This window comes from Calidris pugnax, unplaced genomic scaffold (genome assembly GCF_001431845.1).
Source record: "Calidris pugnax isolate Ruff unplaced genomic scaffold, ASM143184v1 scaffold103, whole genome shotgun sequence".
NCBI classification, from domain to species: domain Eukaryota; kingdom Metazoa; phylum Chordata; class Aves; order Charadriiformes; family Scolopacidae; genus Calidris; species Calidris pugnax.
The window spans coordinates 1,726,745-1,798,833 of NW_015090990.1; the positions used below are offsets into that span (position 1 = coordinate 1,726,745).

General features: G+C 39.6%; 1 protein-coding gene across 1 annotated transcript; it reads left to right on the forward strand.

The window, feature by feature from the left end:
- The first annotated feature begins 1,060 nt into the window (after positions 1–1,060).
- Positions 1,061–54,234, forward strand: XRCC5 (X-ray repair complementing defective repair in Chinese hamster cells 5). The gene is made up of 21 exons (XM_014954768.1): positions 1,061–1,142; positions 4,707–4,820; positions 5,373–5,556; positions 6,834–6,882; positions 8,408–8,530; positions 11,426–11,614; positions 14,548–14,662; positions 16,365–16,503; positions 18,547–18,659; positions 22,520–22,582; positions 23,254–23,391; positions 24,852–24,942; positions 26,205–26,338; positions 30,006–30,202; positions 34,928–35,021; positions 36,467–36,536; positions 44,091–44,200; positions 44,743–44,839; positions 46,936–47,003; positions 51,887–51,958; positions 52,767–54,234. Exons 1-21 carry the CDS (start codon positions 1,125–1,127, stop codon positions 52,779–52,781), a joined length of 2,193 nt encoding a protein of 730 aa, XP_014810254.1. The 5' UTR covers positions 1,061–1,124; the 3' UTR covers positions 52,782–54,234.
- The last annotated feature ends 17,855 nt before the right edge of the window (positions 54,235–72,089 follow it).

Genomic DNA, 72,089 nt, shown 5'->3' on the forward strand with positions numbered 1-72,089 from the left:
AGAGAGACACTGAGAACAGAAAGGATGCTGGTAATGATATTCTCAAAGGATACAGGGAAGGTAATGCAGAACAAGAAGTACTCGATATATGTGAAGAAATATTTGCTGCTCTCTGTGCATCTCTGATGATGATTTAATATCCAACGGGTGCCAAGATATACGTGATATAGCATCTATTATACTTGGACGTGTTAAAATCAGCAGGTTTCAGTTTCATTAGACAGCCTGGACGTAATTTGGCTCAGAAACTTTCTGTTGTTAATGCTGGGAGAAAGCTAGCATTGTGCCAATGTTTAACTAAATAATCCTGTCCCACTGGTGAACCACGGGCAGAATGCGACTTGTGAGACGCTTCCATCCAGCCAAAAGCCATGTCCTGGTGGTGATGGGGAATGGCGACTCCCTCAACAGTCGTGTCCTGCTGGACTCCTGGGCACTGGGAGGAGGAGGCTGGAGATCCCTGGGTGGACGGGCCCCGTGGGGTGGGTGATGGATTGGGTGAGTCAGGAGGTGCTCCGAGGCAGGAGAGGACAGGAGGGCCCCTCTGGCTGCAGACATACCCTGCTGCCGCTGCCTTTCTTCAGGGACCTGAGGAGTCCACCCAAACCAGGCTTGTCCTTGGCTGGATACAGCTCACCCTATGGCCAAAATCACAGACACGGTCAGGCCTGTGAGATGTGGCACTTTGAGCGGGGCTGGAGAAATGACCTGAGGAGAAACATGAAGGGAGCATCCCGCATCTCCCTTCCCTCTCACCCCGCTAGGCCATACCCGGCCCACGCACACCCCGCGGCCTGTCCTGCGGGCACAGCTCGAGGCCACGGCTGAGGAGGCCGCGTCCCCTCACAGCACCGCCTTGGCTACGGCCGCAGAGACGGAGGGGAAGATCCGCGTCCCCTCCCCGCTGCGGGAGCCCGGGGATAAAGCGGTGCCAGGACAAGGCCCCTCTCCTCCCCTCGTCCGCCCTTGGTCCCGGTCCCGCCCCGCGCCGCCGCCGGGTGGCGCTGCCCCTCCTGCGGAACGCCAGGCTCCACCGCCATGTTCCCGGGGGGGACGGGGAGCGGCCGGGACAGCTCGCCGGCCGGAGCGCTGAGCGCGGTGCACCGCATCCCGGAACGAGCGAGATGGCGCGCAGCGGCAAGGTGAGGGAAGGGGAGAGGAGGTCTTCTGTATCCCCACAGCAGGGCCGGTGTGGTGAGGATGCGCCTGAGGGGTGGGGTGCCACGGAGAGGGTGCTGCCCGCTTGGGCCCGGCCGCGGGGGCATGACAAACGGTGTGTGTGTGTGTTTGCGCGGCACCGCGCTGGCCGGGGGGGTGTTGTTGCGGTGGCGCCTTCCTGTGAGCTGGATGTGGCTGATGCTCACCTGGGGGAATTGGCTGTAGTGCTGTCAGGCGACCGCAGCCAGGCCCGGGCGGCCTTCAGCGAACCGGCTGCGGCCTCGGTAGCGAACGGCACCGCAGCCGGGGCTGCGAAACCCGTCCCCGAAACCGAGCTCCTCCCGCCTGTGCCGCTGCCGAGCGGCTGCTGGCACCCAGCGGTCTGGTTCCAAGGGACTGAGCGTTCCTACCTCGGGGGCAGCTGCGGGCTTGGGCACAGCGCAGCTACCGCAATAGTAATTGCCGCTGCTCTTGCTAAAATAATAGTAGAAATAGTTTTTCCCTGTTAAAAGTGCAGTTTGTTGGTCGCGGGAGGTGATTCTGCCCCTCTGCTCTGCGCTTGTGAGACCCCACCTGGAGTGCTGTGTCCAGCTTTGGAGTCCTCAGCACAGGAAGGACATGGATCTGTTGGAACGGGTCCAGCGGAGGGCCATGGAAATGATCAGAGGGATGGAGCACCTCTGCTATGAGGACAGGCTGAGAGAGCTGGGGTTGTTCAGCCTGGAGAAGAGAAGGCTCCAGGGAGACCTCATTGCAGCCCACCAATGTCTGAAGGAAGCCTGCAGGAGAGCTGGAGAGGGACTCTTTGTCAGGAAGTGTAGTGACAGGGCAAGAGGTAATGGTTTTAAATTGGGAGAGGGGAGATTTAGATTAGATACTGGAAAGAAATTCTTTACAGTGAGGGTGGTGAAGCACTGGAACAGGTTACCCAGGGAAGCTGTGGCTCCCCCATCCCTGGAAGTGTTCAAGGCCAGGCTGGATGGGGTTTTGAGCAACCTGCTCTAGTGGAGGTGTCCCTGGTCATGGCAGGGGGGTTGGAACTCGATGATCTTTAAGGTCCCTTCCAACTCTAACCATTCTATGATTGTTTGGTTCTATATTGGTGAAAGCTGTGTTAAGGTTTCTTCTGATACAGGGAAGTTTTGTATCTGTTAAACACAGGCTTTGTCTGTGATGCTGGATAGAAGTGTTGCTGTCGCCAAATCTCTCAGCTTTATTATAAATAGCTTGAGCACTGAGAGGTTAGAGATAAAGGCAGGCTTGTTCCCTTTTCATCCTTATCAGTACTTGAGCAAAGCAGATTGATGTTAGCTCAGGTGTGACAATGTTGTCCTGCAATCGCACACGCTGAGCATCCTAAAAGCATCACTTAGTATTCTGCATGTGAAAATGTTAGCACTGGATGCTCAGAGGTGAGATGCACAGAGGTTAACAACAGACGAAGCGACATATGGAGGAGGATGCCAAAAGGGATACGTGCCCCCTTCCTGAAGGAGGATTCCACATACTTGAGTAGACACGGAGCTTGGAGTTTGCTGCTTTCCAGAAGAGCATGTTAGCACTTGACACTTGATCGTTTTCTCTCGAGCTAAACAGCAGCTCTTCCCTCCTGCACTTGTTTGATTTCTTTGCTGTCATCTTGCCAGCTGTGAAGAGCTGTTTTGGACAACAGGATTAATTCAGCTGCCAGCCATCGTGTGTTTTGAGGCAGGACAGCAACAAGCCAAGGGACTGCAGTTGCTGATGCTGGTAGGGTAATTCCTTAGGTTGGCATGTGAGCTGTGACAAGGCTCTTCTGAGAATCTAGTGCGGCCTCAGTTACTGCCTCTATTCTACTCTAAGCTTTTGCAGACCTAGCTGCCTCTAAGGGATTAATTCCTGGCTCCCAGGCAAGCCACTAGTGAAGGCAGGGTGAGGGACAGAGTGCTAAAACAGATCATAACCTGCTGGATGTCTAGTGGAGCCTTGTCGCTCAGCCTTCCTTTTCTCTTCCTCTTGTCCTGTCTTGAGGGGCTGCAGGAGTTAAATCAGTGCTTGTAAAAATGACAGGGGAGGTGCACAATGTATTTTGGGAAACAATGGAGGATAAGATCACAGTTTGAGAGCTGTTAATACAGAGCATTTATCCCTATAATTATTCCTATAAACTTGGTATTAAGAAATATCTATTTGGGTGACAAAAAGAATCAGGTTCTTTTGGTTGATGTTTAAAAAGGTTTAACTTGGAGTTATCTGCATGGTTGTATGCAAAAGAGCTTTGATCAACACCTTTTCTGTCTGTTCATCCCTTTGGTTTTGCAATAACAGGCTATGCATCTTGTGTCACTTGATTTTTTCAATCTTCTGATTTATTGCCCATGTCCTTTTGGCAGCTTCACTTCATAGATAATTGGATATATTTTGTATTTTAAACCAAAGTGACTGGCTCCAGACTAGGTAATACCTAACCTTCCTGTGTTCTGGCAAACAATAATTTTCTGTACGCAGTATAATTTAAGCTATTGGCTGTGTACCAGGCAAGATTTCAATGTATATTTAAAGAACCTTGGTTTAATCAGTGACAATAAATTTGAGCTGGCCTTTTGTCAGTGTCCTTGAAGATACAGGACATAATTTTGCTGAATTCCTCTTGTAGCTTCATTCAGCTGGATGGTAAAATTACTTACATTAATCAAGATAAGTAGAGTCTGTGAAAGGACTTTAAAGGAACTTAGCAAAACCCGTTGAATGGGCAATACACTGTAGGTAATATTCATTATTAACAAACGTTGAACAAGAGAGCTCACAAGAAGCAATTTTTTTCATATGTTAGTTCGTAAATCAATTAAGGGAAAGATTTGGACGCTGTTATATATAGGTAAGTTAAAGCGGTGATCAGAAATGTAAACATATATGCTAGTTTCTGGGATTAAAGCCCCTAAATTTAAATTGGAATTTTTCCTTCTGAGGCGTTAAGAGCATCACTGCACACCGCAGGCACTGGTGCTCGCTGCAGGCACCTCCAGTAGCAACAAATGGTCTGACTCTCCCTGGAAGCCGCAGGAGTGCAGTCATTCTTCAGCTCTTAGGTTAGAGCACACAGCAGTCTGCAGCTGTTACGGGCTACTGCGAGGGGTGGATGTAGCTGTGGAGTTCAGGGAGCAACCTTGTATCTCCACCTTGTGTTGTGCTGGTAATTGTCAACTGAAATATCTCTGGTTTATTTCCTGGTGTAGAAGAGCCCTTAGATCCCTAATACATTCACGAAATTGACTAGAAATAGCCCCTTTTGACAGATTGTTGTGTAACACAGGATTATTTGTATTTTCCAGTGAGATCCCTGGAACATGGTATAGGATTAAATGATTCTCAGTTCCGTGTGTTTGTACTGATTCTATTCTCCACCATTGTCTCTTATTAACCGTTACTGTAAAAGAAATCAATAGTGATGTAGTTTGATTTTTAGATTTTGTATGTTCAAGGATCTGAACTACCCCTTTTAAGTAATTATGCTTATATTCTTTATTCTATATTTTTCATTCTTATTTGGTATTATCTTTCCTTTTTAGGCAGCCATAGTGCTGTGCCTGGATGTAGGCTTTCCAATGAGCAATTCTGCTGTTGGTGAGGAATCTTCATTTGAACAAGCCAAGAAGGTTATGACAAAGTTTGTGCAGCGACAGGTATATGTGACTTTATATGGGATTAAAACCTGTTAAAAAGGGAGAGGAAGCAATGATATCTGTGAAATATTTTCCTCATTTACTATAATGGAAGTAAATGAGAAATGAGTAAGAATTACTCTGTTTTTATGCACTGGTAGCATTGCTCTTTGTTTCAGCTCTACTTTCATGAAGATGTGGCAGTTGGATAGGTCACACTTTTTCTTTTGGGCAGCAGAAACTTTTTGGGGAAAAGGTACTCTTTCTATAAAATGTTTCAACCTTCTGAAGATTTACCATACTGAAAACTAATTTCAAGGGCTGAATCAGCCAGTTTTACTTGTTTTATCCCAGATAACCAACAGACTGACATGAAGCTTAATTATATCTAAATTAGTTAACTCTCTAGAAGGTTACGTTTTGGTAGGATAGCAGTGAAGAAGTAAGAAACGGCAAATCCGCTGCAATTGACACTGTTTCAGAATCAGTTCAGCTTGCTTGAATTTGCCTAATATAGTTGTGCATGAAGCTACCTGTATTTTTATACCTGTTCTGTATTTTCTCTGTTTCCAGGTTTTTGCTGAGAGTAAAGATGAAGTCGCTGTAGTTTTGTTTGGCACAAGTGGTACCAGGAATGCCCTTGCCAGTGGGGATCAATACCAAAACATTACTGTGCACAGATCACTAATGCTGCCAGATTTTGATCTGTTGGAAGACATTCAAGATACAATTAAACCAGGCTGTAAACAAGCAGACTGTATCCTTTCATTGTAGAGTGCTTTTTGAACTGATTCAGCTACATAAGAGACAGGAAGTTAGTTGTGAAATGGGCTCACTTTTTTCCCTCCTCTACTGTCAGAATTCAGTTAATTTGTGGTTGTAAATTTGTTCAAAAGCAGATTAGCTGCTTTTTGACATTCTTTTAGGCTAGCAGATGGAGTCTTGGCCTAGGGAGTTGTTCCTTTTATGAAGTGTTTTGTGAATTAGAGAGAACAAAGACAGCAATAATAACATTTTAGGCCTCAAATATGGCATGTGTTTTAAAAAATAGTGTTGCAGAACCTAGTATATGCTTTTTATAAAACAAAAGTATTTTTTATGAAATGCATCAGCAGAAGTACCAGAAGCCAGAAAAAGCAGAATAGTAAAAATAGTGTTGCAGAACCTGGTATATGCTTTTTATAGAACAAAAATATTCTTTATGAAGTACCAGAAGCCAGAAAAAGCAGAATAGAGGTTTATCAGATTGATTTTTATATCAAGTATTTCTAACGTTGCCAGATGTCACTTGCTGGTTTGAATGTTGTTCATGTTTGAATGTATTCTGTTGTTAGCTGCATAAGGTGAAGAGTTTTAGAAGAAGGTGATCTATAGTGTTCCTCTGTGTGCTTCATTTATGTACTGTTCTAGCTTCCTGTGCCATCTTCCCTCTTTTTGGCCATAAAATGATTGTTGTGAGCTCTATTCAGATTGTCAGAGCTGTTTCAGAGAAGTGTGCAGCCAGTCAGCTGTATCTTAGCAGAAGCAGAGTCATATTCCTTCTTCAATGGGTGAGCAGGTTTGTGTGCAGTGATAAAAATATATTCCCAATGAAAATTGGTGAGGAAGAAGCCACCAGAAGATTGCTAGATGCAGATATTTTGAAGGAAAACTTGAATGAGAAAACTGTGGCCTGTATTGAAAGTATAAGTAAATTTTGTTTGTGTATTCAAAGTAACATTGTGAAGATTAGATTGCTCTTTCATTGGACTTGAGCCTCCTCATTGACAGTTAAAATGTTGGGCCCTGAAGCAGTCTTTTTACTTTTCCGTCAGATGAATGGGGAAGAGAGAAGATCACAAGCCAGACAAGTTACATAGGAACCTCTGGCACCAGAGATATTTGAAGAGTGCTTGTCTCAAAAAATTCTTTGCTTGTTAACTAATATGCATGTTTGTCAGTGTTTGGGAGAAAGTGAAAGCAAGATTGTTTCATAGGAATAACACTTGTGACATGATTCATGTCCTAAATGTGATTTTTCTTAAATTTGCTTAGTTCTGGATGCTGTTATTGTGTGTATGGACCTTCTTCAGAATGAAACACTGTAAGTATGTAACCCAAAGCCTTTTACAGAATTCTGACCTTGTGTTTTAGAGCTGATCTGATTTCTTGATGGTATTACATTTTCAGTATTATGTAAATATGGAAAATGCTTTAAAAAAAATAATTAAAACCAAACAACACACGACAGGAGTCTGTCCCTGAAGAGTCTCCAGGAGACATCTAGCTTTTCAAGACAATCCAAAGAACTTTCTGATGCAACTGGGAACTTTGAAGTAGATTTATGAGAATATTGATGCCATTATACAAGACACAAAGACTTCACTTAGTGTGATCTGTTTTCAAAAGACATAAATTCAGATGTTAAAATGCATAGAAAAGGGCTACCGAATTTATAAGGGTGATGGCATGTCTCACAAAGAAAGGAAACAAAACTAGAAAGGTGAGTTTGTTCAGCCTAGCAAATTAAAGGCTGTTGGAGATAGGGTGGCTGTTTGTAAATATGCAGGCTGTGGGAGGTAAACATGCAGCAGGAAAAAACAAAGAAAATGTTGGCACAAGTGTCAACAAAGTTGTCATTCAATGTACTTGACTAGAAATGTGTCTGTTTCTAAGACTTGGTGGACTGATTGTGGAGGGAAAGGAAGGTGGCCTTCTGTCCTGTCAGAACAGAGATTCAACGTGTTGTTAAAAAGATTATATGATCTAATTGTAAATGAGAAGATGAGACTTTGTGATGCAATTTTATTATTTTTGTGAATAAAGTCTAATCAGCATGGAAAGCTGTATCGGTTTAACAGTTAAAACTGGGTTGTGAATTAAAATCACTGTGTTTGTGGCAGTATAATCTTGAATACCTATAGACCAGCTGCTTTTGTTACCGTGTGGATAAGTTACTTGTATGCACCAAACACTGATCCAGAGTTTACATTCAGTTGAGAAAATATTATTGGGTAAAAATTCAAGAAGATCGCCCATATGTTTGACTATTCAGATAAAAACTGTATTAATTTAACTGAAGTTTGTTCTGCAGCTGGCAGAACTTTCTCATGTTTATTGTTACTACTTCTTAGACTATTAAGTAGGCTTTAAAGTTCATCTTATGCAATGAATCTACTGAATTACCTTACTAAAATGGAACCCCTGCCAGCAACACTAATTTAAAATACATTTTCCATTTTCACAAGGGCAGACTTACAGCTGCAAAGGAAAAATCCAGTATAATCAATAAACAGCCTAACATTTTATTAGCATTATATCTACATTGGTAAAAATTTGTAGAATCTGATTCATTTTTATGTAGTTAGTGATTTATATAGTCACAGGGCTAGAGTCCTCAATTTTAGGGGGCAGGAATGAGTAGAGGGAATCATATAAACACCAAAACTTACCATAAATAATATGAGCAATGATAGAGCAAGTTCTACCCAGTAGGTTTGTTTGGTGTTTTGTTTTTTTTTTTTTTTGCAGGTGTATTACTTTAGTAAAGCCTCAATTTTGTAAGGAAAGAACTAGAAAAAAGGTCTTCTAAATAGTATTTCCAATATATGTTCTTTTTGTATTTTAAGAGGAAAGAAATATGAGAAGAGACACATTGAACTTTTTACTGACCTTAATAGCCCTGTCAGTGAGGATCAGCTGGAAATTATCGTTGCTAACTTGAAGAAAACGGGAATTTCAATTCAGTTTTTGTAAGTATGGAAGTGGCTTTTATACATTATGCCATTTTTTTAAAGGGAAATTATTATTCTTTCCTAATAAGTCTTGAAGGAAGTGGTGGTCTGTTGGTGTATTGTTTCTATAGAGCTGTACCAGTATGTAATATGTTACAAGTACGTATATCAATTACACAGGCCGTGAATTCCAGTTATGAACCAAGTCTCCTTGACTAAGTGATGTGCAAATACACATTCAGATGGTGGCTTCTTCTCTAGTTAAGCTTATAGTTTAGAGACAAAATCTAAAACAGGAGACAAAAGATCTATATAAGCGAGAAGTGGGAAACAATGAGTGAGAAATAGCCTCAGAAGCAGTGGTTTGTCACAGCAACAGTCTAGACCCTTTTAGGTAAGGGAGTTACTGGGAACAAATAATAAGGTAATGGTTCAGGTGTTTATAGCCTGATTTGGTGTCAGTAGAAAAGCAAGTCTGAGGAGAAGGGCTGTATGTTCACAGAGATGGGCTTGGAAAATGGAAGCAATATCTTAAGTGTTCTGACAGAAATCCCTTGGCTGTATTGGTATAGGCATTGATCTGAAGAATCAATGGTGGACTGAGATCTGTATTAGTTGTTGCATGTGACAGTAACTTTAGAAGACATAGGTAGTAGGAGTTTATTTAAAAGCAAAACCTTGTGTGAATGTTGATGTTGGCTGTTTATAGCAAATAATTTCACAGGAGAAAGTTAAAGCCACAGTTTTGCTTCTGAACATCTTAATATTTACTTTCACTTAGATCCAGCATTCTGTAAGAAGCAATGTTGTGAACTTGATAAATTCATTAAAGCGATTTGCAGACCCACCTGCAAGATAACAGAGGGGTTAGGTAGGAAATCATGACTGAAAATCATGAGCTGATCCTCCACAGAAAAATTCTCTTTTGCCTGTGCTCAGGAGAAGCTGAATGTAAAAATGTCAGACTACTTCTAGGTTCTGTCTGCAGAGCAAAAGGAGGAGTGCTTGCAGCATGCCTTGAGGTGCCCCTTTTAGGTTATTTCAGCCGTTGTTGGCACTGGAGACACAATACCACAACCCTGAGCACATGCTGCCAGCCACAATATGTCTTTCAGAGACCTGGTATTTAGCCCCTGCTACCTGGTCTCCATACCTGTAGTTTGCTAGGCAGGTTAGCACAGGTACTACACCCACAAGTTAACGTTGTGCTTTTATTCTGTGAGATTTCTGATACATCTTTACCTTCTCTTTGTCTGTAATGTAGTGAGGGAAAAGCCCCATGGCTGACAGAGGCACTAGGGAAATGTTGCTGTTAAGGCATCAACTACAGATTTACACCCTGTCTCCCAGACACAAGAGCAAATAATGCTTTGAGAAATACATGTAATACAAACGTAAAATACTCAGGATACTGGTTTAATAATAATTTATTGGTAAACCTTTTCCTTTTGTTATAACCCATACTTCTATCTCACACCCTGTTCATCCATTAGGTTGTAACTTGTGGCAAATAGTTGGTTTCCCTCCCTGGTATCAAGTTCTGAGCACTGTGTAGCTTTGGGTATTAACACATTTCTCATCACGGGAGTCTCCAAGCGCTTTTTAGTGAAAGTAATCTAACTTTGATGTATCAGAGGTTTGAAGCTTTTTCCTCTCGTAACAGCTTTAAAATATAGTTTCACTATTTGTCAGTTGGTGCTGCTTCCTGAAAAGCTACCAAACGCTTTGCTGAAGTTTGATCTTTAATTCTGCTGTATGTGACATTGTTGTGCATATTGTTAACTCTGCTTATTATGTGTTGCTCTACAGATCAGTTTAGAGAGGACTAATGAGGTGAAAGTAAGGTAGAGATCTATAGGCTGCTTTTTTGAAAACATAATACAGTGCTAAAATTCTTTTACTTTGTGGAAATGTGGTAAAAGGTATCATGTGGTTCATTCAAAATTGGATCAGATGAAAGATTTGAAAAATCTGCAGGCATTGTCTGGGGTACAAAGTAGAGGATCTTGCACATCTCTCTCTTCTGTGGTTATTATACTGACTTAACTCTGTTATATTTTGAAGAGCAGAAAAATCATTTTATCTATAACCCCTAGCTAAATTTTTAAATCTGATTCTTGAAGTGCAGGAAAATGTGTCATCTTCAGTCAGAAAGCCACCTAGTGTTGTAAGCTATTAAAATCTCAAAGATTAACATTTATTCCAGAAATACCTAATAGTCCCACTGCAGTGAAAGTCCCATTTGCCGGCATTTAGAGCCAATATGGAATCACAGGCCTGGAATGGCCTTTAACAAGTCATCTAGAGCAATCTTCTGCTTCAGACTGGGTCAGTTGTATGTATGTCATCCCTGAGTGGTGTTTCTCTAATCTTTTCATAAAGATTTCTACTGATGGAGACTCTTCTGTCTCCTCAGGCAGTTAGTTTTAGAGATTATGGTTTTGAAATGCCTTTTTCAGGTTTTTGAATGTCTGACATGTCTCCATGATGTAATTTGAGTGCAGCCTGAATATGAAGAACCAATTGATCCCTTTCTCTCTGCAACAACCTTTTATGTTTAAGACTGTCTTGCCCTCTGACTCCTTTCTCTATGGGCTTTATTTCATTCAATCTTTTTCCATAGCTCTTATTTTCTAATCAGCATCGTCTGTACTCCCTAATAATTTCCTGTATGTGGAGATCTTTATTGACAGATGATGTCCAGAACTGTTGCAGCACTCTGGTCATGATCTTACCAATGCCAGGTAGACCAGAAATACTACTTCAGCTGTTTTGCAACCCATGTGTCTCTTTATACATCTGATAGCAGCTAGATTGAAATTGTTGGTCCTGAATACAATTTTTGGGTTGTTTTTCATCAATAATTTCAGTTAAGAAGAAAGTCAAACTAACTGCTGCTGCTTGTGTTCTTAGTCTGCCATTTCCAGCAGATGTTGATGATGGAGGTGGAGGCACGAATGCCAGTGAATGTTCTAAAATGCACAGAAACTCTTTTCCAAGAAAGGCTTTATCTGAGCAACAGAAGGAAGGCATTGATGTGGTGAGGAAACTGATGCATACTTTGGACGAAGGAGGAGGGCTGGAAGAAATTTATACTTTCAGGTAAACTTGGCTAATCCTCTTTATTGCACTGTAAATTTATTTTCTGATTTCTTCCCCAAAAGATGAAATGAATTGAGTAATCAGTCACTTTGATTCCAGTTTCATTGAACTTGGTGAAGTTTTATAACTTATTGTACACTCAGTCCCTTTGAAAGAGCTCCTTCATTGGCTTTGGAATAGGTAGAAAAGCATAACAGATGTCAGTGGAAAATGAATTTTCTATATCTGTATTTAATGAAAAAAAACAGTTTTCTACCACCTTTAGTGTTGGTGGATTTTGGAGGGAATGTTTCTATAAATGAGATTTCAAAAGCGTGTTCTGGAAAAAGTTGGGATTTGTGACATAGTGCAGGTAGAACATTTGCATCTAATGGTAACCTTTGTTCCTTGATCTCAGACTTCTTTCAGCTCACTAGTTTATTGAGCTCCCACAAATGTTTTGAGTAATGTTTGTTGAATCCTGCTCTTTAATCACAGACTACTGTGCCATTGTGCCAAACAATATTCTTTTTTAGCAGCATTCTTGATGCAAGAATTGAAAGATGGTTTTTCACTTCATGTTTCCCCAATGAAAGAATAAAAATCTTTGTGTATCTCTGAAAAACTGTGTGTAATGATATATCCAAATCATTTTCACACGGGTCTTGTCTCAGTTGGGGGAAAAAAGCAGTATCTATGCACTTTATAAAAGTATGATTTTATTGTCTTACTAGTTCTGTTCTACAATTACGAAGTGTGATCTTTTAGACAATATGTTTTTCAGGAAAGCTAGCAGACCATAGCTGTAATGTGATTATTAAGTGTAATTTTTAGATGAGGTACCTGTAGGTTTGTGTGCTGTTATCCGTCATTTTATTTGTGGGATTTCCTTCCCAGCCCAACTGATCTGCTTTGCACCTCAGCAGCCAGTTAAACCATTATTTGAGCATTAGTGTGGCGTAGTGAAGAAAAATATATCACTGTGTATGAATTCCATACCAGTCACAGAGCGGTCTGAGTCTCTAGAAAAAAAGCAGGCTTTGTCATTGCATGGAAAGGCTGCACAGAAAAGGGGTATCTTTCTGGGCCCGATTATCTTTCAGGATAATCCATATGCATGAACCTACTGTGTGGCTTGCTTATATTTTTTTTTTTTATCACAGGCTCTTACTACTGTATAAGCTGTCTTTGTGCCATGCTTTCAGGGGAAATCCACAATCTTTAGTTAAATAGGTATTTGGCTAATAGATTAAAGCTTTAGTTATCTTAAGTTTTAAGGATATGTGAGGTTTTAGATGCAGTTAAGTTGCTTATCAAGCTTTAAGAAGTTAGCTTTGCAAATCTGTCATGATAATTTATCAACTCAGATGCACTCTATTTTCCTATAGTCATTATTCCTGCTGGAATAGTTCAGCTCTTGTGAAAATAAATTAGTTGTGCCAGGAAAGTAAGGGAGGAAACTTTGTTGTATTGTTTTAGGGTTTGATATTCTGACTGTCAGGCAGGAGGTGCTTCTGCTGCCTCTGGTTTTGAGGGCAGAGATTTGAGAGCAAGGGAGAGAGACATGTTTTTAAAATACAAATTGAAATGTGTGTTTACTGGGTTTTATTGGCTGAGTCTTCTTTGGTAAGAAGGACCATTTTTCTTCTATGAATATAAGAAATTAAAGGACAGAATTAATAAATTGAGCTTCAATAACATCTTTTGGCATTTGACGCTTAGGTATTTGATTTTCATATTCATCTTGAATGTAAGTGTTGCAGTAGTTTTAATGATGTAGTAACGGATTCTTTTTAAAAATCCTATGTTGATGGTCTCTATTGCCAGAAAAAGTCATTTTTCCTCCCTCCCTTCCTTCCCCCAAAGGAAAAAAAAAAAAGGAAATGCAGTGTTTATCTCATCATAAAAATCCCAGTGTATGTTCTCCTTTCATTGTGCTTCTGTTAGTATTTTTAAGAAAACTTGCTCATCCAAAGAAATTTGAAATGTAGAATACCAAGTTGTATTCTGTACTAAAGTTTTTAGGAGTTGATCTTAATTTCTGCCAGACAAGTGGTTTAATCGAGAGAGGTAGATTTGGGGTTCTATCATCATGTGAAAAAGGTGAGATTAACACTGTTTTATGTTTGCTTCATCATGCAATAAAAAAAAAAATTGAGTGCTTTCTTTGCACTGGAATTCTATAGCAAAATAGCTGATACAGTTTGTATTAGCTGAAAGCTGTTCTGGGGTGAAAGCCTATTTGATTTCACGATGATATATTAAGAATTACTTTTGCTGTCAATTTTTAATTTTTGGACTCCATTGTTTAAAGTTGTGCAATTGAGTTAACACTCTTTAGTACAAAATTGTTATAGTTTCCTTTTTTTGTGTTTTCTGAACTTGTATATGTGCTGTTTAGGCTAGAAATATTCAAAGTAACTTATTTCACTCTAACTGAATGCCTTGAAAATAATGAGTTCATTAGTATTGTATTAAAAAAAAAAGTGTCAAAAGTTAATTACAACACAAACAAAATCCTATTAATTGAAACTAGATTCTTTATTTCTTTGCCTCCACTGCAGAAAACATTTTACCACTTAGAGAAGCCTTTTCTAATTTGGGTTGTTCAGCTAACTAAATGCCCTAATTGGTTGAGCACAGATAAATGTAAAATGCTTAATAAGCAATTGTGTAGTTTCATCACCTGAAGACATACTGTCTTTAAGCCCTGATGTCATGCCATCACAAAGGCTCAAGATAGGAATAATCTACTATATCACCTCTTTTTTTAAATTCTCTTTTCTAACAATAGTTAATGACAAGATTATTCATACAGTTTATTTTCTAATACTTTATGCAGTCTAAGCTGAAACAATTGGACTCCTGCATCTCCTTGAAGAGACTGTATTGTCTGTAATATTTTATTACAGTTCACCAGAGTTCATTTCTGTTTTCCTGAATCCTTGATTTAGAGAGAGCCTGGAGCGTCTTTCAATGTTCAAGAAAATAGAAAGAAGACCTATGGCTTGGCCCTGCCAGCTCACTATTGGTTCTAATTTGTCTATAAGGATTGTGGCCTACAAATCAGTAAGTTCATAAAATCGTATATTTCAGTGTATTTTGGCAGCAAGTTAGTTGCGGCTGCACGGTTTTTTCCTTAAAGCAAAGAAAATAAAAATAAAACAGCATCCAAAATAATTATGGTAGAGATTTTATGTGCATAGAAGCCAGTACATCTAAAACTGTGGTTCCCACAGCAACTCTAACTTCACCATATTGTACACATGTTAAAGAACTAAAATTCATGATGTACAGAAATAGAAGTAATTGCTGTCTACGATGTGACACTTAATGGTATTGAAGTTGACAAACCTGATTAAGAATGCTGCACTTGTGTGAAGCTTTCCATTTGGCCTTAGTGATACGTCTGCAGCTCAATGGGACTTAATATCTGTTTCTTAAGCCCTAGGCATGAGAGGAATTATGCACATGAGTATGTAAAATGGTGGGTGTAAATGTTTTACCAGCTATTGTTTTGAATCACATCTATTGTTATTTCAGACTTGGAAATAAAGGTATATTTTTTCAGCTTGTTTGCTTTCTACTGTTTGGCAGAGCTTGTGCACAGTTTGTTTCCTTTACAGTTTATATGGGTCCTTTACACAGTGCTAGGAAGAAGTGTATTTAAAAACAGAAAATGGGCAAAATTCCAGTTATTGAATAATTAATAGGTAGCTATATAGTGTGGCAGCACTGATGGATTTGGTGAGATGAAGATTAATTGGTTTGTCATTTGAACCCAAGACTAAGAGTCTGACCAATACTGTAAGGTTTCAGGAAGATGTATTATGAAGTTGAAATATATCTGATTTCTGAGAGATAGGCATATTAGCCTTGAAAAAAATCTCTGCTGCCAGCTTTCTATTTACACTTTTTTTTGTTGTTGTTTTGTTAGGGTATTGTGCCAGAGCTGTACAAATATGCAGTAAGAGTCCCCTCCCAAAGGTGTTTACACACAAAATAAATGAAGCTTGGGAAAGAAAGCAACATGAACTGAGTGACTAGCCCGAGGTCGTACAGCAGTTGGATCACAGCTAGGAATAGACTTGTGATATCTACTGACATAATCTATTCTGTCTCTTCTGTTTTCTGTCCAGTTCTTCATTTTTATTCTCATTCGCTAAGTACACCATCAATTTCACTTAAGTAGAGAGAAAAGAGAGCATTTTTCTTTCCCTTTAGTTGGGAAACATTCACTCATTGCAGATATTTATTCCTTCTTTCCCCTCCTAGTCCCATAATGCAACTGGTACCTTTTTCTGCCTTCTGGAGCAGTTGCAGGTAATATAGGATATTTTTATCTTGTAGTATAGTAAGCCTGATGCAAAACTTGGGCAAACAAGCTGAATGAGCTTTGAGTCTCCTTTTATCTTTAAATATATATCTTAATGCTTTGTCAAAAGCATTTACGTAGGTGGAGGAAGTAAAATACATAGCAAGCAAGTTACATGTTATCCTGTGACCAAAAGACTTCCACAAATGACTTAGCCCATGACTTTAACGAGTAAACAAGACAGGTGTGCAGTCAATATGGCTTAGCTCAGGTGTCAGGTCTCATACAGATGTAGCAATGTGCTGAGAGCACTGTCGTAGCGGTCAGAGATGTGTATTTGTGGCTGTCGTTATCAGTCCCTTGTTAGGAGTCGGTCAAAAATTTATATGTTCTGGTAAGCACTCTGGATCCCACTGAAATACTAAACGTTCCTTTTCTTTGAATTCTGATATAAAGGTCACAGAAGAGAAGGTGAAAAAAATGTGGACAGTTGTGGATGCTAAAACCCTCAAAAAAGATGATGTGCAAAAAGAAACTGTTTACTGCCTGAATGATGACGATGAGACAGAGGTTCAGAAAGATGATACTATTCAAGGTATGACTTCTTTATGTGCACCCTGAAGACAAACCGAAAATTATCGCTTGTACTCTTAAATCACCTAAGTGCTTTTTATTTTTATACTTTGAAGCCGAGCTCTCATCTTAGAATGTAAGCTGTGTATGCTGATGGAACACAGAGACTATTATGTGAGGCTCGTTGTCTTCACATGTTTTAAAAATTCTTACTTTTGCCAGTAATAGGAATAATAATAATACCACCAGGTGGAACTTGGAAGGCACTACAGCTTCCCAAACTGTATTCTGTGGAGGACTGTACCTCAGTTCTGTAGTGAGTAGTGCTGCTACCTCTATTCTGTTTTCACATCTTCAGTTGTACTGATAACATCAATACTTTCATAACACTGATATTTTTTTTCTAGATAAGCAACTGCTCTAGATATTCTGCAGTTGGGAAGATGAAACCATTAAAGGAAGGTTTAGTGTTCAAGAGTCTATTAGCTTTGCTGTTTAAATTCTGTGATAGGCTCAATGTGAAGTAGAGGTATGCAGAATACTTCTTTTATAACCTTCAGCTATTTTTCTGAGCGGATTAAATTCCTTAGAAGACTAAAGGCCCCAGAAACAGCATGAAATAGTCTACTGTTAAAAAATGGATTTAAGCAAATGCGTTTAATTTTTTGCAATGGTATAGGTGTATTTTGTTACTAGGTTTTTTTTCTTTCCTTTGCTGTTTCAATCCCACACAAGTACAGCAAGTATATTAACTATAAAGGGAAGAACTATTCAGATGACACTATAAAAATTGCTGTCAAATGAATAAAATGAATTGAAAAATTAAGATAAATCCTGTATTTTTTTTATTTTACCTCTTTCAATTGTAGTAGTCATAGGTGTTTTGTAGCAGTAGCAGATAAAAATGTCCCAACAACACTGTGATTTTCTTTGTTTCTTTAAGCAGAAATGATAGTTAAAAGCTAGTCTGTTTTATAAAACTTTTAGTGAAATTAAAAAAAATTATACTTTTTATAGTGAATATATTTTGAAGCATTTGTGACCATTTTCTGATGACCTAGGTTGGTGAGTGGTTGCAAGATACTAGTATAAAGAAGTGATGAACAGTTCAATGTGAACAAAAGAGACCAAAAATTTCTCTATCAAATGGTGTGATATTTCTTACAGTTAAAGAGCTGCTGATGCCTCATGGACGTTTGTGGACCTTTTGAGAAATGTCAGAATTAGACAATATTTTGCATTTGAAGCAGCCATACTGAAATTTATTTCATTTTGACTGTGTATTTGCTTTTCAGTTTCCAGGAAAATGCATATAGGTTTTTAATCCAGGGATTTACCTCTGTTTGTTCTGCTTTCTCTGCACCTGAGGGTATCATCCTTAGGCTGTGGCAGTATAATGAAGTGGTGATGTTACAGGGAGGATATTGGAGCTTGAGGTGGGGGATAAGCATTTGGAACAGATGATGTGTCTGAGAAACTGACAGCTTCCTGTTTTCTGGAGATATCTCTGTAATGTAAGGCATGGAAGTAAAACAACAGACATATATAGAAAGATCAGTTCTGCATACAAGAGTGTTTTGCTTTTCCATTGCCTATGAGGGTCTATCTCACTCCTACATCTAACACATTTTGTTCTCTGAATCCCTTCTAGTGATGGTGGTGATCATACCACCATGATTTGTGATATGTTTGGGTTTTCTTGTATTATGTTTGCAGGGAGTGTTGCAGTCTATTTGCTGAAATCTATTCTGATTTGCTTATTTCTAGTCTGTGAGCATAACTCTGTTGGGCAAGATGTTCAGTTCCCTTACTTTCTTTCCTGCTCTCTACAGGGGTAGCTGTGTTACATAAACGGTGTACGAGGAGTGCAACTGCTGTTCGTGAAGTACAGAATGTGTCTATGGGGCGTGGGGGTTTTTTTTGTTAACAGGGAAAGTAATTTGATGAGCGTGCGTGGAGTGTAGCTGTGGGGCATGCATGCATTGTTAAAATACTCAGAGAGCTAATTTTGGTGTTAGAATTGTAGGCCCATATGCTTACCAGATGCTCCTTTCTTGTTCTCCAGGGTTTCGCTATGGGAGTGATATAGTTCCTTTTTCCAAGGAAGATGAAGAGCAAATGAAATACAAAACAGAAGAAAAATGTTTTTCTGTTTTGGGATTCACCAGATCCTCTCAGGTACTAAACTTTTCCCATTCAGCTTCCTGGGTTGTTCAAGACAATTGATTTCAGTTTGAATTCGCTGAAGTTGTGGTGTTGTAGTGGGTTCCAGTATTGGGAATGGGGCATCTACAGTCAGGTATACAGGGTGACTAATAAGTCAAATATGTCAATAATAAGTCAATATAAGCAAATATGCTGGTTCTAGGACATGTAAACAGTATGTGGCCTTGTGAAGGAGAGAAGCTCATAAATGTGGCCGTTGGGCCCTCAAGAGCCACTGAACTCTGATCTCTGCAAAGTGGAAACGTACCTCTATTGTAGTCTCATTTCATCTCCTGAGCTTAAATAGTGATGCCAGATCTATCTGCAACAAAAGATCATGAAGAACACGAGTGTGTTCTTTTTAACAAAAAAAGCCTCTCCCTCGACATTAAAGAAACGTTAAAGCCTGAGAACTGACTGCATTAATTCTCATTTCCGTAAGGACTAGTTTGTGAACTCTGACTTGCTTCTTGTCTCTACTGTAACAAAACCTAAATGTAGGGAAGACTTTATAGAAGTTAGATGAAGATAACATAATTCAAAAACTCCCCATATTTCAATGAGATGCTTAGTGTTTGTATGCATTTACCTGTACTTGTGGTATTAAGTTTGCCATTTATTTTACCTGGAAGTTGTAAGACTTACATTGAGCAAGCACCTTAATAAAAGCTATCCAGCACAAGGTGATTGTCTGCAGAAAGTCCAGGACTTAAGAATTAGGAAAGCTTTAGGCAGAGGCTTAACAAACCCTTCTTGAAGCAGGACACATGAGGAAGAAGTAAAGAGTTGTGAGCGCCAGTAATTGCTAGAAACATGAATCTTTTCCCACTCTTTCTTCTTCTGGATATTGCACAGGGTGACTAAACCTTCACTCTTCTTGGAGTTCACTGCACCCAGTCCCCTTCACCACTGAAAACCAAAAGGAAATCATAGGGCAGCTCTGTGCCTTCTGTTCTGAAAGCTCCCTGTTTGAGAGCTTTCTGCTCTTCTTTGAAATATCTCATTGCTTGAACGAAATAGAACCCTTGACAAAGGCTGAGGAATTGTTACCTGTACTAGGAAGCAAAGATGCTAATGAAATAGGAAGTATCTGTGGGAACTTACTCCCAAAGGGATGTAACTAAACACCCTTTTACTTTGGTACAGGTGGCACAGAGACCCCTGCATGTTGCTAGATGTGCCTTTAGGCTACTGCAGTGAGCTCATCCTGAGCATATTATTAATTGAGGAGCCAGGAATATTGATTTATTGAAATGAGAAGCCAGCCTAAATGGGAACCCTCATTTGGTTGCTCCTTGAGGATATTCAAAACTTAAATTTCCTAAGTAACATGGAAGCTTGGGTATGGAAAGTGATTGATGGAGGAAACATATCATGCTTGAGTTTATATGCCCTACATTGGGCAGAGCAGAGAGATGTTAGGGACTGCTAAATCCTGTACCAGAAAATGGGTCTAGCAGATGAAATATATCTGAACACAGTGTTACAATGAGACAACTTCTTGCATCTTTTCATGTGTTATTAGCCTACAGCTGTGTCTTACTGTCATTTACTTCTGTAAGATGTTTTTGACCATGTGCAACTTTTTCTGCTGGAGGCTGGCCTCCTATTTTGACTTGAAGTCTGACTTTTATTGAAAACAGAAACAAAGAGGAAAACAGATAAGAAGCATCATGCTCCTAGAAGTGAGCTGATACTTTATGTGGATTTTTTTTTTTTGCCACTGTTGGTCAGACAGTGTGGTAATACCTGCAAATACAGTTAATTAATTAATTTAAACTGAAAGAGGGTAGAATTAGATTACATATTAGGAAGAAATTCTTTACCGTGGGGGTGGGGAAGCACTGGAACAGGTTGCCCAGGGAAGTTGTGGATGCCCCATCCCTGGAAGTGTTCAAGGCCAGGCTGGATGGGGCTTTGAGCAACCTGGTCTAGTGGAGGTGTCCCTGCCCATGGCAGGGGGGTTGGAACTCAATCATCTTTAAGGTCCCTTCCAATTCTAACCATTCCGTGATTCTGTTATAATTTTAAGACTATAGTTGAAGGAATACTTTTGATTCACATAAATATACCTCAAAGAATTAACAAATTGGGTTTACATTGTTTTCAATGCACAAAATATTTATTGCTTTTGGTAATTTTTATGATGTACTTGTCTTGTCTATGGATTTCATAACAAATAGGAATTACAACTTGAATAAAGTGTGCTCTGGTTCTGCAACTAGGAGTGTGAGTAATTATGCCCAATAGTAGTTGCGTAGACCTCAGTGGTATAAAATTAGTCAGTTGTGATTGCAGGAGTAAGTTTACACTGTATAGATAATGATATCAGGAAGTTTTCAACTACCTCAGGAATATTCAAGACCTGTGCTTTCCTTATGTTTTGGCTTCTGAATTTTATTGTTTGGAATCATAATACTGACACTATTCAAATGTATGTTTTATATTAAATTGTTTCTTTTAAAAACTTGGGAGAAAAGATAATTTATTATTAACTAGAGAAACTGGAACAGCTCCAAATACATAATTAAAGAAGGAATAGAACCACCTCATATTATTTTTCTGAGTTATTCACATCCCCCAGGAAAGAAGATCAGAGGCCGCTTAAACTTTGATTTTTAATTTATAAGCAATGCCATGTAAATTGAGAAATATACTTGAAAATATAACAAAGGGACTTTTTTTTTTTCTAAAAAAAAGGTGGTAGTGATACACACATCTAGATATTTATACTGTATTGGACATAAAATTTCCCAAGCTTTTAAAGACAGAACAGCAAAGAATAATTGCAGGTAGAATAATATGAGTTGAAGAATTGTGTTGCAATACATTAAACAGATCTGTTCTGGTGTAAGTTGTTACTGACTTCAACAGCATTATGGTAATTTGCTAAATAATGAAACTCCAGGTTAGTTTGGGGATACTGTAACTTGAAGAGATTTTGCTTTAACAAAGTAAAGGCCATTTTGACCGGTGTTTACAGTAGTGTACAGCCTTTGTGACAGGTTTTCCTCCAGCGCAGTGTTTCTCTGGGTATGTCTCACAGCCTCTATAGCTCCAGCTTTTCCATCAATGCCCTTTAGTGAAACTGTATTTTTTTGCGGGGGGGGGGGGGGAGGTCAACAATGTTCAAAACAACATCTGCTCTTAACAACAGCTGCAGAGGAAACCCTTGTCAGCACCAGCCCAGGGCGCCTCTTCTTTAGCCCTTTGTGTTTTCATTTCTGACCCTGTGTTGTGACAAGCAGCTCAGAATGGGAAAAAAACTTCCATTTGCCAAACAGAAGCTCTCAAAAGATAGCTCCTGCTTCAAGTCCGTTAGATGTTTTTTTTTCGGGGGGGGGGGGGGGAAGTCAACCATGTTCACAAACAGCATAAACACTGATAACAGAAGTGCTTATTTGCCAGCACAGCTGTATGTACTTCAGGTTGGTATTGCAGTAGCTTCGTTAAGGACATGACTTTTTTCAGCTCCTTGTTGATATGTCTTTGCTAGGAAAATTTAGTAGTGAAGATGAGGTGTCAGTTTAGGTCTTTTTTCACTACTGTGGTTTTTCCACACTGACTTTTGAATTACTGCAGTATTATTCAGACTGGTAACAGCCGTGGGTACCGTAGTATTTCATTCCTGCTCATCAGTAGGAAGGTATGAGAATATCCTGCTGACTATGACAGAATATCCATATTGAGGGATAAACGGAGATATGAAACATACAGGGCTTTAACTGCTATGCACAGTAATTTAATTTTGTGGCTTTTCACTTGAGTAATGTGTTGCTTCATAATTTAATTTGTTTTAGATCAGGCTAACTCTTGACCATTTGAATCTGTAGATCCAGAGGCATTACTACATGGGCAACCAGGTTCTGAAGGTCTTTGCAGCTAAAGATGATGAGGTAAGGTGAACTGAAGTTTTATGTTGAAGGTGCTTGGCCGTGGAACAAGAATGCTTGAAATTGTCCCTTCTTTCCATTTTAATAAAACAAATATTCTTAATGCAGCTTACAGAAGTCTTCTTCCATTGTCCATTAGGATGAAAAGAAGTTGGATTAGCCCCCAAATGAATACCATATCTCATGAATAATGAGAAACTGGTAAATATCTTTGTGCAAGGGCATAGGGAACCTGGTGTTGGTGCTTAAGTCCATTCTTGTGCAGAGCAGCAGTGTGCCCTGTCACTATGTTATTTAGAACAGACCTCCAAATTATTTCAAATATTAGAGGCAAAAACCTCACTGTAGTACCTAGATGTGTTCCGTTGAGCGTCTGACTTCTCCCGCTCTCTCTCTTGTAATACATCTGAGAGCTCTTCACACCTGGTAGAAAGGGTGGAACGTGCTGGATCTGAAGTTTGCTCAGCTTTCAATAGATCCACTATCATCATGAGATTTGACCTTTCTGCTTTTTCATTTTTTGAACATGAAAAATGCTTGTGTTGAAGTTATTGCTGAAATGGGAACTAGTCCTGACTAAGTCGATGCTGTTGAATTCACTGTGAAAGATGTATTTCAGGAGACTAATGAGATTATTCTCTAGACTTTTTTTTTTATTTTATTTTTTCCCTCAGAATGCAGCAGTTGCTTTTTCTGCTCTTGTTCATGCGCTTGATGAGTTGAATGTGGTAGCTATAGTGCGATATGCTTATGATAGAAGATGCAACCCGCAAATTGGAGTAGCTTTACCGTGTATTAAGGATGCATACGAGGTAATTTTTCACCCTTCCCTTTCTGTAGCATGCTTTACAAATATCAATGTATAAATGATCACATTTGAACCATATGAATTTGCAGTGTTATGTATATCAGAAGAATATATGAATATATATTCTTTTGTAATCAGAATAAATCAGAATCAGGTAAATCAGAATCAGAAATTTTGTAATATATGTATATCAGAAGAAACCAATGTGACTTTTCAGAGTGGTTTTAGGAAATAGTGCCAAGTCTTAGGACAAGGAGGTAATAAGTAGTATTAAGAAAATTCCATTAAAAAAAAAAAAAATAATGCCATATGTTTCTGTTAGTATTCTCTATATTACAGATTTAAATAATACGGATTTTTATTTTGGTAACGTAGTAATAATTTAATTTGGTTATCCTGGAAATATCTTTTTTTTTTTTTTTATTCTAGGAAGAGTGCAATCACATACTTACATTACCACTGCTTTCTTGCTGTGTTACTATCTACCTCTCTACGTACAATCCAAAGTTGCATTAGATTCTTTAATTTTCTTAAACTGTGGATTTATCTTCAGGTCGCTTGGTAGTGAAAAATTTGAATTTGATAGTTGGTGTGGCATTTCAAGCATGTCCAACTGTGCTGTTGTCATTAGGTTTCCAAGTGAACTGGAACTGGGGGGAGGAGCTGACAGCATTTAAAGCTGTTGTTTAAGTTCATATGGAGAGTTAAGAAGACAGTAGTATATTTATTTATTTGAAAAGGTTATTTTTAAAAATTGGAAAGAAAAAAAAGTCTGTTTCTTAGGAAAAAATAAGAAAGTTCTGTAGACAGCAGAATAATTTGAAATATTTTTTAAAAAATTCTGGGAGACCCAGAAACAACACAGTATGTCAGAATTTTTTTGCAGCATATGTTTCCACTGATCTTACTTACGAGAGACTATTGAAAGAGCTAAATATGTGTAGCATGGCTAAGCAATGACGAAGGTGGGGGCGGACATAACAATCTTCAGACTTTTGAAGGGTATAAACATAAAGGAATTATTTAGGGTGGTATGAACTGGAGGAGGTATTTGAATAAAGAAAAAAAAATTAGACTGAGAATGTTCAAAAGACCAAACCCAGCTTTTGACTTCGAAGTGCAGTAAGCTATGATAAAACCTCCCAAAGTGCTCATGTGTGGGAGATTTAAATCTTGGCAAGTTGGAACTCTGCACAAGAAAAAGGGATCAGATGACCCGGGAGGCCTTTATTCCACCAGTAGGAAAATGAGGAGTGTAGCCATGACTGTCTTATAAAATAATGCTGTGTTTTATTCTGCTTAAAAATGTGTTGCTCTGTAAATATTTTAACTATTTTGATACACTCAGATACTAGATCTTTGGATTTTTCTTATGTTTATATTGCCCTGATAGGGCACTTTGGGATAGTTTAGATTTTTTTTATTTAAGGCTCAGTTGTTTGTTTCTTCTTTTTCCCTGCTCAGTGTCTCATCTATGTGCAGCTACCCTACATGGAAGACTTAAGACCGTACATATTTTCATCCCTGAAAAACAATAAAAAATGCATTCCTACAGGTAAGATAATCCTTTGCTGGGATTATCCAAGTAACCTACTTGTCTTCCTTTAAGACACTATAAAAGAACTAGCATATTTGGCTTTCCAACGAAAACATAAGCTTTGTCATTTTTGTGGCTTAGGGGAAAAAAAACCCAGCCCTTTGGGAATACATTATGGTGATGTCATTTTTCAGCGTGAATCTTGTGTCAAAACTTTGCCAGCTTAGTTGCAGGCTGAGCAGACTTGAGGTTTGCAGGCAGCCTTTTAAAGCTCTCCTGTTAAATGACTTCTGGCTCGGGTTATGGGATTATTAGTCTCATGGGATCTCTGTGATAGACTTCTGGGATTTAGTCCTCCGTATCCTTTGATCTTTGAACTCATTTGTTAGGCAGAATGGCCGAACCTTGTGGGACCTACAGTATGGGATTAGCTGGTTAGAATTAGAATAGAGGCATCAGCTCCATTCATATGAAGCTGGTCCTGTGGCCAGTTACAGCCTGTTAATATAATGCACAAAGGCAAAGCCTGTATTTTCTGTGGTGTGTGGCTTTTTAAAGCATGCACTTACTGGTGTCCAGATTCAGATGGAAGCTGTCTTTGGAGACCTGTAGGACATGCAGCCATGCAAAGCTTGACTCACTGTTCTGAGAATTCTGCACAGCAATGAGCATAAATGGATATAGTTTAAAATCCACTCCCACTTCTTTAATTTGTTCTGAGATCCACTGAATGGGCATCTGCGCGTCAGGGTATATGAAACATGCTGAGTTGTTTCTGAAATAGTTTCTATTTTCTTGCCTGTAACCAGCAGTTTGAGAACAATTCTAAAACATATCTTACCAAAGCAATATTTGTCTATTGTGAACTGTGTTAATTTGCAATCATAACTTTTTAAAATTTATATTACACTGTTTTAGTTTTTCAAACCAACTGCTCTCCTTATTTGCTAAGTGGCCTATAAACCTTCTGTTGCAAATAAAAACATCTTGAAAAAGAAGAAAAGTGGAAGCAGAAAGGCAGCAATAGTTGAGGTCTTGGGGGGGAAAAAAAAGTATTTATGACTTTAAATTGTAGTCCTTAAATAAAGCAGGGGTTTTATTAGTGTGTCCATTGTCTATATTCTTTATTGTCACATCTTATCTAAAGTGTATTCTGTGGCATGTAGTGACTTCGTCAAAATCTCATGTTGTGAAGTGTATCTTCATGTATAAATTGTTTCAAGAAATGCATTCATCTGCAAGTGTATTTAATTTTTCTTTGTATGTAATTGCTGCCTTAGCGGATCAGTTATCTGCTGTTGACTCTTTGATTGATTCTATGAATCTGGTTTGTGAAGATGATGATGGAGAAACTTTTGAGGACCTCTTTAAGCCTAGTAAAATTCCAAACCCTCATTTTCAGAGGCTGTATCAGGTGAGGTGATGTATGTGGCATTTTTTAAAATACTGCTTTTGTTAAGACTTTTCACCTTTCTGTCTTGTTCTGATTCATATTGGAAAGATCTGCGTTGTGAAGATGGGAATAGAAATTCTTTTGTGTTTACGTGTGGGGTAGCCAGTGATTTCTATGTTGTCCCTTACGTAGATTTTATTCTTAAAATTTCGAGTTTCCAGGAAGCAAAGGGAAATCAAATCTTGAGCAGTCACTTTTCTGTGCATTAGTGCATCTTGCAGTGGTTCCAAAACAGATTAATTTGAGGTGAGCTTGATCAGTAGTAAATGGTTGACGTTGACATTTAAAATATTCCATTTGGGTGCCTGAGCTGACACATTTTATGGGCGAGTAGAACAGTTCACACTTCTTGCAGTTATTGTATCAAGCTGTCTACATCTTGATTTACATTCCTTTCATATCTTGAAGATTTTCATTGCAACTGTGAGGATGAGAGACTTAATTATACATTGGAATTCAAGTGTTCAAAAAAAATGACACAGCAAATTCAAAAATAAGGAAAATTACGATGCAATTTATGCAGCTGCAGAATTGTGTTTTATACAGAGCCATAGAGATATATTGGGTGCGTGACTCCACTCTGAAAATTGACCGAAAATGGTGTTATAGCAACTATGTTCATCATATCTCAACAATTCCAAATGAAACTTTTCAGTTTACAAGTAGGAAAAAGTTACTTTTTTAAGCTAAGAAAACTTACCCTAGCTTCCAAAAGCCATGCTGTCTAAGTATCGTCAAAAGAAGCAAAGGATCTGAAGGTCATGTGTATGTTTCAGGAACACATGTAAGCCCACTGTCTTCAACTCCTACTCTGATTGACATTTGAAGAACTCGGTGTTCCCTTCAAATTCTGCCAGTCATATTGACAAGACAGTGTGTAACTGAATGCAAGATTTGGTCAGTAGAAGGTTATTGCTTGGCAAGGGCTTAAAATGCGTGGACCTCTGCATGACTTTTATTTTAGGAAGGGTTGTAAAGCTTGGGTATTACAAAACAAATACAGTTTTGCTTGTAAATGAAATGCATAGGGGATAGAATTTCCTCTAGAATATCACTACATATAATTATTTTGGTTCAGTGAATGTTGCCTGTCAAAGAATGATATTTCTTTAGGTGTGCCATTTGTCTTCTGAAACAGTATGGCGGTGTTGTCCCGGCAGTTGAGTCCAGTGCTGCTAGAAGAGAGTAACTGCGTAACTCATCAGATTCCTTAGAGGATAATAGACTTTTGTAAGGGTGAATGATACTGGTGGAAATCTATTTATTGATTGTTTCAACATACTATGTAGTATACAGTTCCTGCCCACAGTGCCTGCTGTTTATAAAGCCCTAAATTACCAGTCCTTGTAGTGCTTTCTTTTGCCTGTGCACAGCCCTGTTTTTTTTGTCTTGGTTACAAAACTGCTATGAATCTATGTAAGTTACAGAAAGATTGTCCTCTCCTTTGCTGCAGACATGTTCCAGATTCTTACTATTTTGAGCTTAGACCAAGTGGCACTGCTGGTTCTCTAAGAACTACATAGAAAAATTATGCATCATCTTTTGAATGTAGCCAGTACATTGATTGGGCTCAACAGGACCCATCAAGGGTTTTGAAAAATGACTCTGAAGAAAGGATGAACTCCCCTTCATTTCCTTGCTCTGTTGCCTCATGAAGATATTTGGAATGATAAGTGACAAGAGCCAGAACTTAACCAGAAACATCAAGCTAAATTATGTCTCTGGAAGTAGTGGTAGGCATCAGGAAATGACAGGGTGGGTGGAAGGGAGTTGCTAATGCTTGCTTGAGTGGAAGATGAGGAATATCCTATATCCAGAGTTTCAATTTTTAGTTCTTGCTTCCAGAACAGCCTAACTGAACTTCCATAGCTTTTGTGGTGACAGACTTCCAACTTCATTGTTTAAGTTGTTTGTCTTAAACACAAGGATTTGAAGCACATAAGATGTTTGGGGAATGCAGTGCATTTTACTTGATAGCCTTTTAACGTTGCTTCCTCTTCCTTCTGTTAAAAGGTCCCTTTTAACCTTGATTCCTCTTCCTTCTGTGCCCAGCAAAGGGACTGTTTGGGATTAGAAACTTCAGGTTAGGTCTGTTCAGCTTCATCTCTGTTTAACAGTTTTGATGGTACCTGCCATCTCAGGTTTCAGAGGTCACCATCTACTCTGAAAACAGGAACGAGTGGAGACTGTGTCTGTTTAGTGTGCTCAGCTCTTGCAGCTGCACACATAGAGATCTCACATGCAAAAGCCTGAAAAACACATTGACAACAGGGGACTTAGGTTTTTTTGCTTTGTGAGTTTAATTCAATCCCCTAATGTTGTTTTAATATTGTTTTTTTTGTATCACAAGAGCCATTACTGCAGCTTCCAGCAACATTTTTACTCTCTTTCAAAATAATTGTGCCTCAAATCATTACAAGTGTTTCCAAATCAGTAGCCTTGTATGACGGCCTCCTTTTGAAAGTATGCTCTAATATGGATTGGAATCTTAATGGCAGCATGAAAGCACATCAGTATTGATGTGTAGCATATGGTCTGGATTTTCTTTATTGGCAGCTTTTCAGCATGAATAGAGGGGGTTTTGTTTCTTTGGTTTTGTTTTTTAAATTAATGTCATGTCTGACAGCCAACAGGGGAGGAAATCTCTGCTGTATTCCTAGTTTACTGAGTAGTTACCTTCACACTTGTGTCTAATTCACCCAGTATAACCAGCTTGGAAAAATTATTCTCCCATGTACATCACATATTTTTAAGTATGTATGTGTGTGCATGCACTGATATATGTGCGTATATATATGCATATACACATATATCTCTACTGCTGTCCTACATTTCATAGCATTTTAGAGATACCTACTTTGTTTTTAAAATTCTCAATGGAATTTCTGTAGCCTCATTAACATAATCTCTCTCCCTCTGCTTTGTTCCCTGACTAGTGCATTGTCTTTACACTTTGGTGAAAGCCTTCTCCTCTGTAGCTCCTACTATCTGTTCCAACTTTGATGTACATCTGTCAGGCCCCTTTATTCCCTCACTCTTTTCAAAGCTAATTTGCAAACATACCTATATTCTGTGCCTCACCGGTGCACATTTGACTTCTCTCTATTTGCTCTTAAACGGGTGACAATTTCTCTTGTGTGCTTTCTGAGTTTTATTGACAAAGAAGAAATATTTTTCTTTGAGGGACGATAAACTGTGACAATAACTGGAATATAAAGTTGGGGTATATATCTTGTTGCCTAATTTTGGAATGTATAGAAATCTCTCCCATGTGACTGTTTCATAAGAGAACTGCACTTTAAAGGTAAAGCAAAGTTAAAAAGTTGAATAGATGCAGACGACTGTTTCCTTCCTGGGATTTTACTAAGAATTTTCATAGAACTCATTCCAGTGAGTATGGGAACACTGATCTGCATCAGTATTCTTTTTTAATAACATTATTAATCTCCTTATAATGCTGATCATATGACTTTCAGTCCACTCGTGCTGGAATATTTGTCAGCAATATGAAAATAGTTTCCTTAATACAGAAGGTATTTTGCATGTGCCATACAATCTCAGGCATAAGGACATTATATTAAAAGCACATATAGAAAAAGTTTTTCTTTGCTCAAATTGTTTCTTGCAGTGTTTGCAACATAAGGCTTTTCACCCCAATGAGCCATTGCCACCAATTGAACAGCACCTTCTTGAGATGCTGGAGATGCCCCATGTGGTAAAAGAAAAGTGTCAGGCTCCGCTTGAAAAAGTAAAGGCACTTTTTCCCCTAAAGGAAGTTGGCAAGAAAAAAGAAGAGAAGACTGCTCAAGACATCTTCAAAGACAAGTAAGTTGAAGATGTATTATGGATTTTTTTGAATTTTTTTTTTTACACTTCAAATTGTTTTTGCTGAATGAAGCAGGCTCAGAGTCTTTTGAACATAAGATCAATGAGCTACACGCTGAAAAAAATGCTGATGGTTGGAGAATGTCTGGGGTATTTTGTGAGTAGTGGTGGTCTTACTGTTATGGGGCAAGACACACCAGGAACCAGTCTGTAGCTTCCTCATGTCTGTATTTGTTGTCACAGAATCACATAATCCATCAGGTTGGAAGGGACCTCAGGAGGTTTTTTGTTCAACCTGCTGCTCAAAGCAGAGTCACCCGTGAGACTAAAAAGGTACCTCAGGGCTTCACCCAGTCTGGTCTTCAAAACGCACAGAGATGGAGGCTACACATCCCCTCTGGGCAACCTCTTGCATTGCTTACTCTCTCCTGGCCAAACAGTTTGTCCTACTGGTAGTTATAAAATAGTTCAAATAGGAATAACACAGGGTCTAATTTAGTTTAGAATAAATGCTGCAGAGCTTTAAATTAGCTGTAATGATGAGTCTTCCTTCTCGGCTTGCTCAATTTAGGTCGCTTGGTAGCTTTCATTTTGAATTCCAAATCGAAAGAAAAGCAGCTTGATTATTATCTGCTGTGCAATAAATGTAGATGTCTTGAAAAATCAAACTGTTATGGACTCTTCCTGGAACATCTATTGTCTGAACAGTTTTTAAGATAATTCTTTTTTTTTTCTGTTACTACATATACTGTGTTTACTTTATTCGTGCTGCAAATATGAAGCATAAATGCTTAACTGCCACAGCATTGGTACTGCCAAGTCAATTAGCTTAAACAAAATCTGTTTCTTAGAGCTTAATTTATCGAATACCTGCAATATAACTAGTGGGTCTCCTGGGATGTTGGAGAGATCTCGGTTAGCTCCTTCTCTCTCCTTTTTTGTCATTTCTAGCTCAGTCCTTTCAACATCTTTGAGCCATTTTGAGACCTTGCTTAGCTGAGCTGTCATATATCCTTTACCTTGGGTTGGCTAGAGCCTCCTCAGCATGTTATCTTTGGGAAGACAGGACATAAGACTTCTCACATTACTGCAATGGTATAATGACCACATTTCTCTGTACAGACTGGGAAACACCTCGCTTCTTATTTTCTTCATTGCTGTGTATTCCCGTCTTGCCTTAGTATGTCTGTGATTTCATACTGATTAAATTCTCTTCTCCTTGCTCTGTACCCCAGTTTCTCTGTGCGTGTGTGCATGCATACATATGTTTATATGTGTATTTTAAAAAATGATAGAACCAGTTTTAAAAAAAAAAAAAGGGGCAAAACAAGTTCAAAAAATCTAGGGAGAGACAACAAAACCAGCAACCCATTACGGGCAGTTGCTTAAAAACATATTGTCCCAAAGGCATCAATTTGACAAGCAAGAAGGAAAGTTATTTTGTTTAAAAACTGGCTTCCTTTAGAGGGGTGATGAAAGCAGCTATTAAAATAATTGAGATAGAAATTGGTGTAAGGCATTAAAATGATTTTTAAAAAAACATCTGTAAGGGAGGCAAAAGGATACAGACTGAACTATGCAAAGAAGAATGAATGGAAATAGGATTTAAAAATACGGGAAAAAATGGTGTTGCTGTAGTAATGCACGGGAACAGTAGTATTGTCAGTACTACAACAGAAGTGTTAACTTAATGTTTTTGTTCTGTGTTTGGGGAAAAGCTGAGTGCTTTAATTAAATCACTTGATAAAGAAAAGCACATCGGTCTGCAACAATGACTAAGGAATATGTTAAACACCAGATAACTTTCAACGTATTAAAACTCAGATCTAGATAATTTGCACTAAAGTGTTTTGAAAAAGTTGGCTAGAAGCTCTCTTGACTTGTCACAAGTAGGATCCCCCAGGGATCAGTATGAGGCCAATGTTGTTTAATATCTTCATAAGTGATCTGGGTGACAGGATCAACTGTGGTCTGATGAAGTTCACTGATGATACCAAGCTGAGTGGGGAAGTGGACACTTCAGAAGGGAGACCCACCCTGCAGGAAGACCTGGATAGGCTGGAAGAGTGGGCTAACAAGAACCTTATGAAGCTCAACAAGGACAAGAGAACAGCCACAAAGATGGTCAAAGGACGGTGAACCTGCCATGTGAGGAAAGGCTGAGACAATTGGGTTTGTTCAGCCTTGAGAAAAAAAGACTTTGGGGAAACCTTATCACCATCTTCCAGCAATTAAAGGGTGACTACGAAGAAGATGGAGACTCTGTTTTTACAAGGAGACTCATGGAAAAGGGGTAATGGGTACATGATACTCCTGATACTCCTGGGGTGATTCTGATTAGACACGAGGAAAATTTTTCACCACGAGAACAACAAACCATTGGAATAATCTCCTCAGGCTAGTGATGGATTCCCCAACATTGGACACTTTTAAGATTCAGCTGGACAGGGTGCTGGGCATCTTGTGTAGACCATCCTTTTGCCAAGAAAGTTTGGACCAGATAATCCTGAGATCCCTTCCAACCTGGTATTCTATGATATTGACCTGATCCTTCTCTGCTTAATTTTTAAGGTCTAATGTGATTAAAGCAACATAAATGTAGGCATGATATCTTAATACAGATGTTAATATTCAGCACTCATTTGTTTCACTTTTGCTAAGCTTTGTGTAGTTTAAAAAAATCCAGTAAAATAGAAAGCATTTTACTTTTTCTTTCTTAAGTTGGCTTTGGAGAGACTGTTCCCTCATCCAGCTTTGCAGTATGTGAGAGGCTCTCTATAAATGTAGAAGCAGGTGTTTTAAATTGTATTGTATTTTATTGCTTTTTCTCAAATAGCAATTGCACATTTTACAGTTTAAAAATACTGCTAATCAGTGCATTACCAGTAACAGATTCTAGATGTCAGACCCTTAGCTGGTATAAATGGGTATGGATTCATTAGTTTCTGCTGAACTGCACTGATTAATGACACCTATAGATTTGGTCGTAGGCAGTTAAATGCAGCAGCAGCATTTATGTTCTCCTCCTTCATCCAATCCCAAAGCATTTTGAATTGGTAAAAATAAAGTGGGAGGATAAAGATTTCAAGATATTGCAACTGAGTGCAAAACACCTTTGGAGAAAAAGATTCTAGAAGAGAATTTTCATTGTTCTTTGCACCTTTCATCAAACCACATGAATATACAAGCATTTTGGTTCAAGTAGAAGTTCTAAACTCACTGGTGTTAAATAAGCATCAGTTTTCTCCATTTTACAGACAGGTGTATTGGCTGTCCACAGCAATCAAGCACCTTGTTCAAGTTCAGCCAGAAAGTCAGCGGAGTTGAGAATGAAGCAAGGTATCCTCTCCTTGTCACAAAGCATAACCAAAGTCATCGCTTCTCCTCAAGTGATAAGTCCGGTTATGTTGGATGACAGGAGTTGCTGGGGAGAAGGGATTTCATTTCAGTAGTGACAAAATTAAGTAAAGGACAGAGAAGACTACTGAAACAAAGTGGGACAGACACTGATTGTAAAGTAGGGGAGGAGTGTGCTATAGAAAGTAAAAAGGAAGAATGTACAAGTTCTTTCTCATAGTTTATTGGTTCTGTAACGTTGCAATGCAAGTTTTAAAATCGGTTCTAACCTTGTAGAATGCAAAGTGGCACCTAGTCCAGGATCCCTGGCTTTGTCCCTGCATCATCAAGCAGTTTCTTCTTTTCACTACAGTAGTAGAATTTTTAAGACAAACTTCTTTGTTTTGGGATTCCTTGAGCACAAATACTGCCGTTTAGATTGCTGAGTAGATTTCAGTCATTCTTAAACTGAAATCGATTCTTCTGTGTCAGTAGCCTGTCACATTAAGTGACATAGAACATGGTGTCTGATTTTCTTCCCCGTTTGTGATTAGCTGGGCTTTGTTCTGTTGCCAAGATGTGCTCTAAAGTTTGGCATGTTGGATGTTACGATTAAGTCTCTGGTTTGAATGTACACCTTGGTATATGTTACCTGTGAGGGCAGAGCTAGAAAGTAGCCTAAAATCACAGTTAGCTTTTTAAAAATAACAAATAGTCTTTTGAAAGCATTTTGAGATGCAGCTTAAAATGTTCTAAGATGTTCTTATATACTTAACTGGGGTTTGTCTAGCAGGTTTTGACTCCTGTAAGTAGAAGTTTATACAGCACTCGTGCGCTGATACAGGATATTTTAAACTCCAAAGCCACTCTATAAGCAGATTTGTAGTAGCTATTAATTCCAGGACAGGAACTAATAGGTAATTTTTGAAGAGTAAATGAATTTCTTACTAAAATGTCGTTTCATTGCCATTTAATGTTACGAAGATCTGGTGAGAATACCAAATGTCATGTAATATACTGTAAATCATGTACTGTAAATTATCAAGGTTAACACAATATACCGGTTCTAAATAAAGTGACCGGAGTTATTATGTATTTAGAAAGGTGGAGAAGATGTGTATGAGTAAATTGACTCCTGAAATAGGCATGAATAATCTCGCATCTTCAACAAGCACTGCCTTTGCTTTATACTAAGATAAAGTTTGATCTCTGTTTCTACTGTCTGCTTTGTGCAGGGGAAAATGAAGCATGGTTTAGTGTTAATTTGGGAACAGCTGTATAATGAAGTTTTGTTCAGTGTATATTTCATTCATTTACTAACTTCCTACTTAGTAGGCAGGACAGTTTACTTGAAGTGTTTATATTCATTTTTGTCCTTCTCATTTGCAGCAGTGAAGATGGACCCAAACCTAAGAAACTAAAAATTGAAGATGAGGAAGGTACCTTTAGCATCATGAAACTTGCTGAAGGCAATGTCACCTCTGTAAGCATATTTTTACAAATCTGATTAATAAAGGGGAAAATTCATTTCTCTAACTGTATTATAGTGAATGTACAGAATTCCTCATAAAAGGACGGTTTCTAGCTAAAATATGACTGAAAAATTGTCTGCTTGTAGATTTCAGAGACTCTGCTAGAGATTTAAAGACCGTTTCCACTACCCTTATGTCTATGTTAGCACAACTTTCCATCAGTCTTGGATATTTTAGGACAAAATTCTCTTTCAGTGTCTAGAACTCCGAAGGGCAAGCCTGAGGATCTGAAGAAAACAGAATCTCAAATTTGGGGTTCAGTAGTTGAATTTTGTTCTTGTTCTCTTTCATCTGCAACATGTTGCCTCTGTATATTTAATCAAAGGTATTGCTGAGATTTTTAGAGGCTGTTCTCTGCATTGATTTGGGTTCTAAATCACAAATTTGGCTTCATTTTGGTGACAGGCTAAACATCTAACTTAATTATAAATATTATGTGCATGGGTAGATGAGGCCTGTATCGTAACTGTGTATCTTCCTTTATTTGATTTTTCAAATTTCAAGAAAAAAAGGTGATTTAATATTAATTGAGATAACTTCACTTGTTGCCAAACTGCCCCTTAAGGTTTGTTTTAAAATCCGTGATTGAGATTTTAAAAAATAGTTAAAAACTAAGACAGATTTTGTACTCTTAATATACACTTCTGATTTTTCCTTAAAAGTGGCATTGCCAGGTTTAAAAGAAACATGAAACCAAGCACACTTATTGAAAGATTGAAGAATTATTTTGACAGCAAAGCACAAAGTTTTGAAATAGACGTAGGAAAATTTTGATTCCTGAAAGGAAATGTTAAGCAATGTAATTTGTGTTTTCTAAAGTCATTGCATCTGTTTTTCAGTAGACGTTTATTTATATTTGACCTGGTTTTAGTTTAGTTTGTAAGGGTTCTGCACTTGTGCACCCGTTTAGAGCTTCAGCTTTAATATGTCAGACTAGGCCAGAAAGGGTAAATGAATTAAGTGCAAGCTTTTAATTTTGAGCTTCCTATTGGAGTGGCAAACCAATGATTCTGTACCCACATGCCTGGGAGCTCCCATTCCTCATTAAGCGTCTGTCAAGATTAGTGAGAGGTCTGTGCCACGGGAAGTCTCAAAGCTGAACTAGCAGATAGCCTGAATTACTCTGCTTCTGACCTCTAAACCCCAGGGAATATGGTTGGCTTATAAGAGTGCAGGGTACTAAGTGTAAGTTCATCTTGCTCATGTCATAACTAACCTTTGCTGGAAGTGCTGCGCACACATTGTAAGACTTTCATTTTATGAGTCTGCATGCAGAGAATTGTGAACCTTCTGTTTCCATATTAAAATACACAGAAATTTAAAGATCCTTGTTACCTTGCAAGAATAAAGAAGTGGATGTTGGCAGACGATTGTATCATTTTTGGACCTTTTGTAGGTTGGCAGTGTTAACCCAGGAGAAGATTTCCGAATTCTGGTGAGGCAGAAAAATGCTGATTTCAAAGACGGTAAGTGACTTTTATTTATCTTAATTGTATTTGGTAGCATCTTCAGGGTTCAGTAAATTCAATCCATTTGTCTAAGAATATGTTTCTAATGCTGTGTGAGATGCTCTGGAATTCACTGCTTCACTTCTAGTGCCACTCAGCTAAGAAAGTTGTCACTCGTAATTCCCATGTTAGTATTTGCCTTCCCCATTTGAAAGTCTCAGATACCTGTGTTTGTGTAAGATGGCACTAGACATTGAGGTATCTGAACAGCAACTCAGGTGTTCTAAGAGAAGATCTCTTGGCACTGACTGACAGCCTCATTCAAACTGGGCTTCTTATCAGGCTTCATGGGATCTTTCTGGCTTGGAGTGGAGGGATGATCACTGCGTGCAGAGTGAGAAGCCTGTCTTCTGCTGTCTACTTGTTCTGTTCTATGAAGAAATAAGAATCTGATGCCTGGGATTTAAATCTTTACATGCAAAGATCAGTTCTTACTGCTTGTTGTGAGCCAAAGAAAGCACAGGTGAATTTAGGGTGTAATAAGCTGGTAATATGTGACTCTTAAAGATGAAAGCAGGATCAGTGTGCACCAAATCTATTCTCAGCATGCAGCAAGACAGGATTTTGATGCAGAGGCAAGGAAGAATACAAAGCACAGGTCAGCCACTGTCTTGCATGCCCCGAGTCTGAAAATGAAAGGAACTATCATTTGTTTGGTATTTCCCGACTGGAGTAGCCATCCAGAGATATATATAATCCAAAGGTATCCTAAAAAGAATGCACAAGATGGATGAGGTCTTTTTGTTCTTTTAAAGAATGATTTGAAGGTTGTGGCAAGATAAACCTCATCTGCTGAATAGCCACTAATGCAGCATTCCTTTTCAAAGAAAAAGATTTGCAGAGGTGCTGAAGTGAGGTGCTGGGTATTTCAACAAGGACTATGGTCTTTTTGGACGTAGTTTGAGGAGGGTGTTGAGTAGTATATTGATTTCTGATACAGGCTGTTAAAGCCTACATAGCTATTTCTCTACGGAATTACAGATCCATAAGCCAGCTTTTTACATGGATTTTGCATTAGATCCAGAAGAAATTGTTTATTGAAAAAATATTTGGAACTGTGTTCTCAAATCTCAGATATACTAAGCTGCAGTACAAAAGCATTGTACGATATATTAGAATGCAGAAACTGTGAAACAATTGACTACGTTGGTATAGTAATTAATTTTATTGTGTAGGAAAGCTTTAAGGCAGAAATAAGTATAGTGATTACCCTTGAAGGTGGTTTAACAAAGGAGTGCTTAAATATGTCCACTTGGTAGCTGTGCTGGAGAGAACTGCAGTACGTGATTGGATGGCTTCTGAAATGTTGAGCAATCTGCTTTTATTTTATGTGTGATCTGTTCTGTAATTATAAGGTGTGGTTAGACAGAAGGTAGTGCAGTCACCCATCTACAGGAGAGATAGAAGCCACTATAAATAAAAACATGCTCTGCATATTATTTTTTTTATTCTGCATAATCCTTTTTCTGCTTTAGAGCCTTTTAGGTAGCTTAATACATAAAACATTACAGGCATGTTTTAATGGCTTGCTGTATTGCATTCTGGTTATGTAAATAGTAAATTCTGCCTTAAAACTATTCAGTGGTTCTAAGGGGTTTCTTTTAGTATCATTTTCTATCATATTTAGTGATGAAACTTTTTTTCCTCTGCTAAACCATGTGAAATGTAAAATGTCTTTGCAGGAAAGGATAATCTGTGGCATTCAAATAGTTTATTGGAAAAAAGCCCCAACAATGACATTATATGTCAGGATGCAGACAGAAGAACTATTAGGTTGCATCCTGTTTTGCTTCTTTCTTGTATAAAAAGAGCATCTAGTGTAGTCTTCCAAACTGAATAGAGTCTACGTTCTTATCTTTAAAAAGGCAGTAATTCCTTCTTCCTCCCTTCCCCACAAAATAGCAACAGACTCCCTCCATAGAGAGGAGAAAGGACTTTCAACTGTTTGTTTGCTTGGGCGTGGGTTTTTTTGGTAGATAGAGAAGTTGTAGCAATAGGAAAAGCTGTACTTCAAATACTGACAGTACAGTGGCTCACTAATTAAACTGCAGGTTCATGGCATGCATCCTCTTCAGTCCACAGCAAGTCCCTCACCAAAATTATAAAATCATCAAGACCAAAGTATGGCAAGGGATATTTATTTTTTACACAGCTTGTAGGAAGTTCTAACGGTATATTTATCCTTGTAAATGAGTACCAATGCATCTGCTGCAGTGGCCTCACTGGGATTTGATGATCAGAGTTTGTGCTATTCATAGGAGAAGCCGATGATGCGCGCGTTAGACAGCCCATGTCTGAGTGCTGGGTCTCATGGCAGACCAGGGCAGGAGAAACGATGCATTCGCTGTTAGTGAGAACTGGGTCACTAATGTATAAACACATTTTTAAAGAAAATCTCAGGGTTTCAAATTGGCAAGGGCCTTAGGGATAGGTTTTCTGAGACTGGCAGCTCAATTCCTGAAACAGTAATCAACTTTGGTTTTAATTGACATCTGTGTAGTTTATTACAGTAGGGACCCACTTACGGCTTACGTGATGAATTGTGTGTGAGGGTGTCAACTTACTGGTTAATGTTAATTGCTCATGTAACTAATATTGCATTTCCCTTCCAGATATCTTTACTTTCTTGTTTGCATTCATGGCCAGAGAGATGTCATTTTATGCAGGTCTTATTTTGAGCAGGTTACAAGTGCACAGTCATCACAAAGAGCAGTGTTCTGATAACAGCTTCTGACACTTTTGTCAATGAATGCAAACAAAATAGATTAGTTTGCCTGAGTGGAATCTAATTGTTGCTCCCAAGGGTGTACAATGAGTTTCTGCATTGCTGTGGCTGCAAAGAAGATTCTCAAATTCAGCGAGTGCTTGCGATCTTTGAAATGCCAAAGGAGTAGCCACATGACTACCAGTTCATCCTGTTTGACTACTTACAGTTTTCCATCCATGTTTCTGGAGAGCAGAAAGTATCTGATGGGGTTGTTGTATTTTCATATGCTTCTGTAGAAGATAGGATGGCTTAACAGGGGGTAAAAAAGATACTGACAAATGAATAGTATTTTCTTGGGTTTCTAAATTTTCTGTGCAAATTTATAGACGAGATTTCATTGCACCTTACAGGACTGCTATCTGAGAACTTGATGTCTCAAGTCCTGTAGTTGAAAGAGCTTTTTTTATTTTACTGACTGTCAGTGAAGAGAGAAATCTGCAGTGACAACTGTACAGTTTATGGACATAACGAAAAATATGTCCAGAGACAAATTGTACCAAGTGCTCATTTTTATATTTATAGCAATTTTGTTAATATTTTTATTCCTAGAAAAGTAAAGTTAAGAGTCAGTAATTACACTGGTTTTGCACTGGATGCTTTATATGCAAAGAAGAATTGTGTATAAGAGATTTGCAATGGGAATTTATTAGACAGTTGCAACAAGAATGATATTTTATGGCAAGATTTTCTGTGGAAATGTATATAGCTAACTACCTTTCTAGACCTTAAGATAATTTATAAAAACCCTAGTATTTACTTTCACTTTTTGTTGGCATATGTCTTTGCAGTTAGTCTGCATTTTTATCTTATTGGATTTTTTGTGTGTGTGTGTATTTTGGAAACTATTCATGCTCTACTGCTAGTTAGGCCAAGTGCAATAACTGGCTTGATGAAAATGATTCAGTCATTGGAAGAGTATTTGCAAACCAAATACTTGAGTATATAAGATCACTTTGAAGTTTCCTGTGTGTCTGCTTCACAGAGAAGATGAAGCCAGATTCGTCTTTGAAGGGCCTGGTGATCGGGTGAGACGCAAAGCTCTGAGTTGCAACAAACAGAATTTAGATTAGATGTTATAGGAGGGGAAAAAAAACCCCTCACAATGATGGTAGTCAAACAAGGAAAGAGGGGGCCAGGGAACTTGGAGATTCTCCATCTTTGGAGCTATTTGCTACTCAAGTCAGTGGAGCTGCCTGGTCCACAGGGACCCTGGTTTGAGCAGGGATTTGGACCAGACGTCCTTCAGACATCCAGCTTAGATCATTCTGATCCACACCCACACACCAGTTAGAGACACCATTTCAAAATTGAGCAGCACCTCAGAGGACACTGGAGTAGTTCAACGGGTCTTGATCTTAAAATCCTTATTTCTTGGCTTAAAGAAGAAGGAAGTCCTCAGAAAGTTTGGACAGTTTTCTGTTTATAGTCTCTTTCTTCTTTTCAGTTACAAAAAGATGATACTTACAGAGCAGTAATTTACAATTTATTATCAAGTGGTTGAACTGATTTGTCAGTGACTTATTTAAGCACTGTCCATTAATACAAATCATTACACCACCAATGGATAAATCAAAATATCGGTAACAACAGGAGTCTTTTGTCTACAGAAAGAGCTATTTTTTTAATTCGATGAATTTTTTAGGGGGAGGAGAAATCCCCAAGGAATTGGAACTTGGACTGTAATACAGCCTTATCTATTACTATGCTGTAAGCTGGTTGGCACAGTAATCAAGACCAAGGACTGAACGGAACAAACATGAAAATATAACTACACTTTTGTACTCTATTCGGGGATAACAAGTGAACGTAATTGTTCGTGGCATATTTCACAAGAAATAACAGCACTGGTGAATGTATCCTAGAGTAGGGAATGTATCTGAATGCCAGTGGGGAAGGGAGTACATTCTGGTAGAGCTAAAATGTCTTCTATTCAAAGATATTTTTTTACAATTTTTTTTAAAACTGTGGTTCTCCAGCCTTTAATCACTGTGTTTGGTATCTAACCAATCAGGTACAGTAAAAGAGGGAAGCAGAAGATTAAAATTTCTTGGGATGATCTGCAGAATGTGGTGCTTATTAGGAGTGCTGGAATTCCAGTTTATGCAAAAGACAGAATTTCATTAGTTCACTTCCTTAAATATGTGTGGGGAATGATGGAAGTTGGGAGAGAAGAAGAAAAGTTATTACACAGTAGTGGCCTTGTAACTCTACGACCTGCACTTCAAAACTCCAATGCCTGAGGTTTGTCTGGGACGCATCAGAGTTAATGCTAATATTCACAGTTTAGTCAGACATCTTTATGCAGAACACGCCTTTCTGCAAAAACAAGGAGATTTATTTTCTGCAGCACCCAAACCCAAAACAAAGATTTGCAGTAACAGAAAGGCAGATGATGAGCAGCAGGAAATCAACAAAGTTCTCAGACGTAGAAGTGTGAAGGAATGCAGTCCACTTTGGAAAACCTCCAGTTACAATCCTTACCTGCCATCTCTGGTATTGTCTTTGACCCCCTGAAGTAATTCAGTAGTGTAATCAGAACACGGAAGTTTTATCTATTTTAGATTCATCAATCATTGGCCTGTTATATAAGGGAGACCCGATGGCCAGACCCAATTTTAGCCAAGCTGTTTCAAGATGTTAGAAGAATCAGACTTAAAATATTGTTGCCATGTAACCTGTTTTCTGCATATATTATGGTCTTCCAGTGCCTTGTAAAACATTGTAGGGTTTTTTTTGGTTCCTTACAACAGATTTCAAAAGGAGGCAGCTCAGAGTCAGAAGCAAGAAAAAGTTTTTTCTTCTGATGCCTGACAGTGCAATCAAATGGAAAAGGATTTTTAAAAAAATTAAATGCAAAAGAAGTAGAGTGTCTGATAATTTCAAACAGTATGCTGGAGTCATTCTGACAATAAAGACTTTTATTGCACCCTAGTAGTGCCTGGGGTTTTAATTTAACACATCAATGAAAAAGGCAGTGTTTAAAAAAACCACCACCACCACTGAAAACACCAGCAGGACTTGCCTTTATTAGTGCAATTCGTAAGAAATTAGAACATTTAATGAGAAAATCGTTAACCATGAAAAAAATGGACTGACTTAACTTGGGGAGCTTAAGTAGTGAGACTTCGATTTAGTTTGTCAGCTACTGGTGAAATAAAAAAGAGTGAGCTGATCACCTCTGGAGCAGTAGGCGCTTCAGCGCGCTTCCTCGTGCAATAGCTGCTGTTGGACAGAACCATTATCCGCCTCCTTTTCTAGAAACCCTGGAGTCAAAAGCTGGTGGGAGAAATATCAAACATGTCTGGTTTTACTCTTTTCAGAGCTGCTGTCCTGCAGATTCAGTTCAATTAGGCATTTTATAGAACCTAAATATAACGGTGCTGTGTACGCTTACAGTGAGCGGAGTGGATTATAGCATCTCCATGCTTCTTGGTGTGTCCACTTATCCTTGTCTCTTCTGTCACTCTGGCAGATGATTTTCTATGGCTGAAACAGTTGCAGTAATGTATGTGCCTGTAACATCTGAACATAACGAGGTCAGGCTAAAGGTAATCCCATAACCTGCCTTTAGCAGTACAAGAGGAGGACAGGCAGATGCTGTGACTTACCCAGAACCCTTTCCTGCATTTTCTTCCTCAATGGCAACATCATCTTTAATCTCTCTTGATAGAGTTCCTCTTTAAAGAATTCTAACAATTTGTTCAAGCTTTTTTTTTAAAAAAACTCTTGAAACTTCCAGCATCCCACAGCATCCTAATGTAAAGGGGTTAACTGCTTTTGTTTGAAGAGGTACTTTGTTTTCATTTGTTCTTAACCCAACTCTTTGCACTGGACTATCACTCCTGATTCATCCTTTTCCCAGTGCTTCTGAGTTTGTAGATCACTATTGGATGCTCTTCACGCTTGTCTTTCCCCAGGCTGAGGTGTCTGCCACAGGGTAGAATTGGACATTTCCTCAGCTATAATTAACCACGAAGTAAATTAAGTACTAAAATATAGCAGAATTTAGTTGTGCTTGCGGAACTCCCGGTGATATTTTTCCTTGTGACATTTGCAGTGTTTTACAGCTGCCTACCTTTTAGGAGCTCAACTGTAAGGATGAAAATAGTGTTCCCCTTCTTTTTGGTAAAAGTCTTGTTGTTTGCCTCTGCTTCTCTCTGTCAGGCATACCCAGTTTATAATACTTACCTCCATAATCATAAAGAGCAGTGCCCCCATGAAAAACCATCAAACTTTCTGTACAGAGACAAGACATACACTAATGTCAGTAACAACAAGGTAGTCTTTTAACTCCAGTCACCCTACAGGTGTTGTTTTGACATTATCACACCGTCATTATAAATGTAACACTTTTATTGGAATATGCATGTGTTTCAAAGGATCTTTAGGGATCTGCTTTGCATTGTAGAACATAACCTCCCTCAGCTTTAGGACCCAAAATGTTCTGGTTTTACTTCCTATCAAACAAGCTAGGCTGGTGCTTTTTTTCTCGGCTTTCAGGGAAAGACTTTTGCCTTGGCCATGGTTGGGTTTCTTCCTAGTATATCTGGCTTTTCCAGAGAGGCTGAAGTAATTGTCAGTAGATTAGATAACAATTATCAGTTTGAGTAGCTTGAGGCGGTGTGGGTATGATTAGCTCTTTTGATACCTGCGAAACAGTAAAAGAGACATGTAAAGGAAAAAAAAATATTTTTACCTTAAAAGTGTGCATTTTTTGATTTGTTTTTTTCCTCTTTGTCTTTCAGTGAGCCAGCAGCTGATAAACCGCATTGATCAGTTCCTGGAAAATAAAGGTTCGCAGTACTACATGAAAGGGATCAATTGTATCAGAGTTTTCAGAGAGGAGGCCATTAAGGTAATATTAATATGTGAAAACTCTCATCTCGTTCAAATTAAAGGCATGATGGGCCTATTTTGCTGTATTAGAAACTTGATTATTTCTTCCTACAGCAAAAAGAATTGATTCATAGATTAAAATCTCTTATGTTGTTTGAAAGTTTAGAAATATATTTGCATTTTATGTTTTTTTATTCCTACTGAAATGGAGACTAGCTTCTTTGGTATTACTGTTATTTCTTTTCTTTTAAACATAAAAACACAAGGCCTATGACCTGATGCTTGCAAAAGAAAAATAAGCAGTCTTGTAAATTTCTTAAATAAAGCCAGTTACAAGGAAGTCTAAAGCTAGTTACGAGAAAGTCTTTCTTGTTTTCTGAAAGGCAGTTTTTGTGGCTCGCCTTTCCTTAGAACTCTTGGCTTCAGCAGTGATAAAAACCAAAATCTGTACTGAGTCTTGTGTTCACCATGTTAGATGACTTCATGAAGAATTAAGTTTCCAGTGCTCTTTAGTAAGCTACTTTAATATTTATCTCTTATCATTACTGTTATTTTTTTCAGCTGTCCAAGGTGCAGTGCTTTAATGATTTTCTGCAGGCCCTGAAATCAAAGGTGGAAGATAAAGCCTTAGCTGATTTCTGGGAGATCATTATACAAGGTAGGATGGCATTCGGGAACGACAGGAGAAAAAAAAAAAATTAAAAAAATAATTCTAGTTGTATTTTCCATTATGTAAGAGAAAACTTTGTTAGTAATGGGACAGAGAAACATTTTGATCTGGTTTATTCCTGCAACCTCTTTAAAAAAAAATAAAATCTTTCTTGTTGCAACTTTCTATTTTGCACTAATAGGTTCATATCAGCAATATCCATAATGTGTTGACAAGTCTTGTTGAAATGGCAAATTAATTGTGGAAGAAGAGAGACAAATTAAATGTTACAGACTAAGGAAAAGAAGATACAATTTCAGCTGAATTTCAAAATAAATGGAAAAAACTCATGTAGCAGGGATATAAAAAGAGTCTTCCAAATTAAGCTTCAAAAAAGGCATAGATAGCATTGAAATATGTCACTGATCATTTTGTGTTTAAGCAACCTGAAGGACAGAATATGTGATAATGTGACACCTACCTATGATTAAACTGGGAGATACAAGGCAGTGCAATTCCAAAAGACATTCAGAGACTACGCAAGTGATAAATAAAGAAACATTTTCACAAATATAAAACATGGTGGACTAAAAAAAAAATCTTTTACGTCACAGTCTTGTTTTTAATTGGAACCAGTGCTAAGAAAATCTGTTAAATGCCCAGTTCTTTCTCTTAAGGGTGCATATTACAAAATGCAATGATACGCTTTTGTGTAGCGCCTTTCAAATTGAAGAACTCCAGACACTCTGTAATGTCTGCTTCATCCAATTTTTAAAAATACAGGAAGAGAATTTGTTTTACAACCCAAAACAACAGCACAAGACAATACTGAAAGAATAGTATATTCAGTAGTGTTGTAGGGGACTCTTCTGTGAAGAAATATGGGGAAAAAAAAAAAAAACACAATAAATTTTGAAAGTAGGAAACTTGGATCTTCCAAAGCCATGCTAGAATACTGTTTTAATAATTTGTAGCTAGTACAAGCCAAAGTTTTTAACAAACTGGAGTATACTTTTGAGGGGGGAAAAAAACACCCACAAATACAGAGATGGTATTTTCATACAAAATAGATTATCTTCTGGTGAGAAGATGATAAAGTCATGCTGCTTTATGCATAATCTGGCTGCTCTCACTAAGTAGCTGAAATTGCTTTTCACTTGCTGCTACTAGAGGCAGAAGTCCTGTTTTCCCTGCTTCTTGCCATATGACTCATCCCTTCTTTTCTACCAAACGTGACATGTATTGGGCCTTGTCATGAGTGGCTGCAATCACAAAAAGAGGGATGGATGTGAGTTAATCAGGGGGCTCGACAGTGCTAGGTTAACAATTGGACTTGATCTTCGAGGTCTTTTCCAACCTAAATGAATCTATGATTCTCATGAGTTGTGGCTCAGGGGCAAGGCAGATCTGCGTGAGGAGTTCGCTTTCTCATGAAACCCTACCATGTACTTCATTAAGGTGACATTACACTTGTGCTGCTGCTGAAACCTTTATGAATCTACTGTTCTTTGCTCTCACACCCACAGCTTCTTTATTCAGGCACAAGCTTTCATGTAGCCAAGTGATGAGCAAGACTGGAAGAACTATTGGGGTTAAAGGCAATTGAGATTTATTTCTGTTTTCGGGAGTCACTGCACAGAATGGTGGTGCTGGCACAAACAAAAAGCAGACTCAGGGTCAGAGTAGCTCTTTGGTAGTCAGACTGTAGGTAATCGCAGCATAAGTGTTTGTATGTTAGGAGTTAATTTTTCTAAGGCTATTAAGGACTGAAGAGCATGCTGTGAATGACTAGAAGTGTAATTTCTGATAGATTTTCAGCATTTCATCTGTGATCTATGATTTCAGTGTCTCATTAGTTTGATTGTCATAATATTAGCAGTTTCCTAAATGGATACTTCCACCAGCTTATGAATATGCTCATTAATTTATTTTTATATCATAGTTGACTCATTTATGCAAGTCACATTTTCCTTTGAGCAATATTTTTTTATTTTCGCTGATGATGATGACACATTCAGAAGCTGGAAGACTTTTTTCATTTCTAACATTAAGTGTGTTTTTGGGAAGCCTTCTAATGATATTTTTATATCTCTTATTTTTTTTAGACAGAATTTCTTTGATCACTAAAGATGAAGCAGAGGGAAGTTTGGTGACTAGAGAAGAGGCTGAAAAGGTATCATTTTTTTAATGAGCATCTATTTGTTTGGAACCTGTGTTGTGGAACAGAAAATTCTTTCTTATGTGGGTAAATCTTCAGGTGAATGAAATAGGATTCCTGTGAAGGAAGAAGAGTGTTCTTTTGCCACACAATTGAAATTGCCCCAATTCAGAGCAAAAATAATTCCCTAGCATGTACCACAGCATTTGCTTTAATTGGTCTTCAGCAAGTAGCATGTATGGACATCCTTATCTGAAAATATCCTCTACAAAGGATAGGAACTTCAGGAACTGTGTGTGTGTATATACACACACACACACAAGTAAGATCACTATTTGAACTTCATAGAAAGAACATTCATCTCATTGTCATCATGAGTTCAAAATCAGGACACTTCTTTGTCTAAAGGCATTGTGAACTCTAGCAATATGAACTTGTTTGGCTAGTTTTCACCATATATGCAACAACATCAGTATTGTCCACTTTATGCAGCTCTTGTGGATTGATGGGTGTTATAGATGATGCTGGTATTTTTATTGGTGATGATATTATATCCTTCTGGAAACAAAAGGTTTGGAGTATTTGCAGGTATTCTTTCTACAGAAATATGACACTTCAGTAACTGCAGCGATGACTGAAGGATGTCACAGATCCAAAGGAGCAAATTTGAACAGGCAGAATGGTGCCTTCAGTTTGAAAGAAAGCACAGTACAGAGTTGCTCTCAAAAATTCTATTTGTGTGGAGAGGGTAAGGCAGGCATTCTTGTATCAGGCTGCTAGCTGTGTTTTTAAACAGTTTAGGAGAAAGAAAGTCCTTGCATTATTAGACCTGTGAAGGTAAAGCTGCGGCTAAAATCATTAAGTACTTTGCAGAGAAGCAGCTTTTCTAAAAGATGCCACACTGATTTGCCCAACTTCAATAACCAGAAGAGGGTAGAAGTAGGTTCTCCATGAGTGAAGAGTGAGTAAAAGGTTGTATTTTAGAAACTGCTTGTTTTCATCTGTAACAATTTACCTCAAGGTGAGGAAGGCACAGAAATGTCATGAAAATGAAAAGCTAACAAAAAATCCAGAAAGCTAAGCACGTGAGCAGAGTACAAATGACAGAATATGATGGGTTTTTCTAGATGTGAAGGACCTACTGCCTGTTTCTTATCTCACACACAATTTTATAGAGCAACTTTGTTTCCCCAGTGGTGGTTTTAAATGGTATCGGGTTTTGTTATATATTGCAATTGAATTTACTTGAATTGAATATGAATTTACTTGGAAACTTACCAAGAAAATATGTTTCTTGAGAACTTCACTTTCTAGTCTGAAGCTACTGTTGCTGCTCAAAATGTGCTAATGCTGTGTGAAATAGCCACTATTCCTTAAGGAAATCTCTACTAGATGTAGACCTTGCAGCATACTGTTGCCCTCACTGTGAGCTTGTGGTGGCTAAAAAATACTGTTCCGGCAGAGGAGTGCTGCACAGATTTTTAGAGTACCAATGATGGGATTTACAGCTGCCAGGCTAAGCTGGAGCAAAGTATTTGTAGACTGATTTCAAAATTACTTTTCAGTTTAACATCACCTTACAGTCAGCAAGGTGTTGCAGTGCAGGAAATTCTTTTGTGATTTATTGAAGGTCTTACAACAGCCGTAATTTCCTTTTAAAATAGGGGAATAAGAGAGATTGCATGAAGACAGCTCTGCAACAGAGCTCTCTGACACGGCACTAACCTTGACTTTCAGAATAAATGAGTTACATCTTTTTGCTGACCAGGCAGTTGGCAATCCCAGTTATGCACTAGATAACCATCTCCCCACATGCTTTCCAAATCCAAAACTAGAACACTGTTTCCAATTGTCTGTCAAGGTTTTATATGACTTTTCACTTAAGAAACCGGAAGACTTCATATTCTTGGAGTAAGATCTGCAAGGACAGAAAACTTTATCTTGAGGTGATGGGGTTGATCTAAAGCATGGTCCTCCTTGGTCCAGTTAAACTCTGCAACAGGTTTCTTGTGTGACACAAAGCCAGCGTTTTCCTAGGTCTGTTGTAGGCTGCAAAATGCTTCATTTGTTTTCTATACTGAAGGTGATATCCTTCACTAAAGGGTTATATTAGTAAACTAAAACTAACTAAACTAACTGAACTGAAAAACTAACTACTACTGTATTAGTAAACTATGTAACTAAAGGGTTATATATAAAATATCACACAGTAGAGGAAGATGAGAGTTTTCTTCACCTCTGTAACATGTCACATGCAAGCGTGTGGGTCAAGGGGCTGGCTGTCAGCGTGGTCCTCTGAGACACAAAAGCCTTTCCTCTTATATGCTGATGACTAGCTGATAGTTTCAAGAGTGGTTTGGATATAAGATTTCAGGTTCATAGGGTTGTTGTTTGAAGGGTAGAGGAAGACTTACAAGGCTGATTATAAAAGAAGTAATACGTAAAACTTTTCTGTTTTTTTTTTCGGTTGAGCTGGGTTATCCATGCATATTTTTCTGTCCCTGAGAAAAATGGGTTTAGGTAGGGTTGTGTTTTTTTTTTTTCCTGTAATAGTGAAGATAATCTTTTTAGAGCATGAGAATGATAGGTTAAAAGAGCAGAAATGTCAAGTGCTTTTTCTGATTGCTTTGGGGAAGATAATGGATTTCAGCACAGCTATTATATGTAATTTGCTTTTGCATAAATGTAAAACAAGCTTTGGGAAAAAACCCAACTTTGCATGTTCAGGAATTGATGGAAACTTCAAGTTTCAATTTATTGCAAATCTTCATCATACATTTCTTTAGCTTTTAGCTTTCTTTCCCTAATTTAGTGTGGGAAAGCTAATTTTGAAAACTTTGAAAAATGTGCTACTTTCAGAAATACCATTTGACTCTTAATTAACTGTGTAAAATGAAATTTGATCTGGCACAAAAAGCCTTGCAGAGCTAACAATGTCATTAGCTTTTAGTTTCATACTATGTGCTTTATATTGCTACTAGGTTAAGAACTTTTCCAGCAAAAAAGACACACAGACATACGGCATCTTGAAATTCTAATTCCTTCTGGCCCTGTCAGTTTATCATTTTTTTTTGCAGCTACAAAATCTATATGATAAATTGAAGTCAGCATGTTAAAACATGAGTGTTGTCTGTGGAGTAAGCTTTCCACGTTCCTCTTGGATGTTGCTGTTTAGGATGTAGGAAAGGTCTGACCTTTGGGTAGCGAGACCACTCGGCAGAGTTTGTCTGCATCCTCTGTCTCTGGTGTTAACCAAAAGCAATGTCTTTGCTTTTCATCCTGCTGTATATGATAATATATACTTTCCCACAAATGGGGTGCAGCAGGTGACTGCTCAGTGTTATACCCCTTGTCTAAAGCTGTCACTATTGCTCTGGAGAAGGATCAGAACATATTATATGTGTAAAATAATATTTAAGCTTTTTACAGTACAAGTATGTTGTCTCAGACTGGTAGTGCTGTGATAGGGATCCCATGACCTTTTACACAACCTCCATGGCTGTTACACTTGAAATCCTCAGGTAAAGAGTAGCTTGCTTTCAGGAGCCAGCTGTTTGCACTAAAGAGTTACTTATACTCTAAACAGGTATTTATAGCTGTTTCATGTGGTTATTTTCTAACTAGTTGTTCTCTTACATCATCTAGAGTTACACCAAAGTTGTTCCTGAATTAAGGATGATGGTACTCAAAGTCACGGAATGGGGCTTTTCTTCCTCCCCAGCTTTTGTAGTCATCTCTTCATCTGGGGCAGGGCTGTTCCTGGCTCTATATGCTTACTCCGAGGCATTTTAATAAGAAAAAGATAATGCACGATTTTATCGTAAGGATAATGGTAAAGAGACAGTAACTAAAACTTGTAGACAACTGGATACTTTTTCAGTGAGAGTCAAGTATTTGTATTTTTTTTTTGACCATTCTAGCTAAATTATTACTTTTTCACTATGTTAGGCTAAGGAAAAAATAATTGAGAGGTGGTTGTATTGTCTGTGTGTTTGATTTCAGTTATTATAGTATCTGAGCAATATTTTGTCTTCTGTTTATGGATTTATGCCTTGAGTAAAGGGCATATGGTGAGTTGTATCAGCAGCTAGAGCAATAGAATTTTACATAATGAATTTTCTATTTTTAAAGACTGGCATTCTAACCATCTTGTGTGTTTGAGGGGGTTTTTTAAATTCATGTCTTTGTTCATTTGTTAAATGTTAATTGAATTAAATAGGAAACTTCTAAGTTCCACACAGAATCAGAATGTCATAGTTAACAACTTTGCTAAACAAGCTGTTGGTCAGCTTACGTATGTATTCATATCGATTGGGGGGTGGTTTGCTGTCCTTTAGCATTTTGTAGCTATACACAATATTACTTTTAAAATTTTCTTTTTTAAGAACATAAATGTGGCCATACTGTAATGGATGAAATTTCCATCTAGCTCAGAATCCTGTATTTGACAGTGGACAATAACAAATGGGTAGGGAAAAGTGTACTGTCCCAGGCACTGATATCTTAACTATTTCCTGTGCTTGAGGTTATTTCTGTGGACTTAGGAGACTTCAAAGGATTTCTCTTCTATGAACTTTCCCCATCTCCCTGTGAGACTAGGGACTACTATTTGCAGCATCCTTATTACAGGGGGTTCTACACCTTAACCATATGTTGTCTTAAGAACCATATCCTTTTGTCTGTTTTTCAACACACTTCACCATAAAACCCTTTAAAAACAAGTCTTATGAAATTTCCTGTAGTTTAAGATTATTTTGGAGGGTGGAAACCAGAACAAACTTCCTTCATAATTTTTAATTACAGGTGGATTGTTTTGATATGCAAAGGAGACTTTCTGTTAATTTAACATTAAAGGTCTGAGTTTTGTCAGTATTGTATAAATCCATTTGTATTTTCAGTTCCTGGCTCCAAAAGAAAAGAAAAATGAAACTCCACCTCCGACAGATGAAGGTGGTGATGTTGATGATTTGGTGAGTACCGTAAAGACGTAACGTGGCTTTAGAATTAAACTCACTGAAAGGCACAGTGAGAGCGAGCGAGTGCTTCTTAAAGCAGTAGCTTGGAGTGCATGGCTTAGAAAAAACCTCAGTAGTTGAGTCAGAAAAGAGCCACACGGGAAACTTATTTGCTATTGTAAGACATAACCAGGTGTGTAATTTCGTGATGGCAAATATGTTGTTATGTAGTAATATGGGTGTTTACATAGGTTAAATGTGTCCTCCAGTGTGTTTCAAAAGAGCCGGTGAGGCTGCTCATTTGATAGCAGATTGTTATAATTTACTGTAATAGCATTTAACAAAGCTTGTAGATCTAGAACCGCTATTTTTGTGGGTTGAAAACTGAAAATCATTTTTTAAAAGATGTTTTAATCTTCTCAATTAACCTTCTCTGTATAGGCTTACTGAAATTCAAGGATTTCAAGGGGTTTTTTTAATAAATATTTTAGCCATTTTTTACAGGCTGAGTCATTACAAATCTGTCTCCAATGCTTAAGCTGATGGTGCAGTCAGTTTTAAAGAAGCTTCAATAGCAGGCAGATTTCTACTTTTGGACTGTACTTTTTTTAAATCTATAAATTGCACACATGATTATGTGAAGATGAGATTTTTAGGTTTGTTTTTTGTATTTTATAGCAGCTTAGTATTAAGTTATGTGCAGTCCATTTGCATTACACGATAATGATTTCCAGATTTGCCTTGTTTTCTAAGTGCTAAACACACGTAAGAGATACCTTGAATTCAATGCTGCTTCTTCCAAATCTTTTTCTTCTATTTACAGCTGGACATGATGTGACCAGGTGATGATGAGGTGATACATGGTGACTATACAAGCAAGTTTTGGAAGAGGTCTCCCTGTGACATGTGGGGCACAAAAGAGGATGCTAATGAGAAGACAGTATATCCATCTTTATTTTCTCAAATGAGAGCAGACGTCCCAGAGACATTTTCAGTTGTTATAAATGTAATCTGACTTTTCAAAACTAGAACAGCAGATTGAAATAATCTGCAGTATTTGTGAAGTAATGATACCTTTAAGGCATCTCTCTTTTTTTTTTTTTGGTCTTTTTTAGCATACTGAATCTAGCTTATCCTTGGCATTGCTTTCAGCTAAACGCTACTAAATTTAATGAGAATCTGCGCTGGCGCCTGAAATTCTTGTTACATTGCCTGGGAAGGAAGATAGAAATGTCACAGTAAGGTTACCAGGTAATGCTGAATCTTTAGTGGAGGTAACTCTATAGCATTATTGTTACAGAAGGGAAAAAGTCTCTATTTTCATGCTTTTTTTCCCTATTAAAAAAAACCAAAACAAAACAAACCAAAACAGGCCAGTGAGTCACAAAGTACTAGTTTGAAATACACAACAGAATCTAAAGCACGCAGCGAAGCCAAGTATGCTGATTTTGTTTGCCATACTGTACACAAATCAGTGATTATGGTCATGTCTGTACTACAGGTTCCCTATCCTGTCAGTTCAGCAGCAGCTTAATGGTCCCTTTCTGTTATACATCTTCCTATTTATATGCTGGAATTTCTGGGTTGGTTTTTTTTTTTTTAGACTTTTATCTTGTATGGTTACTGTAGATACTCCTGGTGCTAAAGCATGAATGAGTCAGTTACATCCCTATTCCATACACTGCAGATAACTGCTAATGAAGAGAAGAAGAATCCATGAAAGCTGTACTCTGACACCTGTCATAGAGAACTGATAATAATTAACACTGGTAACCAACAAGGAGCACTGCGTACACACGGTAATCCAAGGTAGTAGTTTGGATTGTTTGTTACAACCAGACTCATCCTTTAAAAGCTTTTCTTGCTTTATATTGCAAGTATATAAACAAACGGTGCAAAACAGTATTAAGATCATAAAAAAGAAAAAATCATGAGCTGTAGTTAAAAAATGTTTGGGAATATCTGGACTTTATACTGAACAGCATCTCCTGTGTGGGAAACAGCAATTGGTTTTTACCCCTACCTCCCTACACAGTGACGTGGTCTCTCCTCTCATACATCCTGTCCAGAGTACGACTTCGAAAGGGTTTCTGAAATGCAAATGGCAGGGAGTAAGTGATCTTTCCAGAACTTTAGAGCATTGGTGTCACCAGAAGATACTTTTTTGAACTGTAAATACTTGGTCAGTCCATTGTTTTGAATGTCTTTTAAGGCCAATTTAAAGAGTATAACACTGTTGTGGGGTTCTTTATATTTTACTAATTTGATTAATAAAACACTTAAAAATTGGCTTTTGTCTTCTTCAGAACCACGTTTGCTAAAGTCAGATGATTAACTACCTGTGTAGTACCTGAGAGAGACTATCAAAAGCCCCTTTTCTGGGCATACAATGTGAACACTGGGTATCAAAATCCCTCTACAGAAGCAAAGTGTAATTACTTGTTCTATTATTTGCAAACTCTAAATTTCACAACATCCCAGTAAAGTAATTTTTGCAGAGATGATGAGAAGTCTTGGTAATGAGAGTTTGAGAAGTCTATGATGGAATTGATAGACTGGCCATGAGAATGTATTTAATGTTACTTTAATGTATCAAACCAAAGGATTGGTTTTCTTCCCTATTTTTACCAATTTTTGACTCTGTCTCATCCTTTCTTCCTATTTTGATGCACAGTAATGGGCAGTAATAACTGTCATTTCCTTTTCCTCCAGAAGGGAGTGAATCTTGCAGCTTTCAAGATATTAACAGAAATACCTCCAATGTAGGATATAACTAGAAACATTTTCTATCTGCTGTCTTAGACAATGCGTAAAGGGAGCGCAAGCCCCTGAGGAGACCAACTGTGGTGCAGATATTTTTGCCTGAAGCATGTGGATCAGAGATAATGCTAGGCAGAGTAAGGTAAAATAGCTGTAGTGCTTGATTGTTGGGGTTTTATGTGGCTTGGATGTGTGAGAATTCCTTCTCCAGCCTGCTAATGCCAGTAGTCAAATGACAAATACTCTCTCCCTATGGAGTGAGGTACATCCACATGGGAAGAAATGGTATATAACCCCCTGCACCCCGCTGGCTTTTCACAAGAGTTGTAACAGCTATATCAGAATGCTTAGGGACCCTTTGCTTACTAAAAAGGAAGGGAGAAAGTATTTTTTTTTTTTTTATTTGTTCTCAAGCAGGCCGGCATGGAAAGCCCTGATCTGAATGGGTAAGAGTCGGTCAACAGCCTTTCCCTGTGGTCCCTTCACACTGTGCACAGATCTCATCTTCTAGCCCTCAGCCTTCCACAATGTTCAGGGTCTGTCACTTGTCTGTCTACAAAGAATAAAAAGTGGCTCACAAAGGTGACATGAGAAATGACATGACCTCCTTTGCTTAGTGACTTGGGATGTAGGATTTCGTTACCCTGGTGTCTTCTAGCACTCCTTGTGAACTTTCAGCAGTTACCAACCGTAGTATCTCAATGTTGCAGTTTGGCCCCGAGGTTTAGAAGGCTGTATGATCCTTAGGAAGAGCATGACATAAGCAACATTGATCCACCTTTCACAAAACTGCAGTGTACAAATCTGTGCATTGTCTGAATCCCACCTTCAACTAACATTTGGATCATCTGGAAGCTAAACTGGCTCATTCACTTCTTGTGGGGGAGTTTATTAAAGATAACATCAGCAAGCAGGTATATTCTTCTTCCTAAGGAAAAGCAGTAAAGGAGACAAGGTTTTGCAGAGGAAAACATTTTTGGTGATACAGAAATTGTATGTGTTTAATGAACTTTCTTCTGACTTATGTTCTACCACTTGAGTACCAGAGCTTACCAGTGTGTTCTGGAGCTTATTTTGGTTGGGAAACCATTGTTTCTCTGATGTGGATTGTGCTTTGCAGACAATAAGATTACTTTTAGAGGTACATACTTACTGCAAAAAAATCTGGAAGGGACAGAGGTAGGGAAGGTTTATTATTTGCTAGCAAACAAGGAAAACTTGAGGACACCTGCACTTGGAAGGACGGTATGTGTCACTGAGCTGGTTGGGTTTGTTGCTTGTTGTTTGTTAGGGGTCTGTGGCTGTAGTAAAAGGGGTGATTGAAGACTTTGCCAGGCTTCTTGGGAGATAAAGAAGGTACTCTAGATGAGGTATGTTCTATAACGGGGAATCTCTCAGTGATGTACTAACGCTAAATCAACCTGTAAGTTAAAGAATCAGAGAAACAGGCTCTGTCCCTTTTCCTTTCCTTCATTGAAATTTTTGCATTGTCTTATTTCATGAGAAAGTAAAAGAGCTAATCTTCTGGTTCGCTAGTGGGGGACAGCAACAGTAAGGTTTTATTCCTAGCTCTGTTGAAGACTTATTTGGGGCCACTTACTCAATCTCTCTGCCTCTTGATTATCCTCCCTTTGCAATTGGGGAAAGTTGTTACTCATGCTATCTCACAGAGAAAGCAGTTGAAAGACTTTTGAGGGACTTTGGTTGGATGGGACTTCATATAGAGGGGATATATAAGTGCAAAAGTTTTATGGCAAAATATTTGGGGGGGAAGGGAGTAAATGAAGACAAAAAGCAAGTTATCATGATGCTCCGTGGGACATGAGGAGAACATGATCATTAGCCTTGAGGAGAAGTGGAGCAGTGGGAATTCTATTAAGTGTCTCACAGGCAGCAGGAATATGTGAAAGGCAGACATTAAACAGAAAAAGACTGAGGTATTCTGGAGAAATGGACAATCAGTTATTCCACTTAATGACTCTGAAAAGCAAGGAGAGGAAACAAATGAGGTTTCAAAGCTTATTATTGGAAAGAACAGCCTTTCCATATCTCTTTCACAATCCTGAAAGAATGAGCTATTTTACATAATGAACATTTACTTACTGTTCTCCCAGACACACACACTGACCTATTTAAAAATGCAAATGGTCACAAAGTTCCCTTCAGGCAGCAGTGACAAAATCAATGTAGAAGGAATAGGGTTAGTCCAGCAAGACAATATGTAATTGGGTTGTAGCTTGTCCAGCAGCCCTCAGGAGGTGGGAGCAATAGAGGCTTTAGCATTTGCATGACTCACAGCTCAAGGTTTACACATGAGATTGTGTATAATCCCCACAACCCAAAGCTGGTGATGACTCGGATACAAGAACTGCAGTGAGACAGAGGACATGTGAAAAAGAACAAACACGAAGAGAGAAAAGCTTGCAGGAATGACCTTTTCTTACAACAGGTCACTGGAACTTGAAACCCAATGAGAGTGATACATACCCCAGGGGACCACTGGAAATCAGGGGAATCAAATCCTTGCACACAGGTTACAGAGTGAGCATGTGCTGGAAGGCAGGACCAGCTTCACCTTCTGGACAGCCGCCTGTTCTTCAAGAGAAGATTACTCTGCAGAATCTAGTTCGCAGAAGAGCTGTGGGCAGTTTCAGAGATTTACTCTGGGGTAAAGAGAATTGAAAGGTAAATCGCAGCTACAGGGAGGAGCATATGTTAGGTACTCAAAGCAAATTGTTTCCTCATCTTGAGTTAGCTGCTGATGGTTTTGTGCAGAAATTTCCATATAATGGGATCTGGCCTTTACATTGACAGTATCTGCTCTTGAAAATGACTCTAGGCCAGGCTGAAAATGGTTTGAGAGTGGTACAAAACCATAGGATGAGTGAAACTGAAGAAAATAAGCTTTTATGATTCTCTTGGTAGCTGCAGAATGACCAGAATTGTTGGGGTGCAATTCTGTATTTTGTGTGGCTTTAAAGAAACAATCAACCCCCACTTTCCAAACCCTAGAAGAGCAAATGCATCTGAAGATAGCTCACCCATGTCTGTAGTCTTCATTGTAGGGAGAGTTCCTAAAGATTTCCTGTGTGCTCTCAGAGCTGGCATGAAACCGGCCGCTGGGGCAGAAGTTGATGCCTTCATTGCACCCCACTTATCTTGGGCAGCATCAGTTTTCCTCTGCATAGCAATGGCTCTGCAGAGGATACTGAGGCAAAGTGGCCAGCTATGTCTAGAACTGGTAGCCCAGTTGCTAAAGTTTAAAAATGCTGTGGCAGCAGGGTGCAGGGAGGCTTTGCACGACTGCTGTGAACGCTGCTCCTCTACCCTCATTTGGGGATTTGTTGGGTACCCACCAAGCCAGCCGTGTCTGTGGAGCACGAATTGCTCTCTGCGTGAATTAAAGGCATCAAGGGAACTGAGAGAGGAGGAGAAGGGAAAAGTAACTCAAAACACTTATACACAGTTTGGGCTCAGAGATTAGCCGAAAAAATAGCGCTTCAAGACAAGGAGGGAGGAAATTGAATAGATAAGGGCATAGTATTTACGATGAGAAATGAGCAAATCTTATCAACAAGTACATTCCCTTAGGATTCATTTCAATGGACACACGCAGGCCCTAAGGAGCACAGTACTGCAGAAAAACGTATGTTCTTTCTTGAACTTTGCATGGCTTTCAGGATTTAGCTGTGTGTCATCAGCTCAAAATGCTACTTGGTGATAGAGAGTTCCTGTAGCTGCTATGCGTGGAGCTTGTCAATATTTGTAATGTATGAACGAGGCTGTATTAATGCACGTTAGCTGTTTATAGATAATACCCTTGTGTCCTAGAGCTGCAGTCCCTTAATGGGATGCTTTTAACAACGATTACCCAGGCTTGTATTGCTTACTGAGGGCATTTTGCAAAAAAAAATGTCACAACATAGAGCTACACAATTTCTCTACATCAGTCTTTTCATAAGCAGACGTGCTTTCTGGACCAGACAGCTCCATTTTCCAGCATTTACTCAGTTGGCAAATTCAAGGCAAGTTTGTCACTTCTGCTAGCATTGCTGGAGAAGACTTAAAAGGTGCATCTGGCCTGTTTGTATCAAGGGTGCGGGTGTGGAGATCCAGGCTGGGGTATCAGGGTTGAGGAATCCTGTAGCTTTGTGCCATGGTGCTGATGGCCTCCTGCCCCATGCGTGCTTTTCTTCCTGCCTGCTTGTGCAGCCATCCTTGGGAAGCTGGACTTACAGCAAGACAAGACCAATGTACAGAAAAATGTTTGTCAGAATGATGATGTAAACAGCCTTCACTCCCTGTGCAGTTGTTTTTTCTGAGATCAATACGGTGGGAACTTTTCGGCGACACAGAGTCAGGTTCTTAATTTCTTCTTCATTTCCTTTGGGAAAAGTTACCTTTATGGTGGTCATGTCTGTGAACATCTCGTGTGCACATGGCAGATGTTGCCGTACAAGCACACTGCTCTGTAACAGCACAGAACAGAAACAATGAAATCCCCCAAATTAGTTTTTAGAATATGAAATAGGTGGGGTATACCATTTGCCTGTCTTTGCATGTTGCTGTAAACTGGGGTAAGAAGCAATGAGGGGTTTATGAGGTGCCACAGGCAGAGTGTATGATTTTTATTTTTTTACTGGTGCCCTGAGATCATTAACAGGCTCGTTTGCTGACCCAGCTGACTGCTAACCCTCTGGGAGGGAATGCATATTTTATATTTACTAACAGAACTCAGAGTCTCACTTATCTCAAGCTCAGCAGGCCTTTGGGCACAAAATGTGCTCATGTACTTTGCCTCTTGTGCACAGAACAGACCACAAAGCAACCCCTTCAACCGGGTGATGCTTCTCTCTGAGATTTTAAAGGAGACACAATGTGTTGAGTGACAGTGGCTTTGCTAGGTGGTGTTTGAACAGCTCCAGACTTTAATGCTTTAACGTGAAGAGACAGGGAAATGCCGTCACTCCAAACTAGCAGAGGTGGGTTGGGAATGAGCTGCCCTGGCTCTGTCTGCTCATTCTCTAATGTCTTCTCTTTCCTCCCTTGCTATTGCCATGTGTCTGCCCCATATCTGTTAAGGGCAGCACGTTAGGCCCCTTGTACACCTGCTGTCACACTGCTTTTCCATACGTGTTTGAGAATGCAGAGATCCACTAACTGCAGTTTGGCATAAGGAGCACTGGCTGGTTTAGGAGCTGCCATAGGTTGAGTGCATGGTTTATGAACTGCATAGGGTTGGAGGCTTACACTGAAACCATTGCTGCCTGCCTGGTCTGTGGGAAGCAAAGACATGATGGTTCCTGGGGAGGTGACCTCACATGGAAGCACTGTAACATTTCTTTTCTTCCTTTTTCTGTGGAGTGTGCCTTCTCAATGTGCTCCCCTGCCTCCTTCATGTGCCATGTGCGCTGCCTACAAAGCACTTCTGAACATGGCTACAGGTTTTTAGGTGTCCAGCCTGCTGTGCTCACTTACAGTTACTTTTACCTTTTTGGCTATTTCCAGCTCTAACTCTATGACTGCTCCCTCCAGCCTATTTTGTTGCTGTGCTTCATTCTCTGCTCTTACCTTCAGCTCAAATGGGCGTTGTGTGCTGCACTACCAGGTTTGGGAGGCAACACCACTGGTTGCAGGAAATTGACATCTGATTCCGAGACCTGGGGGCTGGAATGAGACCCCTCAAACCCTTCTGACTTAATGGCTTTTCAAAATTGATCTGTCCAGAAGGGTACAAAGGAGGCTTCAAAATTCTGTTCTTTGGGGACATATCTATTTCTCCAGGGCTGTGTGGTAGACCTCTTGCCAATTTGTCTTCTTTAGTGCTAAGATGCTCCATTGTAGTTTTTCATCTTGTTCCTGCCATACAACCAATCTCTGCTTTCTGGGGCCAGTGTCAACCCAGTCACCTACAATTATCTCTCCTTGAATTTCCTTGTGAACACTGGATAAGGTGAGAAGAACTTGCATTTTGGTGCTGCTATATGAGCAATTCTGGTGTTAAGCATATGTATTTAATTCACGTCCAGAAATTTCTATGAATGATGACCCAAGGATTCAGATTTTCCTGTGCTGCTGGATTTCTAGCATGTACAGGTGGGTTGTTTTTTTCAGTAAGAGTCTGCTAAAAAGATTTCAGGACTTTGTGTGTTTATTAATAACTTAGTGGCACAGAGAGCACTGTAATAGCTTACTTTCATCCTGAGGTTTTCAAAAGAACATTAAGTGTTGCTCCTATTTTTCAGCTGAGTGATTTATAATGTAGAGAGGCAATAGCCACACAGAGGGGTCAGTATTGGTAGAAACATAGGTGTTGGCAAGGCAAGATCATTTCTGTGGAGGATTTTGAAGATGTCACTTTTGGACTGGGGCACGGTGGCAAAGGCTGTGTACTCTGCATATTCTGTGTGCTTGCTCAAATGTCCCAAGGCTGCATTGCTTTCCTTACAGAATTAACAAAGGAAGCGTTCTTCACCCGCAGGCCTGAGGGTAGGTGTCCTCAGATGATGTCTGTGAAAATAGGTTAGATCTGAAAAAAAAAATCTAGTGGAGACAAGCTGGTTGTGCTGTTGCCTTACCTCCTTACTGTCTGTCCTAGTCAAGAGGCTAAAGCATTTTCTATCAATATTGGAGCCTCAAATTCAAATCCTTCCTCTACCTGATTCCTCTTGGCTGTTAATCTTGAATTTTAGTTTTTACTGCTGAAGCTGTGTTCTTTTGTGTAAGTGTAATATTTACCAGGTGACCAGCTGGAAGCTACATTTGTCAGGGGACTGCTAAGTACCAGCCTGGAGTTGCATTTGCTGGGATGTTCGCAGCCTCCTTCACAGAGAGCATCCCCTCTAGGCCACCAGCTACTTAGAAAAGAGTCATTTCGTTCTGAGAACGGTGTCTGTCTGACCTCACTATAAATAAAGAATTAAACCAAGCCTGCACTTTGCATTTCAGGAGGGATACGCAGTAGGAAGATGGAGGGGGTGGACTGAAAAAAAAAAAAAAAAAAGCATCTGCACAGGATGTTTTACTGTACAGAAGAGCTAGACTCTGCCCTGGGTTCTACCACAAGTACTCTATGCCTTACATTCAATGTACTCCTCATTTCCGCCCCATCCCTGATTGCAGAATGCCCGTTTATCTGTGCATTGGGTGAGTCCTGTTGAGCAGAGATGGGTGTCCTTCCTCAGCTGAGGTGGCTGCTGCTTTATTATGGGACTGCTGCTTTGCTGGAGGCTTGTCCTTCCCACCAGCAGCTCTGTGGTAGAAAGGGTATGGGAGGTGCAACTTAGCTCATTGCTTTGTAGGGCCAGCCAAGGCAGTTCAGCCACCTCTGCTGGCTGGCTTTGAGGGATGCTTGCGTTCCTGTCCCACCAATTGAAGCATAAGGCAGGCAGCAGTGTTTCAAACAAGAGCTTAAATGGTGCTGAGATCCTTGCTGGATGGCCCTTAAGTAGAAAGCTAACTGGGGCTTGGAGTGTGGTGCTTGTGGCTCTGCCTGAATCACGATGGAAGCGCTGCATCCACTTGGTGACATCTCCTCTTCCAGCTGCTCTTTGGAGCTGAACTCTGCTCCTTGAGCTAAAGCGAGTCATCCGGCTTTGCACTTTTCACCATACAGTTTGTATGACAAAGGAGTAATTTTTATAGCTCAAATAAGATCAAGCATAGATGATCTTTTAATGAAGTGATCTTTGTGCCTGATTGTATTAACATCACAGGGAGACAAATGTACTTGGGCTGCACAGAGCCCCCTGCAGCTATAATTAAATGAATAAAGAGGTTTATATTGATCTGTAGATCAGCAGGAGGAAGGAAAGAGCATCACCCATGTAAGCTTTTGAGACTGAAAACTAGTGCAGGCTGTAGAGGCTCAACTTTGGCTCTTAGGCTCTTGATCCTAAAGCAAAAGCTCCAGCCAGCTCATCTGACACTGGCTCCACCTGCTCTGAAAAAGAGATGGCGTTGAGCTAAGCCCGTCCCACTGGGGCTTTTGGTGTCGCTCTGTTGCCTGGAAGGAACTGTGTCTGCATTTGTGTAGGGCAACTAGGAGAGCACCTGCACTTGGTCAAGCAATGAGCAAGGTGGTGGTCTGGTATCCTAAAAAAACTTTATGTAGGACTCTTCTTATTTGTTGGCACAAAATTGGCTCGTGGTGCAAGCGACAGCTGGCAATCTGTAAAATCCAGGTCTAGACACAACTTCAGCACTGTCACCCTGTGCAACTGTTACTCCAGCTGTGCCTGTTAGGGGAAGAAAGGTGCTCAGGAAGAGTCCTCAGGTAGGGCTCTAGGCTGGCAAAGAGAAGCCGTGTCTCTGCCACAGACCTTTGTGGACTGGCTCTGCACACTTGAGCTGGGGAAGTCAAAGCCAGTGGGGAAGTGATGCTGGTGACGTGTCATCTGTGTACCATTGGTGCAGAGTCGTACGCAGCCCAACATCAAATGTGGCAACAAAAGCCTCAAGATGCTTTTTAAGGTCCCTTTGGATTGTAAAAGACAAGCAACTGGCCCATCTCTGGGGTAATGGTGTTTAGCAGTGGGCTTTGCTCTACCAGCAAATGCTTTTCAGTGCTGGTTTCTCAGTGGGAAGCTGCAGAAAGGGGCAACTGGAAAATCTTGTGCCCTCAGGGGTGCGAATAATGTGAAAATCCAAACTTTCCCTGCACTGCAGGGTTGGAGAAAAGGTGGAGAAAGTGTGGGAGGCTGAAGAGGAGCGTGACATGACATGCTGCAAGGCAGATTCTGAATGACTCCAAAAATACCCTTGCTGTTTGTGGTAGCAGAGTGTGTCCCTGTGGGCTCAAAATGTGCTTACATTGAGACTGGTATTGTCCTGTCATCTCTCCAATCTAATCTTATTGAGCCTAATATGAGCCAAAGTTTTCTACCAACTCATCTTGTTGCTGCTATCTAAGCACCTATAGTGGGGATGGTATAGCAAATTCTTATGAAATGCATTTTGAAAGTGAGCACGGCTTGCTGCCTCCCTTGTTAAATATAGGCTGTAACTGTGAGAGACAGTTGATGTAGCCAGAGAAATTTTGACTTTAAGCACATGCGTTTGTCTGTAGTAACACCTTTAAGTTTTGATTCGCTTTGCAGACAGTGCTTGAATTCCAGACAATCTGCTTTTAGTTGGCACCATGTTTCTTGTGACGATCTCACTGCACTTTGGTGGACTGGTGGCAACCTGGCCCTGAGGTTTATAATGTGTAGTTAAGTGATTTGGTCCAGGTCACATAACGAGAGCAGCAGTGGCAGCAGACCTGGTCCTCTGCTCTGACAGTTTAGATCAGGAAACTGAAATACTAAGGAAACATGGAAAGAAAATCACATGTCCCAACACCTTCAAATCAGTGCTATGGATAGCTTTCTGGGAAATTCGTGATGAGCCAAAGGAGCTAAGGGGTGTGGGAGAACTCAGAACAAACGATGTAATTGTTGCTTCTGAGGTTAGAAATCCACGACTCTGCACAAACTGTTGGTTGTACGCTCGAGCATGGAAGAAGGAGGATGGAAAGTGTTAAGCATTTTCTTTTGCCTCAGATCTCTTGTGTAAGACAGAGAAATACTTTCATCTCCTTCACTGGCATGGATTGGATGAGACTAATGCAAACTCTTGAACTTGGGGAAAGGGCAACTTTTCCCCCACGCTATCAATGGAGAAGGAAAAAAGGTCTCACTTTTTTCTTCAAGGTAGGTTCACCAATCCTTTGTAAAGCATCTTAAGTGGATTGCTGTGTTAGCAGAAGCCAACCTGTGTGTGGCCCTTTTCTCTCAGGAAAGATGAAGCAGTTAAAAAGCAAGGGGTACAGAAAGCCCTCATTGCTTTCTGCTCCAGGCACTTGGCTATGCAGCTGCTCCCTGGTGGCTGCTGTCGCCCCACACGTAGGGGTTTGCTGTCTCATGCAGCTGCCTGTGATCCTCGCTCCAAAGGGAACAAACATACTCCCTCTCAACGAGGCCTGCGCTCCCTTGATTGCTTTTTAAAACATCTAAAAGAACATTTCCAAAACTATCAAAGGAATCTAATCATCTATTTACGCTTGATTCTGTAGGAGCTTCCAAGAGGGCTCCAGGCACAAGTACTTCAGTGCAAGAGGTTGTTCGTGCACCCTCTTCGCTGCGGCTTGGCTGATGGAGAAAACAATGCAGGAATGTGTCATCTTTTCTGTGGCTGGTGTTGATTTCTGCCTGGCGAATCAAAGTATATGAAAGCAGATCCTCTGTGCTAGGAGCTATATTTTATGTGCTGGTAGATAATTGGTCATATTTGTGATTAGGGCTTCTTGGTTCTCTTTTCAGTTTTGCTGCTGAGTTCTCCCTCTACCCCCAGGGGCAAGTGGTTCAGGTCAATTGTCTGAGGAGAGACTTGAACTCTGAAAGTTTTCGGTGCAGTTTTCAGTGTTGCTCAGCACATGAGCTTGTCTGTAGTTGCTGTTACACCCTTTTCTTGTTCAGTTTTTGTGCAAGAGGGATGTTGACTCTAGTCCTAGATTTTTTTCCTCCTCCTTTCAGTGCTCCCTTGTTTGAGAGCAACTTACTGGTCATTTCTTGAGCCCTCTGGTAGATTCAACACACCTTTTACGCTTTCTTGGACAGCCACCCTTCCCCTTTCTGTGCTTCAGAAGGGATATTTGGCTCAGAGGCCATCTGTGAAAGAGCTATGAAAATGCAGGGTTAAGTACATAAGATGGAGAGATGTGAGAAAAGTGTAATAATTTTGTTGGAGAGGAAGATATTAAAAGATGTACCATATACGTGGGTGAGGAGAAAATCAGTTCAAGCCAGAGTTGAGCCTGAATCAAAAATATTAGCTCTAATTCCTTCAAACCTAGATGGTGTTTTTGTGTCTTGAACTGAGTACTTATCAGCTGAACTGGACCAAACTGAATGCTCAACTCCAGACATGTATGAATACTTTGAAACATCATCTGCGAATGTAGATCTCAGACCAAGATCAAAATCCTAGCAGTGATGTGTTGCATTTTGATTTTATTTTTGCTGGTTTACATACCAATCCAGTTTTATTGACTCAGCAGGGAGATGCTTATTTTGCATATTCTTGTGGATAAAATCAGTCCATCTGCATATTCAGATGCATACATTGGTCTGTGACAAAAATGAAGGATCTACACTGCAGTAGCCAACTCAAGAACTACACAGCATCAGAGCGGAGCTGGTTTTGTTTTCCCCCCTTCCTCCTCTCACAGCTTCTAAAGGTACAAAGGAAAGACTCTCCTGACATTGAGAACTGAGAATGTAATTAACAAGTGTTTAATGTGCCAGTCTAATTAGTGCTTCTCTTAACTGTCCATGACAATAATGCTATGTAAGTGGAAGTATTAGTAGGCTTATAAAATAGGAGTTAGAAAGTGATATGGTTTTTTTTGAATTAAACTTCTGCTACATGCCTGTTTGTGGAGGAACAGGACAAAAGTGTGCTGGAGAATCGCTAATTCAATACGTCACCTATTTGGCGGTGTGGCAGGTTATACCAAGTACTTCTGTAGCACCTGGTTTGTACAGTGGATGAAAATAACACTGGGGCTTACCATGAAGTGATAGTGGTAAGAAAGAAGTTTGAAACTAAAGTAATACCTACATCCCCATCTTCCCTTGCAATGGCTAAATACTGCAGGAAACTTGGTTCTTCTTGCAGCATGCTGCATGCTTTTAATGTTGTTTAAAAAAGGTTATTTCTTCTAACTGGATTTTTCTGGAAGAGCTATGGCTTTAACACTAAATTGGGCTTAACCCTGAAATAGGGACAAAAAGTCCTTGCTCTTGGAGAGTGGCTTCTCAGTTCCCTCCCTCATTGTGCAACAGGGAAAGGACTTTTGGAGAGTAACATGAGTTATATGTATGATACTTAGAAGGGATAGAAAGCAAAACCATGGAAAAAGGCAACTGTCATCCCTCTGGTTTTTTGAGTGGTCTTTAGTCGAGCTGCAGGTGGAATCAGAAAATCTGACCCAAATCTTAGGTTGAATGATGGATTCTCTCCGCAGTGGATGCACATGTCTGTACATATCTGTCACGTCAACTGATCTGCAGAGACGCGCCGCCTTATCTGCTTCCTGAAGAGGGCTTAAAATGCACTGGCAGAACATTAGCCTCCTCTCGCCCTTTGGGCTCAGGGGACCGCAGTGCTCTGAAGAGATACTTGTATGACTTTGACCCCGCTGGCTTTTTTGAGATGCCTAGGGCACATCTGGATGCTTCTGTTCTGCGTGATACGGACATACCTTGAGGCAGCTGGAGCTCACCTGAGCAATAACAGCTCCTTGTGTGTTTCAATTTCTCTTCAAAGATTTTAATTCTTGAACAGCTGGTCTGTCCTAATTTCTCTTCTGTTCTTCTCCTGGGAAATCTAGGTGTGTATGTGGCATCTGTCTCTCACCCTCCTTTGTTTAGATGGAGACAAAGAGTTATTAGTAGTTGCAAATGGCCACTTCATCTGTTGGAAAATGCCTTCCTACCATCCCCCTTTCAGGTCCGTTTGTTTCCTTGACTAGTTTCCTTCTCTTCTGTAACTGGAAAAGGGGTCTGCTGTTTACTGTACTTACATATTAAAAGTTCCTTTCCATAGTGAACCCTTCTTCAACACTTGGACAACCAGCCTCTGTAATTTGAAACAGGAGCCCTGTAAGTAAATCCTTTTTCTAGTCCTCTGCTTACTTGCCCCTGCTTTACCCTTTCAGACATGGTTTCTTTTCCATTACTGAACTAAAGACCCACCAATGAGCAAGAGCCATGCACTCAGGGTATACTTATCCCTCTCTCTAACCTAATCGTAGAACAACAATCTTTTGAGTTCAACACGTCTAAAGTCAGTTTCCTGCCCTGTTCCAGCATGGGAAGTTGCAGCCCACGTCACACTCAGCTGAGGCTGCTGCTGCTGCAAAGAGGATTCTCCTCTTGTCCTCAGGAGCTGAGGCAGTGTTTAATCAGAACAGCTGTCATGCTTCAACGCGCTGATGCCTGCAATTGACTGGCAGGCAGTGGGATTGTTGTATTATGGTCGTATTAGCTAATCACTGCTCATAATTGTTATTAATCATTGTCTTGGATCTGTGGTATGAAGAAGCTTTAGTTCCTCAATTGTAGCTGTTGGAGATGAAATGCAAGAGCTGCTTAACAATGCATAAGTAGGATAAAAATGGAAGGAAAAGCTTTTTTTCCCCCCCATCTCTGACAAAAAGCAGTACCTTGTAGTGCAAGGTCTCCAAACTATGTGTTTGAGCTGCACTGGCTCTAAAGACAATCTGGTATCCTCTAGCCCTCTTTGCTGCAAAAGAAAGTGGTCTTTCATGGTGTTCTCTCAAAATGCCATTGTGTCCCAATGGGGCTTAGTTTGCAAGACTGATGCTCAATGTAGACAGAGGGCAAAAAGTGAAAAGCACTAATTCCTCCCCTCTCTGCTGGCTGTGACCACTTTTCCCTGCAGTAGATGATTGACAACATTTTTTTCTCTTAAATGATTGTGCACTAGGGCTTTCCCCTTTTGCCTGCCTTGGAAAGTGGTTCTGGAGTCTAGGATTTCTCACAGTAGAAAAGTCCTTTGATCTGCTCCGTTTTCTCTTCTCCGTGCCCTGCCTTTGCTCCCAACCCCCACAGTCCGTGTCTGGTTTCTCAGACTCCAGCTCAGCGCCGAGTCTTTCCTTTCCTTGATCTGCCCATAGGAGGATTTGATTTGCCACCGCTTTCTGGGCAAGTGCTGCTGCTTTTTGTCATTTTTTGAATGATGAACAGGGAAAGCATTGGAAGAGTTCAACTCCCCATTGCATTTCCAAAATCCCCCCTTGTCAGGATGCATTACAACTGGTCCAAGGAGAACAGACATTCAAGAGCAAAATTTTAACGCATTCATTACGATTTGGAAAGTCTAGACAAAGGACAAAAAAAGCCAATGTCTTCTTAAAAATCCCCTCAGGAGTTTACATCCTTTACTGAAACTCTCCCTTCCTCTGATCTTGAGAGGAAAGGGAGAAAAGGGGAGTGAGAAGAAGATTAAACAAGAAGTTAAAATTGCTAGGTCTCAGCTCCCAGTGTTACATCAAAAGATTAATGCGTCATGTCGGGGATGCTTCAAACTCCATAATCTGCTTTGCTGCCTCTGTTCTGGGGCTGTTCGAAGTGGTCTCTCCTGCCAGTTCAGTCAGCGATGCTGTTAGATTTATTGAGGACTTTGGCAATTAATTGCTTTCAGACCTGAGAAGGGCCTCATTGTCGTCCGTCAGAGTTTTAATTAATCAAAGCAGCAGATGGGTAGTATCAGCTTCAAATGGTGGTGTAATTAACTCATTCATTATCGTGTTCTCTTGCTTTGTGACGGTTTATAAAGGACATCTTTAATCTAGCTGCCATCATGCTGTCCCCATAGCAGGAGTTAAATTATTTTCATCAGTCTTTACCATAATTACCCTGTATCCAGGATACCATTAGGGAAAATGCTAATTTTTGCCAATAAATATGTAGACCCCTATTGGCTTCAGACAGGTGAGTAGAGTTTGACCTGCAAAGATGAGCGGGGCTGTTGAGATTAAAGTTCCCTTTGAAAGTCTCTGAAATTTCTTTGTGACTCATTCAGTGCCTCTAGAAACATCCTGTCCTGAATGGTCTGGTCTCCTGGCTCTTTGCACTATGTCAAGACAGAAATGTGATCATCTGTCACATGTTTCACAGACCAAAACAGCCTTCTTACCTTGGGGAAATAAAAAGAACACACCTTTTTTCAGTCCTTCAAAACTGGATGTGCAAATTGCTGCAGAAGAGTTTCGCTCACAGCTGACGAAGGGCTTGCTGGGGAGTAGTGCCACTTTGAAGGGATGTTTCTTGGGTCTTTCTGAATGTGCCCCACCAAAGTGGTTTGAGACATGTTCTCCATCATGAATGGATGCCCAGGAAACACTCCCAGGCCCTGGAGTTTTCTTGATAAGTTGTTAGCATAGCTTTTGACATGCTTTTGGCCCAGTCTGTCTCCATGAGAGTACCCAGCATGGTTCAGGAGTTGACGCAGGTCAGGAGCAATAGACAGTTTGGATGTGGCCACCCTTTGGTCTTTTTTGCCCTGAGGATTAAGAGTTTGGACTTGGGTGAGTCTGTACCAATTGGTGTCAGCACCAGAGAAAGATCCTGAGCACATTGAGCAGACTAGGATAGGTGTTGCCATAGACACTTACCAGACATGAAAAGAGGAGTTTGAAGTAGAACCAGAAACAAAAGAACAAAGAACTTGGCTGCTGGCAAGCTGCTTTTGCTTCCAAATGGTGTTTCCAGGATTGCCAGAATGGGATGTGAAAGCAGGAGCTTTGGCCTTCTGAGGAAACCTTTTGTCCTGGATGCTCTTCCTGAGAAGAAAGGGAGGGTGGGTCCCACTCTTATCTCAACTGTAGCCCCTTACATGAGGATGGGGACAACCTCTCCATGGCACTGTCCATCCAAGCTGTGAAGCCCATGCTTGTTCCCAGCACTGAGCCCATCCTAAATAATGAGATCATTCACCTTTAACTTGGTGTCAAGAAGCCAAAATAAAGAGTTTACATCTCTGGCTGCTGCTTGAAGCCTCAACCGCTGCCTGCACGGTTGCTTTCAAAACGCTTTGTAGGAACACAAAACCTATTAAAATTTAGACCGAAATCCTCAGCCAAACCACTACTGTGGCTTTGTTAATCGAGAGGTTTGGGAAAAGAACAGCTTGGTTTTTCTTAATTAAGACTGTCTTTCCCTGACAGATTAATTACCCAGAATTCATTGCAAATCTCTGGCTCCATGGATGGTATTGATCCAGTCAGGCTGCTAGTTTGTGCTTGCAGGGATCTGTCTGTGATCCCCCCCTCTGTGGGAATTTGGGGAAGGAGGGAGGGAAGAAGGGAGCTGGCTGCCAGTTATTAATAGAATTCGGAGCAGTTTTTTTCCCCCCAGCTGATTAAATGTAAATGCCAGACAGTTGCATAATCTCGTGCATCTCAGTAACAGCAGCAACTACCACCACTGCCACAAGTCCAGAGAAAAGTGTGGAAGAAGTGTGGAGACAGATGCCAAAGGCAACAGCGGATTTTTTCTGGAAAGGTAAAATAATGGGATTTTTTTTACACATGTTCAGAAACAGTGTGCTTAGAAATCTACCGTGAAAGTTTCAAATGCCTCTTGGGCTGTGGCTTTATTGCAACATGATGGGTTCAAATCAAGCCCAGGACAAGGAACAGGTCTGCTGGTCCTCTTTGATGTTGTCCATGTGAAGTACAGGGGTGATCCCACCATAGCTGCCAGTGCTTGTGAGCTCAGGCCCAGTGGCCCACTTGCTGGTGGAGATGGAATGCTGACGGGAAGTCAGTGACATCTGCCCCTGCTCTGCAGAAGAATAGCAAGTCTTGGCTTTCCAGAAAGGGACACTGAGACAGGCTGCAGATCAAGCAATGGGAGACAAACACTGCTGTTTGGGCAGCTGAGACAGGCAGCCCAAGGAATGTCTCCTGGGTGTGGAGCTCTCCCTGAAAAACATCAGTTCCTTGTTGTGTGGGGTCATGAGCGATTCCCTTTCATAGATGTGTTACTTTGGAAAATATAATGGGCACCAATAGCTTTGACTTTTTGAGCCTCTGATCTCCTTCAACCTTGCAAATAGCATTTTAAAGCTTCAACACAGGCCTGTGTGCTGCTTCTTGTTTGCTTTGACTGTCAGGCAAATGCCTTAGTTAAACATTTTCAGGGATGATTTCTAATCCAGGGGCTGTCCTTTACCACGAGGCTAGGTTTTCCATCAGGCCAGCTTACTGACTGTGGTGGCTGGACTTGCTCCATTCTGCCTCAGTACTCAGCCTTTCTCTACCTTCCTTTTTCTGTTGGTTTTTTTTTGTTAGCCTTTCTCTACCTTCCTTTTTCTGTTGTTTTTTTTTTGTGTGTTTTTTTTTTTTTTTTTCCCCAGGACTTTTTTTCTCTCCTACTGCAGTCTTAAAACAGGAAAACAAACAATTCCCCAAAGCTCTGAAAGATGCTTCTGATACAAGATGTGCTATAAAGATGAGAGCTCTGCAGTATCACGAGTCACAAATGGTGACAGTCGCAGGACTACCTGCCTTGCTGTTTAGAGAGGAGCTTTTTGCCAGGCTTCATTAATAGCCTTGCAGTTTGCTGTTTAAAAAATGCTGATTTTCCCCTTAGAGTTCAGAAATTGAGGCCTGAATTTTCAGGAGGCAGCAGTAATCTGAGGGCCCTAGATTTTCCTAGAAAGTGTTATTTAACTTTTAGGAAAAGTTGAGACTTCACTTTAAAAAAATCCCCTGAATTGAACATCCTGAATTACTTTAGTAAGTAATTTTTTTAATTTTTTTGCAAATTCAGAACAAAAGTTGAGAAAAGGAGCCAAGTTGCAAGGAACAGATGTC

Coding starts and splice junctions, on each gene's coding strand:
- XRCC5 (XM_014954768.1), top strand. Junction 24,943..26,204: donor TAAAAAATGCATTCCTACAG/GTAAGATAATCC, acceptor TTGCTGCCTTAG/CGGATCAGTTATCTGCTGTT. Junction 26,339..30,005: donor ATTTTCAGAGGCTGTATCAG/GTGAGGTGATGT, acceptor TGTTTCTTGCAG/TGTTTGCAACATAAGGCTTT.